The sequence below is a fragment of the Topomyia yanbarensis genome, chromosome 2 (genome assembly GCF_030247195.1).
Source record: "Topomyia yanbarensis strain Yona2022 chromosome 2, ASM3024719v1, whole genome shotgun sequence".
NCBI classification, from domain to species: Eukaryota; Metazoa; Arthropoda; class Insecta; order Diptera; family Culicidae; genus Topomyia; species Topomyia yanbarensis.
In genome coordinates, this window is record NC_080671.1 from 79,358,046 (window position 1) to 79,430,134 (window position 72,089).

The 72,089-nt window shown below is 36.4% G+C and overlaps 1 protein-coding gene across 1 annotated transcript; it reads left to right on the plus strand.

Annotated features, from left to right (window-relative positions):
- Nucleotides 1-21,399: 21,399 nt before the first annotated feature.
- Nucleotides 21,400-35,329, plus strand: LOC131678541 (cuticle protein CP14.6-like). The gene is made up of 2 exons (XM_058958755.1): nt 21,400-21,561; nt 34,337-35,329. The coding sequence occupies exons 1-2, from the start codon at nt 21,553-21,555 to the stop codon at nt 34,715-34,717; spliced, it is 390 nt and encodes a 129-aa protein (XP_058814738.1). The 5' UTR covers nt 21,400-21,552; the 3' UTR covers nt 34,718-35,329.
- The last annotated feature ends 36,760 nt before the right edge of the window (nt 35,330-72,089 follow it).

Below are 72,089 nucleotides of genomic sequence, written 5' to 3' on the forward strand. Positions count from 1 at the left end.
CTCGTTCATCCAGTTCTCGATCGTGTCTATTATCTTCGTCACAGAGGAAGGAACAGAAGTGGAGGTCCACTTCTTCGAGTGTCTCACCTATCACCATTAGTAAAAAGTTATTCGCGAAACCAACGATTTTCACTTTCCTCGGCATCCGCAGTGTCAAGACTCAATCGTACATCCCGTTTCAAAGAGTTGGACCGAGAAATGACCCGTCGTTCGTTTCGTACAGCAGCGCTCTGCTCTGGAAGTAGCTCTTCAGGATCTGGAATAGACAGTTGGGAACCTGCATTCTTCACATTTATCGTGATCGCAGCGCAGTATCGATTTCCTCTTCTCTTCTGTTTAGATGCCTTCTTCGCGCTCTCGAGCACTGTCTCAACTGCATCCACTGCCGATGCTTCCTTGCGGAATCCGAGCTGTATCTTGAACAATACGCGCTCTCCCTCCGTGCATTTCGTCAGCCTGTTAAGAATGATTCTTTCCAGGAGTTTTCCGAGTGTATCCAGCGCCCAGTGGCTTCCCTGGCTTCGGCAGCAACACCAGCGTCTGGACCTTCCACATTTCGGGGAAGTTGCCTTCATTTAGACACTTCTGTAGCACCATCCTGAACATGTCCGGATATGTCATGATCGCAGCTTTCAGCACCACGTTTGGTATTCCATCCGGACAGGGGGCTTTCTTTGATTTCAGGCGCTTCGATGCTTTTGCGATCTCGTCATAAGTCACTTGCTGATCGTCAGTGTTTGCTAGCGTGCTAGCGTCTCGTACCACCAGTAAGCTTGACGCGTTTGTTGCGTAACTCCAGCTTTCGCGGCATTGTGGCGTCACTAGCCTCCTCCTTGTCAGGTTAGCCGCATCCACGTTCTCGGTCCCGCCGTTCGGCCGAAGTATATCAACGAAAAAGTCTTTGTTAAAGGTTTTCGTCTTCCACTTTCGTTCACCGGACTTCCTTCTCCGTACTGCAGCAGGGTTCCGTTTACCGATACGGTAGCGAATCGCCTGGTGGTTACTATGCGTACACGTTTCGCATACTCTCCAATCCATGTCCGCCGTCAATGAACAACTACAGAATACACCCTCTTGTATTAGTTACTCTACTGCCCTATTCCAAAGCCCAGGCGTCGAAGTCGCCACCAATGACTACCGTTTTTCGTCCCATCAACTGATCGGTTAACTGCTCCAGCATTATGCTGAACTCCTACACTGTCCACCTTAGAGAAGCGTAACAGCTGCACACGGAAACGCCGTTGATTTTGGCAATCACGAAGTCTTCGTTTGAGCGTACTACCACTTTTTGAATCTGCCCATAACTTAACGCCGGTGTCGGCGGTAAGAAATGATGATGAGGTAGTCCTAGGTTGAAAAACTGTTAAAGCTAGTCGAAAAGTTCAGTGATAAAGTTGATCATTGCATACCGGTGGATGCTTCTGCAGAAAAACCTTCGATTCGTTCAAAGATTACCTGGCCGAAACTTAACATTAAGCACCCTCGTGGTAGTGAAGGACAACCCATCGGTGTACCATCAGATCGTGGAACAAATAGCATCGATCGCAACGATTTGTGTGCTCCATCTCGGACACCTGCGGCTTTATTTTGGCTCTAATTATCCGGCTTGCATCCTTTAGTTACTGTTGATAACATGCAAAAAAAATGTTGTGAACCTGCTGACACTGTGCGTCTGCTCCCAAAGGATGTGGATATAATTAATTTAAAGTATGGGTTCTTTAAAAATGGTCTGGATCCGTCAATGAAACAACTTGCTCTTGACGATTCTACTTGGCCGAAAGAAATTTTATTTCGTGAATTCGTCGTCTATTCAAAAAACCAAGGCACAATAAATTGCACTCCTCAGCTACCGTAACACCAAAACTACTTCATCCTGACAACTATGTAATGCTTCTTCTTGGAGTCCATGGAGACTCTAGGGTTTGTTCCATCCATAACAATTATTCTCGGCGACTTTCTGTGGATGGTGGGAGCTCTAGGGTTTCCACCAAGTATTTATACTGTACCAAATATTTCTGGACCTGATGCTTCCCAATTATAGCACCCGACCCGTGATTATCGGCATCTATGGATTTATTATCAAAATATTAGAAGAATGCGGACTAAGATCGACGATTTCTATCGTAACACACTGAACCGTAACTTAGATGTCATCATTTTGATCGAGACGGGTCTCAACGCAGCTATCAATTCGTCGCAGCTTTTAGGAAGCAGCTACAGCGTGTACCGCTGCGACCTGAGTTCGAATAATAGGACCAAAACAGGCTTTGGATGCGTGCTGGTTGCTGTGCATCATCAATTCATCAGCTCTAATGTGACTGTAACCAGAGGAGAAACCTTAGAGCAAGTGTATGTGGATGTCGGCATACTGAATGCGCATATTGAATCGATCCATGAATTGTGTGAAAATAGATCCGACACAGATCATGTGCTAGTTTCCTGTGACTATTACCAATCTGGGATATTCTGGATGAGGGATGATGATGGAAATCGCCCGTGTGACTCAATGGTCCTATCTATCGCAGACTCCTTTCTGGTTGATGGTGAAGCCAGTCGTAACCAGCGCTTGGACAGGGTCAATTGTTATTCCCCAGCATTGTTCCTCAAGTAGTCCATGTGTAAATGAAAGTTTACCATAAAATGCTGCGCAGCGCCATCTACGTACAGTTTGGAGTATAGATATCTTCATAGCATACATCGCAACTGTCAAAACAACCAACATTGCGGAAGAAAGTTTTTTTGTCAGGATGTTGCTCACAACTTACTTATTTAGATAAAAACCAAAGTTGTCAAAATCTGGCTCAATTTTACTCAAAACACCTTATCGAAGAAACTAAACCATGCGTATTCAGAGTATTGATGGTTCTGATTGTCGAATGGTGCTTCCTGTTCTCCTGTGTCCGATATTCGAACCGGTGTTCGAGTGCTAACAATGCGGTTATCTAGCCCTATTTCTTTCTTAGTGATCCTGGAACATCGCACTCTCAATAAATCAGACTGCTACTTGTCAATTTCGTAAATATTATGAAAGAACCAAGGGTAACTGTTTAAAAATGCTATATCAAAAATCAGCACATGTTAATATAATAGTAGTGCAATAGGTCAGTGTTCTCGATACTTGCTATCTAGCGATGGAATGCTAGCTGGAGCATATTCTTGCCAGCGTTTATTGTCTGTGATTCCGTTGACATGTTTCCCAAGGGACTATTCATAATTTACGTAACACAAAAATTGCTGAAATTCAACTCCCCCTCCCCCATGTAACAAATTGTTACAAATTTTTCTATCCCCCTCCTCTATTATGTAACAAATTGTTTAAAAACATTTTTTCGCCAGTAAAACATGTTAGGTAGCGTTCTAGCTTACTTACTGTCACAATATGTCACAAATTGTTGTACCCCCTCCCTCCTAAATTTTTTACATAATTTATGAATGGTCCCTAAGATGTGCCTTCATCTTTGCCCAATTTTGTCTTTCTCCTATAAAAAGGCTATGCAATCACTTTGAAAATCGACTTTTTAACCGAGGGCCGGAGGGCTGTCTCCTATACCATTCGACAGTTGTTCGAGTTGGGTAAATGGCTGTATGTGTGTGAGCGTGTATGTATGTATGTGACCAAAAATATGCACATCGGTTGCTCGGAGACGGCCGAACCGATTTTCTCAAATTTATTCGCAAATGAAAGGTGCAACGTTCTCATAGGCTGCCATTGAATTTCATTCAATTCCGACTTCAAAATTCTGGAGCTACGGGTTGAAGAGTCCGATCACGCATGAAATTGACATATAAATTGGTATCAGCATGTTATCTAAATGATGAAAAATCTCATAAAATGTGTTCTAAACGGCTTAGATTTGTAGTTTCAGCTCACTGGTTCCCAATCGGCGGAACCGGAAGCTTCGGGAAAGTGGCCAAGTTCCTAAAGTGAATTCACATCTGCTTTCTAGAAATGTCTGACTCTATTTTCTCAAATTTGGTCTCAAATGAAAGCTACTGCATCCCTGCCATTAAATTTCATTGAAATCGGAGTTCTGGTTCCCGTGTTACAGGTTGAAGTATGCGGTTACATGCGAAATTCCCATACAAATCGTTATAATAAGTATATCTAAATGATGCAAAACTAATTGAAATGAGTTCTAAATTGCTTCAAATTGTTGGTCCAGATCACTAATTGCAAATCAAAGTCTCTTTGACCACATTGAGAACTGTTGAGGATCCCAGAAATTTGAGGAAATGGTGAAGTTCCAAAATAAGATTCACATCTGTTTCTCATATATTGCTGACACGATTCTCACAAACTTAGTCTTAAATGAAGGGCATAGTATTCACATTGATTGCTAACGAGTTTCATTTGAACGAAGTACTGGTTCCGGAGTTGGGTAAAAGAATCCGATCCCACGTGGATTTTCCATATAAAACATTTTACCTTTCTCTCATAGAAAGGTTTCGCAATCACACTGAATTGACTGTTTTACAGAGGCCCGAAGGGTCGAAACTCACACCGTTCTGTGGAATTCCATGATTATGAAAGAAATCACGAGAGACACAAGAGCAAGACTTACCTCTACAGACGGCTGCTGCACAATGAGGATGAAGATGGACTGTGACAAGCATGTTTGACATCCACTGTGCAATAGCAGTGCTGCCAACACAGCAAGCATTAGCGAGGGGTAAGAGACTAGGTGCCCGAGCAAACGAAAAGCCCATAATACACCCATGCTCATGGCGTTTGACATGGGTGTTTGAAATGGGTTCAACCCATGAAAACACCATCACCATGGTCCGATGGATCCCATATAAAATACCATATGTGGGTGTATTTATGGGTTATTGAGACCATTTTATGGTGTCTTTATGGTTGTGAATTTTGGCAAGGACCATGTTTAAGGTCTTTTCAAGGGGCTATGTGGTGTTTGAACCCATGAGTATTTGCTCGGGTGATTAAGTCTTCACCTCACACATTTGACTCAATTCGTTAAGTTTGGCAAATGTGCGTTTTTTATCGAGGGGGAATCTTCAAAAGAGACCACTACCTACTATCAAAATGCAAAATTTATTAAAATAGGTGCAAATTAAAGATTATATTTTTTGTTTCGAGTGTTTTACCGTCTACACGTAACTCATCAAGTTCGTGGCTGGCGAGCCACTGTGTATGAGTGCAAAGTGTACTAAGAATGTAATAGACATTCCCATTACATTATATTGAACATAACCAGCAATGGAGTCATAGTTTGAAGAAAGGAGAAAGAGACAATTGCACCACTAAATGGATTAAAACAAGTTTTTCTCAACTAGGTCATTAAATAAAGAAAACAATTCTTCTTTTATTAGTTTCACCGATACCGCTTAGCTTTCTAAATGTAACAGCTGTATCGGATAAATCCAAAAACAGCATTTGGCTTAATGACCCAATCGGTCGAATTCACGAGCAATTCGGAGGGTATCTCATAGAATAAATGTAACATTCTTGGCGATAATCCGTTCTACTGTTGATTTCGCGTAATGGCAGGACGCAAGATTTGGCCAGATGACAATATGAACCTTATAGCTTCGAATTGAGGGTAGACGTACTTTTTTTAAGCATTCCTTGATGTATATGTCATCGAAATTGTGATAAAAGGTTTCGAAAACTTTACGCAGCTACAAATAGCTTGCCAGACAATAGCTTTCTTATCAAAATCTTCGACTTGAATCGATATGTCACGCCCGTTCAATATTTTCCCGTCTCACATCGTATAATATTGTGGCCAAGGCAAGGATTTGCAGAGGAATTTCAAGTAGGTTTCGATGTCTATGATTGTACAGTTCGAATTCTCAGCAAGCATCGTATCGTACAGCTTTCGCACTCTGAGCCTGAAAGATGCTTCTTGCCTCGGACTCCCTTTCGGCTGTTTCTACTCCTTGTAGGTTCGACGATTCAAACGTTCTTTAGAACGATGAACAATTGACTCAAAGGTGCCAACTATTTGACCATATCCCCCACTGAAACTTCTTTTTTCAGTTTCATTTTCCAACTGGAAAAGTAGGGTTTCGGGATATTTGATCGCAGAATCTCCCATGTTTCATAATATTATTACTCAGTCCTGTAGGATTGGGGCTCCAATGAGGCATCATGATGTAATAGCTTTTTTGGAATAGCTTTGGCGAAAAAATTTTATACTCGGATTACAAAATGGAATTTTCAAAACATTCCTATACCAGTCTCGTCTAATTTCGACATTCTGTCTTGCTTCGACTCTGAGCGTGTTACTCTCAACATTCCAGCACTTGGTGGGTATTACTCTGTCCTGATTGATATTCACGAAAACAATCGAAATTACCCATTGATTCCCTGCCTTACGGCTAAACAGTTTAAAGCAATCTCATCATAATAATTGATTGTGGCATTCCGCACCTTCGAAACTCCTCCGCAAAAATGCAAGATATTAGACATTTCCATTAAATCTGTTCCGCTGGCTTCAACTAACCAGTCCAACGAATGATTTGAATTTGCTCCTTCGTCGTGACAAACTGATATATTTTTTTCCAACGGTTAGAGCATTTCAATTATTTCCGTCAGTCTATTAATGGATTTCTCTGTTGAAGCAGCTAATCATTGTTCACCACTGAGATTAATTACAGTTCGATTCAATCTGACGGAAGTCACAAATCATTCGATTCTGTGGCTCATTTCGACATCTTCACGACTGAAACTCCCATCGATTTTACTGCGTCGATAAATGGAAGATTCACACCTTGGCAACTTCCATTAACAGAGCTACTGATTCCATCCGTTGTCGATTGGATTATGTGTGCATGCGTTTTCATTGAGTTGAAGTGCATCGCTGTTTGACATTTCACTTGGCGGAGTTCACCTTAAAAATATGTCAGTAAGCGTCAGAAGGTATCACGTTAACAGGATCTAAGATAGAATCGGCGAAGTTGAGAGTATGAGATGATATCACGAGAAACAAGAGTTGCAATTGAGATGCTAAACCACTCATTACCGATGGGGCCGACCCCTCAGTAATAAAACGATCCAAACGTCAGAAGATTCCTGCTGCGAATTGTGACAAGTTTAGAAATTCTCATAACCTATTTGAAGCGAAAATTATATTTATTGTTGTAATTAATTGCTTTGATATGGTAATTATTAGTTACGATCATCTCTCTGGGTTAAATTGACTACGAGGTGTTTACAAGAGCTGCACATCGAACGACATCACCTAAACCGACGCGACGCGGGCTGTTTCGACGATCGTTCAACCGAAGGAAGTGTGCCAGCGTGCTTTAGCGAGGCAAGGCGTGATCTTTTCCGAACCACCAATTCACACGGTTACCCGTGGTTGGTTGGCGTATAGATGCGGCAAACACTGCGAGAAACAATCTCACGGATTTACCCTTGCTATAGGATCATCCATTTTAAGCTAATTCTCAGCGTGTTCGTGTGGCGAAAATGAAAAATTATAGACTTTATCTGACAGAAATGCTGAAATACTTCGCGAATGCTGATTCGCAATATGATCTGTATAATTACAGCAGCCACTGAACAGAATCGATATAACAGTGAATAGATGGGGGAGGTTATTTTTGTCCAGGTGATGTGCTAGATGTACAGATAAACAGATATAGTGATTGGAACAAATTGTTCATATCGTACTTATTTCGAGACTTCTAACTTGAACGATATCTGTAAGTAAGAAGAGACAACGTGTTTCGTTGTTTTGCCATTCTCAAAACAAAAATCATTATAATGGAAAAACCGCGATTAAAGCAACAAATGAAAGCGAAAAAATAACAGGTGAGTGTTTTGGAAACCTTGAGGCTCCTATTTTATATAATGATTTTTGTTTGGGTGAAAACACAGATATTTTCGAGACGCTCATCACTTTTGTGCGATATGAGCGTACGGGACTATTCGGACCCCCTATTCCGTCAACCACCGTTCAGCGGCTTGCGGCTGCGCACACCATACGCCACAACAAAGAAAATGCATGGGCCGCCAATCGACAGCTGTGACATACCAGATTAAGTTTTTGTAAGGCAATTTTTTTGCTTCTTAAGGAGTGTCTCTTATAAATATTTCATAGGTAAACATAATTCCATTGTAAGAAAATTAAAGAAAAATGACGGTCTGAATTACCCCGTAGGGAGATCCGAATTACCCCTACATTGTAAAAGAATGAAAAAACGTAGAGGTTTGCCAGTCGTCACCTAGCGCTGCCATTGAGTGGTGTAAATGAACATTTTATGGCACCAAAATGTAGCTGAGGTTTCAAACTAACAATTAGGACTTTTAAGCGGAAACTTTTTTTACATCTATCCACCTAAAAGGGTGATTTGCTTAAGTTGGTCCGAATAGCCCCGGGTTCCCCTACTCTTTGTAAAACGATAGTTTTATTGGATAACTATAACACTTTTGTTTGATTCTTTCCATTCCCAGGTGGTTTCGAACCGCACGACAATTCCGCAAGCCATTCACCTATCGCCAAGTCTGCGAGTAGTTTGCTTATGAACTGTGAATTTATATAGTGTTTCGCTGACCGGTAAGAGGTATTAAGAGGTTTAGCAATAATTACTTGCAATATCGTACATTTGTTCTGATCGTTTCTTGTTTCACTAATCAAACAATCGATATGATGATGAACTAGCCTGGAAAGTATTTTTTCTGACTTCCTACTAGCAGAGTCATCCGGAACACAGCAATCAACAATCAACCTGTGGAAACCATAATACTTCCAACTGTCGAATTCTCAGTAGTTAAAGACACAAGTTACTCAGTACAGGAAAATATTTGGCTAATGTGAAGTTAGGGGCCGTCGAGAGCCGCGTCGGGCTCCAGGGCTAGTATTACTGAAGCGCCCTTTTAAACCTAAGCCTTTAGTTCAACATGAGCTAGTACCTCTTCAGCCATGGTGAACTCGTGAGTCCATGATTTCTATTAGTCTCCGGTTAACTCATATTGCCACATCCACAGATAGCGTGCCAGACAGGTGAATTTAGACAGCTTTTTATTCCGTGTATTCACACCTCGTTTGTGTCATCGCCTATATATACAAAGTTACTGAATTCATGTTGTCACATCTAACGATAAATTTTGATATAGCTTTGCAAAAAAAAATCTTATGCTTGATTGATGGTCTGAAACATAATCAGCACGCTATGTTAGACGGTGAAATTGTGACGTTAAACATTGGCCATATTTAGCTCCATTTGTACTTTTAACAAGAGATTTTAAGGATAGTCTCGAAAGATAAACTGGAATATAGTTTGACCACAATAGGCCACTTTCTTCGTCACTCATTTTTTTCGACATAGTGGGTTGAAATACGATATTTTGCTTCTACTGTGCAGACAAAGTAACACGCGGATTGATTTATATGCTGGTAGCGGTGGAGCAGTTTTTAGCTCTCGTTCTAAGCAAGATGAGAAGGTAGCAGATGCAGCTCTAATTTCTTATTTAAAATATTAAATTAAAAAGATTTTCAATTTACTTAAGAGTATATCACATTGAATCCAAGAAAACCGTTTCTAATCGTAAATTTTATGCAGGTTTTGTTAGAAAACAATGTGACATGTGTAACGTAGGAGCCGGTTTTTATATGCTGTAAGAATATGTGGGAACCGACAACATAATAGACACAGAACGCAGTAATCAGACACAAATTAAACAACTGCGAGTACAGCGGGCAACCAACTACTGCTGCTGTTGCCTGAACTGAACTGATTTGATTTCTTTATTTCGCATATTATAATTGGGTTCTTATAGATATCCCATTTGTGAGGCCCAAAATCACTGTTCTATCTCAACACAATGGATTCCTTGAACGTGCTTTTTAGCACAATACAAAAATTTAAACTTATCCATTTTAATTACCGTTTAATTAAGATCAGTCTACCTTCTCATCTCACCCACAACAGAAGCTAAAAATCGTTCCTCTATAGATACATGCCAAAAACGACTGCAGACGAATTGTGTTGCTATTGATTTTTGGAAATGTCCTGTAAGACCAGCTACTCGGGAAGTGAAACAATTACTAAACGTGCAGATTGTGCTCAATCCGGGAGAAGTAAACACCCTGCAAATGCACCAGATCACACATTAAGAAACACAGTCATTTGTTTCGCGGAATAACGTGCAGCACATAAATTACAGCTGCAACGTTTACAACATCATTCACGTATATATAGGGAAGGGCTCAAGAGAGATGCGCTTACATGAATTAAATATATTAACACACCCCTGACATCATGACTTAAAAAAATTATGTCAACGTACGGAAAACTGGCCTCCATAACAGCTGAAACTACGCGTTTCCCGGGTGTCCCTAACGTTGTTCTTGTGGTGAGAATGCTTCCATACAAACCAGCTCCTTAATCGTAACCATTTTATGTGGATCAACCGAAAATGGGACTTTTAAATCAGACAACACTGGTTAATAGACCGGCAACAATTTTGACTTTTTTTCGGAACACTGCTAATTCAAATGGTAATTGGATGCACAAATCATATGCAAAATATGAGCCATTTCTGATAACTCTAGTTCACCCACAAGCGGTTTGAAGCTACTATGGTAGTATATATGGAAAATCGGAAATAAAAACTTAAAATTAAATAAAAAACTTCTACAGTAACTCTGTATACCGCAAAAATTTTGGCCGCATAGCTTATTTTATAACGAACAGCTTTGTTGAAGATTGCGTATTGATTGGAAGCTCCCCGACAAAGTTATTTAACTTCGAAGACCAACCGAATTTTCTGAAATTGCCTATTCTAAGCATGTGCGAGAAAGAGAGGCAACACATAACTTTATATGAGAATATCTTTTTGCTGCATAATCGGATCAATTTGCAGTTTTCGGCAATGTTGATTGTTACATCTTAATCTATTATATCTGCAGATTATGGGATATACAAGATGATGCTACAAACCTTAAAACTCTTGTGAGTGAGCTAGAGTTTTCAGAAAAAGCTCATATTCGACAAATGGTATGTGAAACCAATTACCGTTTGATTTAACAGTATTCCGAAAAAAGTCAAAATTGTCATTCCTATGCTCGAATTCTGAAAAAAGACACACCAGAAAACATTGTGCAAAAGCGGCTAAGAAAAGCCCGCCTACTATAACCGTAAACATCACACCATTATCTTATGCCAAACCACAAACGGCTTCAAAACCAATATCTACGGATCAGACAGGAACAAATATTCACTCATCAACAATCGCGCCCAGTGTCTCCAAGACAACAACCGGCGCCACTAGCGAAGAAGCGAACGTAGAAGAGGACGGACAAGCATCCGTCCTCTTCTACGTTCGCTTCTTCGCTAGTGGTGCCGGTTGTTGGCTTGGAGACACTGGGCGCGATTGTTGATGAGTGAATATTTGTTCCTGTCAGATTCCCTCGCATTCCTCCGTGCGCTCGCATTCCTGTTTGACGCTCTATTGCTTTCTTCGCAAATACTTTGAATAGGCTTCTCAATATCTTGTAGTGTATTCCGCCGGTTCGAGCAATTAAACTCGTTTTTCATCTAATGCAAAAATTAGACAACTAAGAAGACCCTTAAGAACGTTTGTTGTAACAAATGTCAACTATCAAATAAAGTTTTCATTTTTTAAGCTTTCATTATATAACATTTTAATAAGGCGAATGATAACAAAAAATTACTATTACTATTACTCTTCTATGAATACCGGATGTGTTCGCCCTTCATCCGGGTAAAAACGCGGACCCCAAGTACGACCCGAGCCCCAGGGCAATTGCCCTGGCTGACACCCCCTCTCATTGGGCCTATTGAATATTGAATTAATGATAATGTCACTTTTCATGATTATAATCAGTTAAAACTTAATGAACCGATATATAAGCCAGCACAATTAAATATACGTTGCAAATTACTATCGCACGCGTGAATCACATTTCTACCCCAATTTGCACGCAAACAAGGCACGTATGCTGGTCTAATGTTGTACCGGCCTCTACTGGCTTTTCAAAACGACAGTGTTATTTTTTACACACGTCGAAAACTTGATTAGGATTAAGTGTGTAGAACCCCTGCCAGGAAGGAGTAGTCAGTAGCCTCGTAACACTAGCCATGTAATAGCCCTGTACATTACTTAAATCTGGCTGCAAAGTCTGCCGAAACGAAACTTCTCTTTTAAATATCCATCCGCAATTCAATTTTCATATCATTCGTTGCACTTTGCCTTTAATCTGCCGAAAAAACCTACAAAATCGATACAGTAGAACTTTGCTGCATTCGAAACTTAGTAACATATTGGCCTATTGTTCGAAAGCGATTCGATGTTTAACCTGCATTAGAAGCCGTGCCATTTTGTAATGTTGTCATCATCTTTTTTTAACGATATACATGGGCAAAACATTGAGTGCAGTATATCAAACGATCAGAGTAACCCACGTGACTTTCTATTGAGAGCGGAGACCTTCTTTTGCGGTGGGGAAACAGTTATCTGCTCGCCAACTGCATCTTTGGGATTATTTGCTTTTCTTATGTCTCACGTAGAAGTCTTCATAGTTAAAGCTGTAAAAACGCACAGTGGTTTAAAACGCGAAAAACGTGATCACTTATAGGAGGATTAATCATCAAACTTTTGACTTAAAAAGATGGGGCATATCATTATCATAAATTCATCCGAAAGTAGTATATCGTTATAACAAACCATTTCGAAGTTATTCAAAACTATCACGTTTTTCGCGTTTTAAACCACTGTGCAACGGTCGCATGTTAGTTCTTGCTTCTTGCGCATGAGCAATAGAGTGCCCAGAAAAATAATGAATTTTTGAAAACTCACTTGGCCCACCCCTGAGTCGATTCCTAGTCCCACCAGGAGTACTTGCTCCAAATTTGAAGCAAATCGGACAAGTCTAGCTACCGGACCAAGGTACCTGAAGTTTGTATGGGATTTTTCGACGATTTACATGGAGAAAACCCACTAGCTCGCATTTTCACCGCTAGGTGGCACTGTATGCATCGTATTATCACTGTAAGTGAAAATAAGAAAGATAATTTAATTGTCTACAACTTTGTCGAAGACTGCTAGTCAATCCGCCTTTGTTGAAAGAAGTTATTAAACTTTTAGTGAAGTGATGTCTGAGTCAGTTTTGCATGGGGCCTAGCAGTACGTGGTAGTATATCAGTACTAGGTTCTAACAAACTAAACATTTTTGTGGAGTAACGGTTAGATTTAGCTGAATAGTATGTTCGGAAGAATTTCAGTACATAACACGAGTTATGTTTTGGTTAGAAAATTTTAGTTCCACCTGTGACCGCATAGATGGCGCCAACACTAACTTTTTAACGGAGAGAGATAGAATATCGAGATGTTTGGCAAAATTACTGAAAAAATCTTGTTCTACAACTTTGTAGAAGACACCTAATTTCTATCTCTCTCCGTTGAAAAGTTAGTGTTGGCACCATCTATGCGGTCACAGCTGGAACTAAAGTTTTCTAACCAAAACATAACTCGTATTATGTACTACAATTCTTCCGAAAACACTAGTGAGCTAAATCTAATAATTATTCCATAAAAATGTTTAGTTTGTTAGAACCTAATACTGATACACTACCATGCACTGCTAGGCCCCATGCAAAACTGACTCAGACATCACTTCGTTATAAGTTTAATAACTTTTCTTGTTCGAGTCAGATCGCTTTGCAGTCTTCAACAAAGTTGTAGATAATAGAATTATCTTCTTAAGTTTCACTTTTGGTGATAAACTGATGTATACAGTGCCCCCTAGCGGTGAAAATGTTCGCAAGTGGGTTTTCTCCATGTAAATTGTCGAAAAATCCCATACAAACTTCAAGCACGTTGGTCCGGTAGCTAGACTTGTTCGATTTGGCTCAAATTTGGAGCAGACACTCCTGGTGGGACTAGGAATCGACTCAGGGGCGGGCCGATGGGGGTCATTTTTTTCTGTCACTCTAATGAGCAACCTTAAACCTTAACCGTCATTGTTATCATCGCCCTCGCCGATTGTGCTAACAGTTGATTTTGGGATGATGGATGCTGTTTTGCAGTTGTCATTATGTCGCAAAGTTGGCAACCGTTTGTAGTTCAGGTAGAAAACTATGTTTGGATTGGTTTATCGTAGAAGAGTCGGCAATTTCTGAGATGCATTCTCCTCTGTATCTGCATCTTTGTATTGCGCAAAGATTGTTCATGGTGGATTTAATACATGCACGTAGGAATTTGATTTATTTAATAGTTCCGTGATTTTGAGTTGTACTGTATCGATTTTGTTGGCTATTTTCGGCAAATTTGAGACTAAGAGAAACGAAAGCAATGAAATTGAAAGACGGATAGGTATTCTAGAGCGAATCAGTTATAAACTTAGAGCGGAAAACTACGACTAGGCAGGCTCATATGGACATGATCGAAAGGAAATGTGAAAAATTCTTTGCCTTCTGCTAAGTAGGAGTTGGGCGTTGCACCCAAGTCAACCGCATGGTCTATGGTAGAACATAATTGATCATCATGTTTTACCGCCGACGCCGGATTTTGAGTTGTTAAGTCAAGTAGAGTCGTTCGATTTGCATTCTCAGCATAAAGAAATTTCTCCAAGTATCAGGTGTAATAGATTATTCTTCTCGGCATTGCAACATTCACTTTACAATTAGCTTAGAAGGGGTATGCGGTCATGTTGCCTTACCACTATATAGTCATTTTTCATATACAAGGGAATCTTAATCTCTATGCTGTCATTTTCAACCACGCGTTTTAGGTTTGTTCGGCAAAACGAATATGTCTGCCTGGTTTAACATGTTGAATGGGATCAGTGTTGCATTGCGCAGGTGATGATCCAAAAGCTCCATTTTTACATTAAGAAGATATTCCGCTTCACAAAAACTCAGTCGTATAGAACAATAGTCAAAGTCAACGAACGCCGCGTATGGTCGGATCAACGATCCTACATCAACATTACTCATTATTGCAAGAATAAATACCTTTCCTATGTTCTCAAGATAATGCATACTAGATGGAGTTGTCGTTCGTTTCATCTGGTTGTAGGTCTTGTTGTTTTATCTCTACATTCATTGAAATAATTAGATGGCGTAAAACTGTTCATGCTTTCTGAAACTGTGTTAGCATCAATTTTCTTAACGGTTGGCATTCCAAGCAGTAGGAGCGGTGATTTAAAATTATCTTTAGCATTCGCAATTTCGGGTCTGCTAAAAATATTCATTTTTATTTTATTTCCATTTTCTCAAATAAATTTCATTCCCGGTTGAAAAAGACAGTGTTATACTACGTTCACACTACGAGTTAAAACGTGTTTTAACGCTATCTTGATGACATTTTTCTTGATGCTAATTATTAAAACGTTTTTTTAACTCTGTAGTGTGAACGTAGTATTATACTTAAAGTTGATAACACCGCTTAGTCATCAATACTTGGTTTAATTTTTAAATACGCAGACACAATAGCCAACATAGCAAGGCGATCGGGCAAGAAGTTGTTTCTATTTTTCATCCAAATCAAAAAATATCCCACACCGCATCGCACCGCCGCCGCCTCCAATGATTTTAGCGAACAGCGTCGGGTCAAATCACACCAACGCCGCCGATAACGATATTTTTTTCATCGGCGCACACCTCTAGAATAGGGTCATATGAGCAAGCTTATTGTGTCCCGACGACTTAGCCCGTTGTCTTCTACCGCATGAGTCAGGATATTTTGGCATTTAAAATGCGAATCAAAATGACCTAGAACTTAACCTATTCATGCCCATGTTGTTTATGGACAACAACGCTTTTACACAGCTATAACTTTTTATTGAGCCAAGATTTGCTCACAAACACAAGTAAGGCTAATGAATTTGACTATTGTCTTTTATTTGAGTAATAACAGTTACAAGGGTTAGCTCTAGAAGCGAAGTTATTGCAATTAGTCTGACTTGATTCCGATGGAGCAGTACTGCCAGGGACAGTTTACGTTGACACCGGAAAATGATTTTTTCATATATCTTCGTTATGATGCAATATTATTGAAAACTGATAAAACTTATCAACTTAGACTGACTTTAGCTACGTTTTCCATGCAATTGGACTATTGTAAATATTCTTGGAGAATTGTATTGAGCATTGGAAGGTAAAAATTGAGCAGCTTCTAGCACTGCAAGGGAAGTACCTATCTTTTTGACAATAGACTTTTCGTGTTTCTTGATCTCACCGTTTTCAAGGAAAACTAGTTTTGAAGCCCTACATGCACTAGAAAAAAGTTGGGCATGAAAGGGTTAATCCTCCGCTTCTCCATAGTTTTAGCACAAAATTGATTTTCCATGTATATTTGTTTCTTAGTCTTAAATGTAAATCAACTTAATATTGGAACTAGAAGGTTTAAAGAAATTAAGAATGTATAACGTAAAAATTGGCTTCCGGGTACTATACCTTAACAAATAAACAGCCTTAATAAAAAATCTGTGAAATTTGGAACCCCGCTAAAAAATAAAAAGTTGTGAAATATGGAACTATCTGTCAGTGTCATCATGGTGAATGTAATGAGTATAATTCACATTTAAAGTCTGCTGGCCATCCTGTAATATAGAAGGGCCACGACATAACGATCCTAGGGAAAGTATCGGGTAACATTTTTATTAAACGAAATATGTACAAAAATTATAATCTGAGAAATGTGAAAAGTCTATAATTTTAAAATGTATAAAATAAGACGAATAAAAAATACTAGAAATGTGAAAAAGGAAAAAATAACAAAAATGTGCACAATATATTGAATCTTTGAAATGTAAATAACTCTAAAAAAGTTTTGAAACATAGAAAAAGGTAAAATGTACAAAGATAAGGTAAGTACTTAAAGTAAAAATTGTTAAAATGTGAAACATGTCAAATAACTTACAATATAAATGTAAATGTAAAATATATAAAACCTATGAAATATGCATAAAAAGTAAACAATATATAAAGTGCAAAAAACAGCGCCTTAAAAACGTAAAGAATGTTCCAAATACAAAAAATGTCAAAAAATTTAAAGGAAAGAAATGGACGAGTATAAAAAACTTACAACATGTTTCACGTTTATTACTCTTCAAAACAAACGTGAAACTTGTTAAAAGTTTAAATAAACGAAAAATATGTTAAAAATAAGACTGCTAATAATGTGATATGTCAAAATGTGAAAATGAAAAATACTAAACCTACAAAAAAGTTAAACTACGCAAGAGAAGTAGAAATATAAAAGGTGCGAAAATTATAATAATGTACAAAATTTCAAAATATGTGAAAATGCATCTTATGTTAGAAATGTAAATGAACATGTAAGAAGTTTGACAATAGCAAAACATAAAAATATAAGGGAACCAAATTATTAAAAAGAACAGAAGAACAAAAAATTAAAGGGTTGTGTACAGGACACGACCACGGTGACATTAAAAATGTAGCTTTTTTTCAAGAGCGTGCAAATGTATTTTATCTATCACACATATCGACTCAAGTTCCTGCTCACTCGCCTGTTTTTTATGTTACAATTTGCTATATACCCTCCCCATTAAAACATAATTTATTGAAGGTCTTTTAACGATAATCTATTAATTAATCAAATATCTCACTAGGTGATTGGCATTATTTGGCTAATCCATCTAGTAAAAATAGGCTGGTCTGTCCAGAAAATATATTTAAAAGAAAAGTTCCATATTTAGAACCGTGACGAGGAAGCCCACGCCCAGCAACGGAAATATACAGATTCTTCATGAAATATGAAATTTCATTTTCCATTTAAATTTTCAATAATGTATTAATGAACTTAAGTAAACAATCTTAAGGTTAAGTATTTCTTGATCGATTAGTGGTGAAAAAAATGAAATTATTTGATAAATTACATTGTTATGCAACGTTCGCACTATGAGTTAAAACGGGTTTTATGCTATCTTGGTGACATTTTCTCTTGTTGCTAATTATTAAAACGTGTTATAATTCTGTACTGTAAACATTGTATTATTAAACCAATTCTGCAGCGTTTTATGTTATATAGGTGTTTTATGTGGTAATAGGACTGACATAATTATATCTTCAGTACAGCGGTTTGTTGCATAATTTCAAACAGATATATTTTAAAATTTAAATTAGTATACCCAACCGTTCTATTTGTTGTATACTTTAAAACGCAATTAGAACTGTGTTTTAAATACATAGGGCAGGACAGATACTCTGACTGGATAAACTGGGAAAACAATTTTAAGTCCAGTAACGATTAAGACATGGCTTGAATTTGAATCGAAAAAGAACACCCGCCTAAACTGATGCTGGGACGGTAAGTTCTGTTTTAAAATTTTCCGTTGTGTACAGTACGAAACAAAAGTGTTTGAAATTAGAAAACAAAAAGTTCTGCTGGAAATGTGATTGTTTCCGATGCAATTACACTCAGGTTTTTTTACGCAGGGGATACAGGCCGTGCAAATGAAAACCGCCTAAATTTCAAAAAAAACGCGTAAATGAAAACCGCGGAAATTTCAAAATTCGCGTAAAAAATACCGCGTAATAAAACCTGAGTGTACTCCCCTATTTAAAATACTACGCTGCTGAACAGTGCAATAACTACAGAAGCACGTTGTCAGATGCCTTACTGATAAACATATAACCAAAATATGAAACATATGAAAACCAATAGGCTCTTTACCCTAGGCAGCTACAATGCGCCGTAAACATGGATTAACAAGTTACAACGCACACGCATGCATAAAAATAAATATATTTTATTCAAACGCAACACTCTTAAGCAGCACACACCGTATTGAATTAAATCCAAACCACCCCACCCACCCACTTTGCAAATCATTCTGTGACACCGTGCTGGTACCCGAAAAATCCGCACACGGCCACCGCTGCCGAAAATGCATAGCGTCTACCGCTTATTGTAGTGCCCACACGCTGCAGCCATGATCTTACCCGTTCGACATAAGAACAAAAACTGATTCAAACGGGTACGCGTCACCTCTATTTATAAACTAACCGTATATGGTTTAGTCACTTAGGTGCGAGTGTGTGCAAATGCCAACGTTGCCGAAAATCGATAGCGCTTATTGCATCGCCCGGAGACGATGTTGTTCGTATGAGACAAGAGCAACAACTGATTTAAACGGACATGCGTCGCTTCTATTTATGACTTTTCGTCTTTCATTGAGTCACTAAGCTGCCCTCTTTTGACGGCTGTGTCTGAGAAATCTGCCTCACGAATGGTAATTTTCCCGTTTTTCGTGAACTTTTTAATTTTACCAATTTCCAAAAGTCTACTTTTATTGGGGAGATATTAAATTATTACCAATATTTAAGTTTGGTGTTTCTGAATCGGTTGGTGTATGAATGATTAAAATCCATCTAGTAATATCGGAGTTATAAGCGTGCAAACCTTACATAGTTTCGTTACATGGGAGATAGTTTAGATTTTAGAATGACACCTAGCCCCAGATAGTGGAGTAAGACATTTTTAATGTCAAAAAACAAAACAAAATATGTCAGTCGAAGTCACACTTCCTTGATATGCACTAGAAAATGTGGCATAGACTTCTGATGGCTTCACAATGAACTGAAAGCCAATAAATATAGGCCCTTGCACGCACCTGAAATTGGTTACTCAAAAAACCCTGCCGTACGTGCAGCCAAAACAGCATGTGTGAAAAAATAAGTAGCATTGTTGTCATTTTGAAAATATCTCCTCACTTTAAAGTTATAAATAACACCACTCGCGGATAATTTTTTTCATTTTTCTTTTGACGACAGCAATCGATTCTGTATAATCATATGTCTTTGAATTCAAAGTCATTTTCTGAATAAATATTTATAACGAACAACTTTGTTGAAGATTGCATATTGATTGGAGGTTCCCAGAAAACAATTTTTTTTAACTTTTTAACTATTCAAAGCATGTGCGAGAAAGAGAGGCAACACATAACTTTATATAACAATATCTTTTTACTGCGAAATCGGATTGATTTGCAGTCTTCGTCAATGTTGATCCTGATACCTTAAGCTATATATCTGCAGATTTTGGGATGCACAAAGTGAATTTTTTACTGAATTTATTGTTTCTTTTACTCAATTTTCATATATTTTCACATACAAACTTGAAAATTCTTCTGAGTGAACTAGCGTTTTCGAAAAAAGCTCATATTTGATAAATGGTATGTGAAGCCAATTAGCATTTGATCAAACAGTGTTCCGAAAAAAGTCAAAATTGTTGCCGGTCTAATGTACATTTACTATTAAAATTCGACTTCATACGCAAATTTTCTCAACGTCATGTATAATGAACATAAACTTTTAGGTCGCTGTTATCATACACATAACTTGACCAATAACTTGACCGATCAAAACATACCCTGTCGTTAAATAATAGCTATTCAAACCAGTAAGCAACTCGATCCAGCACATCAAAAATCGTGAAGAAAGCATCAACCACCTATCAATGATGCAAGCCACCGTAATCTGTTCCAAGTAGGTGAACCAGAAAGGCTACCACATTACCACATAAGACAACACGTTAAAATCTGCTTACGTTCTGGGTCATTGTACCCAAGCTTATTATTTTTAAGTCGTAATGAATAATTAGAGCTTTCGTTCAACGCGATGTTCACCGTTCCAATCCATAAAGGTCGTGTCCATTTCAAAGACAATGTCATCGCATGCAGCTTACACGAATGTGAATGCATCAGCCGGATGCAATTGTGCGTTATTGGCTGCAATTTGTTCCGAACCATTATTCTCGATTTTAGACCTCTTCGTATCTACAATAAAACCTACAAACGCTCATCTGAACTCATCCGGTTGAGCATTTGTCTTCTCGAGACCTACCCTGTCGCTTTGAGAATCATCTGCCGCTATTTATTGGAGGGGACGGGAAATCGATGCTGCTGAGCATAGCAAAAATCTACCGCATCTGTGCTCTGGCGGTGAAGTGTTTGTAGTTGTGCTTGAGATTCTTCACCATTTCTGAGTCAAATTGTGGATACCTACTCCTCGTCCTAGAGACTAATTCTAAGGCACCCAATCACAAGCACTTGCCATCTACTAGTGGATTCCATCTCGGGCGAAGCCGAGTAAGCCTAAGGAGATTTTAGTACCATCGCAAACATCTTAGAGACAGTTTCAATTCCCCTCTCCGATTGGCAAGCCGACGCGAAGGTGTACCTACTGGCACTCTCACCCGGCTGGTAGTACACGCGATGTTCTTAGCCGTGCGCTAGTGTGTAAGGCTTTTAGTTTTCCATGCTAGTATTCGCCGTCACCGGGGATGGATATTGTTTATACGGACGGCATATTATTAATAATCTTTTCTTCTTATTTTAATTCCACTACCGTCAGCCGCTGCCTCTCAATTCCGCAAACTGTGGCTGGTCGCATCGGGACCGATTTGAACAGGGTATATATTACGAACGGCGGTCCTAATAATCATATCATATTGTTTCGCGCCTTCTAGTGATCAAGATCAAGTAACGAGTACTATCGATACGGTCAACCGGCAACAGTTGCAGTTTCCTACCACGGAGAGGACGGAATCCTTAGCAAAGTGTTGGATAACTGAGTTGGACAAAATAGTTCACCATGAAATTTGTAAGTGATGTGCACAATTACGCGATAAATCATTCAGTAGTAAAGTGAAAAAGGACTTGTGATACGTAATGAGGGCGTTTGTTGCTATGGACTTTGAATAAATTTGTTGAAGTACAAAGTACTTTTGGAATGTGAAGTTAACTATTTGAGATAACAATATTCGATTGTGACATTCAGTGGATCAACTTATAAAAATCCTTTTCGATGTGTTCAAGGAACATTTAAATTGAATCCTATTCTGATTTGCTGCTACATTAAAGGAACCATTGCTATTCAGTGCCTTCAAAAAACGTTTTCTTTGAATTTTATTTTTGGAAAAAGATCAACACATACATTATTATTTTATTGTGTAGATTTAGTTACTTATTTGATCTGACGAAAATGTATGTGAAAAAATTTAGTCATGCGAGACACAACACAAAAAAAATTGTTGCTAAATAGCAAACCAGTTAGTTAAATGCATAGACCGTTAAATGTTGATAAATTGTCAATCAGAAATTTTAAGTTTTTTTTTTCGTTGGGTTTAATAGCTCAAGCACTAATGCAACTAATATTCAACAAAATGAGTGCTTACTTAAGTTAATAGGGTTGATATAGGATGGGGAATGAAAATTTTGAATTTTAATTGATTTTTTTTAGTTTCACTTTTAGTGGTTTTTCCAACCGTACGCCCGGGGTTAGGGTTGCCACCCCTCCAGCTTTGACCCGGAGACTCCGGTTTTCGGGAGCGATCTCCGAGCCTCCGGGTTTTATATCAATTTATCCAGGTTTGGTGGGAAGAAGCATCATTTCAATTTTTGTGGAATTATTTTATTCTTTACAAAATATTTAAAATATCTACGTTAACTATTACTCTGGTTCAGATTTATTTTGTTCGACTAACACTTCGTTTCAAGGTGGCGAGGATGAGTTCACCAAATATTGCTGATTTCTTTCACAAAGCAATGAAATAGAAAAATAAATCCAATTTACTCCAAATTAAGGAAAGTAATATTTCGCTATATGCTACAACTGAAATGTAAAATAGTTATTTTGCTGCAATTTTATCAAATCAGTGGTGCTTATCACCAGCTGTACCAAGGTATGGCAGATTTGTTCTAATCCACCTGGCTAGAGCAACATCACACGAGTTCTTCCGGTGTTGTTGCTACTCCTGCAGCGTTCCTTAACTGTTGGCTTTAAAGATGAGTTTTGCCTCTTTGTTGCGACCTATGATGATGAATAACCGACACCACAAAGTGCTTCCCATGGGATGCCGCTGCCCTGCCTCCTTTGTTCGCCTTTTCCTGTTAGTTGTGGAGGAGAGCAATGCTCATTCCCCATATCCTCCACAGCGAGAGTAGCTGGTTCTTTTATATTCTTAGCACTTAGTCGGGGAAGTGAAATACTACACCTGATTAAACCGACAAAAACTGTTCTCAAACGTGAACATTTTACAGCTTTACTCTAACGTAGTAATAAAAAGCAACTAAACTGCTCTAAAATGCCGAGCAATTGCTTTGATCCCAATTTCTGTTTAGTTCCACCCAAAATCCAACCACCTCCCGGTCAGTGAAAATCTCCAAGTCAAAGCCTCTCCAGAGGTGGCAACGCTACACGGGGTTGAGAATCGAATCCAGGCTGCGTACAAGAAAATCAACTTACCAACCATGCTATCTCCGCCCATAACATTGAACATTAGTTTGGAGCATTAGGTAAAACTTGATGAAATCCGAATCTATTTGGTTATTCTAAAAATGCAGTGCGAGAGGTTGCAAATAGAGTGAATCCTTATTTGTAAAAGTAATAATATTTTACGTTGGGGAAAAATCCAATTTTTAAAACGCTATTCACATTTGTGTCGACCTAATTGAGGTACAAGTATTGAGGCACACCAAAGGCTAAAAGATTGTGGAATAAACTTTTTGAGGTCGCTAAAAGATCGCAAAATAATGCATGTGTTTTTAATTTTCATGTTTTCAAATTATATTTATATTCGGAATTCTATTCTAACCCATTTTTCATTCATAATAAATAAAATAAGAATCATCTTAAAATCAGACTACAACAAATCGTATGCCTTGCTACATAAAAGTAGTTTCGTACACTACGTGATCGGACTAAAAAGTTTTGCGGAAAAGAGTAATTTCTTGATTAAATGTCGCTCACTAAAATGATGCGATGAACCTCTAATTTTTCGTCGAAATAAAAAACAATAAATTCTTGTTAAATCGACTGAAAAATCTGAACGGGATAAAACTTTTAATGCAAATTGAGTTGGAAAAGAACTTCAAGTAAAAACATGAAAATATAAAGTTACTAAAACAACGTAATAGTTCCCACATTTACAGAGACACCAAAGAGAATCGTTTTAAAACTCTTTCATGCAAATCTTCCCCTAGAATCTGATTGTTGCAAATTGCAATGAAGTTTTCAAAATTGTCATTTCATATGAAAAGTTTTCAATAGATCCATACAAAGCAAATTGGGTATACCCAATGGGCTGTCCCAAAAAAAAGCGATGTTCGAAAAGTCATGGTGCTCAACCCTATAATGAAAGATAAGCATATTTTAAGCGCTTTTGTAGAACACATCAAGTTTCTAAAAATCATCTAGAGGTTCTGCAAATGCGATTTATGAAAAATGATCATTTTTGAGCAAAATTGTCGTATATAAGTGGTTTTTGCAAAGCCCAATTTTTTTTAAATATTTTTTTATTTTTCTGTGGACCTTATAGAATAAATCCCATTTAAAAGTTTTTTAGAAAAAATATTTTATTAATAATAGAACCTCTTAATTATAGCGAAAATTTTTTTTCTTTAGTTGATTTTGAAGAAAATCCACCCAAAACGAATATCAATAATTTTTTTTTCAATAAACCAAAGACATGTATTGGAAAGTACTATTTATTACAAAAATTTTCGTGAACAAATGTTGTGAAAATTCGATCGGGGAACTGAGATATAGTATTTTTAGTAAATGCTTTCAAACCATGAAACTTTGAAAAAAAATTTAATTGATCAATATCTCTACCGTAACTTGAGCAGTGTAGGCATATTGGGTGTCAAATAAAAAGAATTTCTCTCTATCTTGCAAAACTTTTCCATGTGTGGAATTTACCATCTTATTCTAAGGTAATTATTGAGGCATTTATAGAATTGTGCATGATCAAAAACTTTTTCGAATAAGAAGTGATAGCACCAATGATGCTATAACCTGTATAACATTCACGATTGATTAGATTTATTTATTAATGTAAATGTATGCTAAGTCTTGTAATAAAACACTCAAATTGAAATCATTTCATATGTTTTCGAATAAATATGGCATGATTAAAGTTTTAGAAGTTATTTTGGCCTTCTGTTTTTGGCGATAATTTTTCAAACAACGATTTTTTTTGGGACAGCCTACCCCTCACAAGCCCTTTCGAATATAGGTACTCAACAGAATCATCAAATTATGATGAAGTTTAACCAGAATCAGAAAGATTATCAAATTTTTACCTGATCTCCAGATTAACTTTTCGTAACCATGTTATCTCACATCCAGCTTAAGTAAAAAGCTGATCAAGCAAAGACCCGGTTTTGTCTGCACTCGATTTTGTCTACTCCCGATTTTGTTAGCATTTTGACCCCATTCTGTCAGCCTCATATAAAAATCCGTTTGAAGCGCTCTACCAGACGAACCAAGTCAAATTTAAGTAAATCCTTTCTTGAGCATATTTTTTCTTATCTTCGAGATGCAAAATATGGAAAAATAAAAATATTTTTTTGTTTTTTTTTATAGTAATATTTCCTTAGGAAATAATGTATATCAAATTATCAGAAAGAGTTATGAGACTATGTCTAGGGACTAAAGAATATTTTAACAGCTTTGTTTTATAAAAAAGAAAGAAAAAAACCGATTTAATCCACCTATCAGTGAGATGATACATTTCTTACACATATCACTGTTGTATTATTCATTAGTTTTCCGAACACACGCAATGTTTGCAAGCAACTAGATGTGAGACAGTTTCGAGTCCTGCGCGAATAAAACTTCGAATAAACTGAATAAATTAAAGAAAAATAAAAAAAAACCTAATATTTTTCTAGCACATGTATGGTTCCTAAACCGTTTTTCTTGAAAGTGCAAAAAAAACACGAAAAACCTGTTTTGATCAAGATAGATGCTTATCTAGCTGCACAAATTTTACATACCGATCCTTAATACACATCTCCTGCAAAGTTTTCAATAGTTCGATTGGGCAGAGAATATAGCCGAAAGCAGTCTACATTGATAAAATTTATCAGTTTTCATCAATATTTGAAGACAACGAAGATATATCAAAATGTAATTTTTCACCGATAACTGAAAATGTCTCTGACAACACTGCTCCAGTAAAATCCAATCAGAACAATTGCAATAACTTCAGTTCTGCGAATATTTCTTGTAACTATTTGCGCTCAAATAAAAGGTGTCAGTAACAATTACACTAGTTTACAAATTTTGGGATAATTGCATGAAGCTAAGAAAACAAGTGTTTTCTAAGTCAATTTTGGGTCGCTGAGCACGAAAATCATATCCATTTTTTTTTTTCAAAGAACCGTTCTTGCGATTTTTTTAAAAAAGGTGTTTTTGAGCACTTTTTGCAGTTTTTGATCAATATCTCAGGAACAAATCTTCCGATTAACACAAACTCACCATTCGAAAGGTATTGATGTGCCCATTCCAAAAATGTATAACATGTTAGGATATCAACAATTTAGGGTAAAGAGCAACCAAAGTCAAAAAAAGTAGCGTTTGGTAAAATTACTAATTTTTAGTTGATTTTTCATAAAAAAATAAATTAGCAAAAAAAAAAATCTTTTAAAATTTTATGTGACAGAAAAACTTCTCACGTGAATTTTAAGCCTAAGATCACGAAAATCCGACAAAAACTGGTGATGTTATTGGGCACCTAGTGAAAATTGCTCTGTTTTTCACATATCTCTTTTGGTCATTACACTAGTTTACAAGAAAAATGAAGTTACGAGAAAAAGTGTTTTCTAGATTAATTTTGGGTTGCTAAATACAAAAATAATACTCTATTTCTCTTTCAAACAAGTTCGAGTTTAAAAAAAATAGTTTTTCTTTTGCTTCCGCTTTTTTTGTTTTTGCTCTATTTTTATTACAGAAAATAATTTCATATTTTTAGAATCTAATGTGACAGATTTTAACAATTTTAAGGTAATCGCGATAAGCTAAGAAGAAAGGTGTTTCCTCAGTTAAGTTTGGATCGCTGAATACGAAAACCAAGTCCATTTTTTTTTTTCAAAGAAGCATTTTCAAGATTTCTTTGAAAAAGGTGTTTTTGGGCACTATTTTAGTTATTTGTCAATATCTTGTTCAAATAGGATCTGATCGAAACAGTTCGAAAGGTATTGATGTGCCCTTTCCGAAAATGTATAATATGCGTAGATCAAATCTCGACAAACATATGATTACGGCTTAAAAGCCAACTGTCAAAATTCTCTTTGAAAGGAAATTTCAGACAATCTGTTACCCGCCAATCACAGATGTTTATAGTGAACAAAAGAAAAAAGTTTTCTCTTGCATTAACTGCTATGAACTGCGTTTAGCCAGTAACGGTTTGTCCGGAATTTCCTTTCAAAGAGAATTTTGACAGTTGGCTTTTAAGCCGTAATGTTTGTCGAAAAATATACATTTATTATGATTACAATCGACCAAAGTAAAAAAAAAGTCTAATGTTCGACCTTTTTTTAAAAAATGCATATTTCTAGTAATTTTTTTATAATAAATCAAGGACAGAACAATTTTTTTTAGAATCTAATGAGATAAATAATCTTTTTGCATAAATTTTAATCCAATGGTCACAAAAGTTGGATGAAAAATGTAGATGGTATTAAGCACTGAGTGAAAATTGTCACTTTTTATTTTTCGCACAATCATACTTTCGAAATAATCTTCTATACTTGATAGTTATTGTTTGTGTTGGGTACTGTCTTCTCGAGCTTGCATCCATCCATCCTGCGGCATTTGAATGGTTTTGGATATTTCATTGTACAACTAGGTAAGTGCTCTTTTTAAAATGTGGAAATATCGTTGAAAAAGTTTTGTTTTGTCTGTGGTGAGTACATATTTTACGAATTAAAGGAATTTTAGCCTGCTGTTTCAACAGGCTTCACAGCAGATTCTCAGTTCACAGAATATTGCGTGGCTAGTGCTACGATCCCACTGAGACTCCTTCCCGATAGAGACTCGAATATTTGACGACTGGCTTATGAGACCAGTGCTACACCCTTTAAACCGCCGCACCAGGGCAGGGTCCGTTAAAATCATAAAATTTCAATGTGCCATAGCATCAACATTTTCCATCCGATGTTAGTGATATTGGGCTTAAAATAAACGTAAACATATTATCTGTTGTCTTAGATTCTAAAAGGACCGAAAAAAAATCAGTTTCTCGGTCATGTTTTAAATGTTTTAAAAATGCGTAACTTTTAAAAATGGTCAAAAATGCACTTTTTTTTAAACTTTGGTCGCTTGCAGCGCTAAAAATTTTACATATGATCAACACATATTATATGTTTTTGGAAAGGGCATCTCGGAACCTTTAAACCTGCATATTAACTAAATTAATTGAATGATTTTGACACGAAATATTGACTAAAAACTACAAACAGTGCTCAAAAACGATTTTTTTGAGAAAATTACAAAATCGCCTCCTTGAACAAAAAAAAAATGAATATTGTTTTCGTGTTCAGCGACCCAAAATTAGTCTAAAAAATACTTTTTCTTGAAGCTTAGTTTTTCTTGTAAACTAGTGTTATTAATTTTACTTTTTTGTGAGAAAATCTTGTCTAACCCCAAAGTTATAGCTGTTTGAAAACGTGGTTGTTCATTAATAACAGGGTATGCAGAGGGTTAATAAAAACAATAAAATGAATAGAATAAAAAAAATTCCCAAAATGAAGAAAGTGATAAAAAGAAAAAAAATGCAAATAATCAAAATACTTCATTCAGATATAAGTATAATCGTTGCTGTTGAAAACTGTGAAATCCAACTAGTGACAATCGTATTTTTTATACTCTATGCAATCAAATCACTACTACGCACCTGCACAAAAGAAGAATGGATCGGCGCTAGTTGGATTTTCTAGTTTTCATCTGTAACGACAATAAATTGGTCCTAAAGGTACTACTTCAATGAAAATAGTTGACTATTCAGTCTGCTCAAAATTGTTATTATCCAATAATAAATAAATAGAGCGTGTCAGTCTACACCGAATCTAATAACGGGTTGGAAACGACGAACAAGGATTATGATCTTACGATCGTTCCTAGACAAGGATTTGTGCAGAACCGAACAATGACGAATACTGTGACCAAGTTGATTAAATTATGAGTAATAAACCTCGTATTCATGAAACTAGTTGTGTTTCCAAAAAACTAGTTCGCTCCGAATATATAAACGACGTTACATTCGAACGTTTAGTTGGGTAACTATGGTTGTTTCTTGGGCATGTTTAGTTTTTGTGATGATTCTTGTTCAAAATTTGGAGATACACTACATCAACTAAAAGAGCCGACAGGTGAACAATGTTCATGATTTCAGGAGCTTAGTCGCGATTTTCGCAATTTCTCATGACATTGCCGAGATATTTTACTCATGAGTTCACTACCGGATTTTTCTGACAGAGTAGCGTGATTTATGTTCACGATTTATATATTATACTAGGAATCATGAACCAGTTCATGAATACATGAATAATATTTGTTGATTTTGTGAACTAGCACTGATATTGAATCGTGCCTAATATATTAGGATTCATGAATTACGTTTACGTTCTTTACACTTCTTCTCTGTCATGTTTGTGATTCTATGTATTCCAAGTATATTACTGATTTTATCATATTTTTGATTATTATTACGATATCTTTGATAAACTACATGTATGTTATACTTATTTGAACGAGTTGAGTTTTTTAACTAACGGGTGGTAAACGTAAAATTTGTCAAAATTTACCACGAAACTGAGTCAGTGTCTAAACACAACTGCTGTCAAATTGTATGCACTGACAACAGTTGGGGTTAGAACCTGACTCAGTTTCGGGGTCAAGCAAAAACGCCAAACAAAACCATGACAGTTTCTTAAAATAAGTGTTCCATGAAACAAAATTAGGTCCTTGCAAAAAGGGCGATAGTGATAATATACTAGAGCCTCGCCCGGTGCTCAGTTCTATAGCGATATAACTAGAACAGGCACTAGCACTGAAAACGCTGTGGCAGCAATCGAATCAAAACAAAACAACATTATTTGATCAGCCACTTTTGACTCTCAAATTTTTTAGGGTTTGTAAAATGAATTCTTTGAAACTTGTGGCAAAACAGTTACAAAAATATGCTTTCGAATCGCGAATCTTTTATTCTTTAGGTTTTTATTGAATTTCTCGAGCCTTGAATGTAAAAAAAACTTCATCAGCAATTCACCGTGTCATAGGTAAACGAGTTATAATTTTCACTCCCTTTTCTTGTAAAATACAAAACGAATAGTTTTGCACAAGCAAGGTCTTATTCATCCACTACAGACAAATGTGAAAATACGATAGAGTATACGACTTTGCGAGAATAGTAGAATATGGTAGATGAATGTCGAAAATGGAAATAATTGCCAGCAGAAAACATGAAAAGGCCACCAGGATCAAATGAATTGAATGGATAAAATGAATTTAATAGATTAGTCACTTTTAAAGGATTGATTTTTAAATTCATCTGCGTAGAAAAATACAAACTTACTACAGATTTCGTATAGTAATAAAATAAAGATTGTATTTTTGGTATTTCGTATTACTTTGCCCTTCTAGGAAAAGTTTTACTGTCTCTTTGCGTGTACTGATGGAACTCTCTGTCTCTCTTCAGTATACCGTTATCTATTACTTTGCCTTGTATAAATCCAACAAAATAAGTAACAAAGTATGAGCCACATGATGCTTCGGTCGGTGTCAGCTACGCAGTACTCAAATTATTTTTCGTGCCGTGTTTGTTGCTGAACATTGTATAAACATTTGTCAAAAACGACTTTTTCAAATGAAACGCTAGATTTTTGCCTAGCATGTTTTGTCAAAATAATCATAGTAACCAACAGTGTTCCTAGAATATTTTCGCTGTCAACATATTTTTTTCCATTGAAGTGGTCCGTTAAGGTCAAGAAATTCAGATTCTGACAGATACTCGCTCGTAACAGGAAATCAATGGTAGACTTCACCCATCGCTGCACATTTCGTCCATTATCTGCTTGATTTTGAGTCATACTTAATTCGCAATGATGCTGATCTTAATGTGACAAAAATGGATTCCATATATCATGTTTTCAAATTTGATCGAAAATAATTGCACACTACCCTGAATCAGCTCAATCATTTCATTCAAGATTACCAAAGAAGGTGGTTTGCATTAAGTTAACATTCTATCGAAATGTTCTGAAACGCATTCCAATTTAGGACAGTAACTCCAGCAGATGCGTTTAGTATATCGTCCCAATTATAATCCCAATTGCCAAATTTAAGTTGTACATATACCCAAGAAAAATCTTTAAAAGAAGCTGATGTTATGCAAACTGAGTGACGAGTTATCAAATGATTCAGTGATGTGTACTCCACCTAATCAGCATCTTCTAACAACTGCTTTTAAGACAGATATACATGCAATCAAACGGGTATGAAAACTTTTCAATTTTACCTTTTGTTTTCAAGAAAATGATCCACTTTTTTATTTTATTCCATATTCCCGGGATTTCCCGGGAAATTTCATATTTATTTCCCGAATCCCGGGAAGCTGAAAACCGTCGGGAAATGGAAGCTCTAATCAGCATCCTTGCTTCGTTCCTAAGAAGCAGTAACATACAAAAAAATCTGGTTTCGAAAATGTAAAATACTTACGTTTGAGCGAAACAACAAGTCGAGTACAATGCGTACTTATTCATCCTACAATTTGGCCTAACGCGATAAATAGAGAAAACTAATGTATTCAAATGGGTGGGATGAATACAGGAGCTAAACTGAATTAGGGTACAGTTACCCTACTACCATAACTAACAATTGCACCACTAGGTGGATTAAAAAAGGTATTATAATTTGTATAACCGTGTAATTGATTAAAAATCAATCGATTAGTTGTCATAACAATCGATTAATTCGATTAATTGTTAACTATAAATTGAAGGAAAAGAAGAAAAACCTATTTTAATCCACCTAGCGGTGCAATCATGAACACGAGAATTTTTGCGTTGTTTATATTCATTAAAAACTTTCAAATGTATATATTACATTTTTATTATACACGACATGACAACTATATACAAGAATAGATATCATTTTTCGAGTTCTAAAATTTGGTAAAAGAAAAAACAGCCACGTAAAATTAACTTGAAAAGCCTGTTTTAGTCCACCAAGTGGTGCAATTATGCCTTTTTCATTTATCCAAACTATGATTCCTTAGCTGTTTTTTTTTTCTTTTTTATTAACGACTTAGACTGAGTCAATCTATTTCCTTATTCATATTGTAACGATATTTAATTAGCAAGGGACTGGAAGGTGTGAAACATTTTTCAATATTTAGAGCCATAGTACTGAAGGAAAAGCGAGGAGTTGTAGGAAGAAAGTTTAGAAAAGTGTGGAATAAGGTTATATGAGTAAGCTTAGAGTTTCCCGATTCTGGCAGCATAAGTCATTAAGTGACTTCACGCTTGTCTGGGCATGACTCAAGTGATTCGCATTTAATGCCAAAATATTCTTACCCGTGCGCTGCAGAAGACAAAAGGTTAAATTCGCCGGAAAACTCTAAGCTTGCTCATATGACCCTATTCCACGCTTGTCTAAACTTTCTTGCTTCAACTCCTTGCTCTTCTTTGACTACTATAGCTCTTAATATTGAAAAATATTTCACACCTTCCAGTCCCTTGCCAATTAGCTTGGATTGTTCAATATAATTGTGAAAATGTCTATTACATTCTTATTATACGTAGCACGTATCCCACTACTACCACGAAAGTTGACGCCCAATCACTTTAAACAAAAAAGTATAATATTTAATTGACTTTATCAGCCTGAGTTCTATGTTATATTTATGTGATCAGATTTTGAAATGTTGGGGGAATGGGTTTGGAAGTGAAGGGGTGGGGTTTAGTGGCTTTAGAATGAAGAATGCCTCAGAAACCCTTCATCTTATTTCGGTATACGGGGTGGATGAAGGGAATACAGGTGTGAGAGTGGTCCAGGGGCGGGAGAGTGATCAACGGGGATGGTGTAAGGGTAAGGGGAGAGGACGATGTTACATCCAACTGCATATTATATCATCCATTTGAGACTTGGTTTGAGAAAATCGGTTCAGTTATCCCCTAAGAATCGATGTGACTTTAATTGTGGAATACGCCCGGAATCCGACACTTCCGGAATTTTCGATAGTGGACAATATATTTAAAGTATATTTGACTGACAATCAGTGATCTAGACCTGCGAGTCGAAGTAATTTGGTAACCATTTCAATAGATATTTAGGCTATGAGGTATTACGATTGTAACGGTTTATATGGGAAATTCCACTAACCAACCTGTAACTCCGGAACCAAGAGTCAGAACAGAATCAAATTCAGCAGCAGTCAAGGGTATTACTGTATCTTTCATTTGAAATCAATTGGTAAAAATCGGTAAAGAATTCGCTGGGAAATAGGCGTGATATTAGCTCAGGAACTTGGTGAGTTCCCCTGGGGCCTCAAGTACCGTCATAGGTGGCCAATAAGGTCAAAGCTACTTTGATTGGTCATAAGTGATCTAGACCTGCAAATCCAAGTAATGTTGCACTTATTTTAATGTGTATTACATCATTTAGACATCATGGTGTTACCAGTTTATATGAGAATTTGCTGTCTGATCACACTCTTCAACCCGTAACTCCGGAACCTGACGTCGGATCAACTAAAAATTCAATAGCTGCTCATGGGAGCGTTATTCCTTTCATTTAAGTTTGTGTAAATAGGGTAAGCCATCACTGAGAAAATTGTGTGAGTTTAAATGACACACACATACACACACGCACATACACGCACACACATACATACACACACATTTTCCTATCTCGACGAACTGAGTGGAATGGTATATGCCACGCGGCCATCCGGGCCTCGATTAAAAAGTCAATTTGTACAGTGATTGTATAGCCTTTCTTTATATGAGAAAGGCAAAAAGGAAGATATTATTAATTATAATCTTAGTGGCAAATATTTAATTCAGTAGACCAGCTTAGACGCAAACAAGTGTTTACTGCTTCTAAATAAACAATCCATCATGTGAGATCCCATTCGCTAATGATTCAGCCCTCCCATAAAATCGATTGATTATAAACGTCTGCAATTTGCATAACTTCGAACTTTAATTAAACAAATTTATCATCGACATGTCGGAGGCAAAGTCGTGCGTCTATCGTCTGCTCCAGCCACAGAAATTGCGCATTTTTTCGCAAGAAACCAAAGGAAAATAATCAGCCGTGTTACATCTCGAGCGACCAAAGTTATGACTGTTGACTCCGCCAGACGCTAATCGGCCTCAACCGGGCGTCGAGCTTCAATCAGTTTGCCCAGCGGCTGCATCAATGCGCTACTTGGGCTGAAATCACCAATAAAACCTAACGATTTATTCAATTTATTGCAATAATCAAGATACACCTTCGTACTGGATGACGGTTTAGCTGCTCAATTTGTAGTTAGAAAGATTTTACAGTCACCCCGAAAAGTACTTAACAACTACTTAACTTTTTATAGGTGATCGTGCTCGTTGCTGCGATTGCGGCCGTGTCAGCTCAAATTCGCCCCCTTGCGGTTCCGCTACGACCGGTGCCCTACGGAGGTCCGGAGGCCAGCGCTGTTATTCTGAATCAAGTGTACGAACCCAATCCCGATGGTTCCTATATATACAGTTATGAAACGAGCAATGGAATTCGTGCCGAGCAGCGTGGCTTCCTAAAAAATCCAGGAACTCCCGGAGAAGCTCAGGTGATGCAGGGATCCTACTCATACACCGGCCCCGACGGAGTTGTCTACACCATAAACTATATAGCCGATGAGAACGGATACCGCGCGGAGGGAGCCCACATCCCATCTGCCCCACGGTATAACCCACGCTTCCCAGCACCGTTCAAGTAAAGTGGGGAACAAAAATAGTAACCTTCCGTACGCCAGTTACCTTAGTATTTATTGCAAAGTTCACCGTAACCAGCAGAACTCACTTTGTTCACTACTCCTGCTTATGTACAAGTGTTTCATCTAACGCGGGCACACAATTCCAATGCACACACACATCCGCGAATCATACTCATCATCTACCGGTCTGTGAATAGTGCATCACTGTGATTATCTATGCTGTTCTATCTTGAAGTAATATTTCAGTGGACTAGCCGCTTCTGAGTGTGGGAAAAATTCTTGCCCGTAATGGACAAAAGCGACAGTCCGGAGAGTTCTAGCTCTAAGCGAAACCATATTTCTTTTCATAGCTTTTAAATTGTAGTTCATTGATGATCTAATAATTTGAACATCTTATATTAATTACCCATTCGGAACCAATTCTTCAACCTAAATATGTACAGTAAATATAAATAACACACCCGTAAAGTTAATTGTAATTATACTCATTTAAAATAATTATGTAAAACAATTGTATGAATTTTGTACAACAGATATGCTAATTTTGTAATTTGTACATGAGAAAGTAAATAAAGATCGCTGCAATCGCCCAATAAGAAGAGGCAACATTCATAATTCAAGAGCAATTGACACGGAAACCTTTGCGTGGCACGATCCACAGTTGACCTATTGAAGAAGACCAAACGACTCCGCCCGCGCAGTTTGAGTTAGAGTCACCGCATTGTGTTGCGGGAGAGACCGGAGCTAGTTAGTGGTAGGTATAAGTTGGCTGAACACTTGTTACCTTGCTTATAAAAGAAAGATATAGAAACCGCTCCAACTTTGAAAAAAAAAAAATTCAACGATTTATGCGATTTCGCGAACCTTCATTTTGACGAGTAGGGGAAAGTGGTCGGTTATCGGAGCCCCTATGTAACTTTTGACAGAAACTAGTTATGGTCATACTGACAAATTGTATATGTGTGTGTTATATTCGCACGTTATTTTTGTGTCGAAAGTTGTAGCAAACATATATTCTATTCTACAACTAAAATATTTTTTGAACAAGTTAAAATCTACTCAAAACATTTTTGAATATTTTCTCAATGTTATAGAAAGAAGTAAATCGATCGAAAAAATATGCGCATTGAATATTTACGAATTGAATTTATTCTATATTGTGATTCAACATTGAATGGCGATGAAATGTTCGCCACATTTTTTTTGGTTCAGTTTTGAAAAAGGTTACTAAAATTGTCGGCATCCCATTTTTTGAGGTAAATTGTGAATTTTCTATAACCAAATCAATATAAGTATTTTCAGAACGGGCTTGACGAGTAGAGGCCAGAGATTGAATTTGACACCATTTTGAAAACCAAGAAGGCGACATTCGGTGTAGCGGAATTCTCTATATCCCAATTAATATGAACATTTTCGACACGGTTTTTATGAGTCGATGCCTAAAATCGATGTCAGATGCCATTTTGAAATCCAAGATGACGACATCTCTATTCTAAAACCACCCAGATTGAAGGTCTTCAGATTTGTCTATAGTAAAAAATCCGTCATATCAATTATGACGAATTTTTTACTATAGCTTCGACAAGTTGGATTTTTGTATGGTGACGAAAATCAGTTTTGGATATGGAGACATCCTACTATTACAACCTCTGCAAATGCGAAATATCCACATTGTACGGTTTCATATGAAGACGCGGCAATGAAAAATCACCATTTTGAATTTTAAAGTCGCCGCCATCTTTGTTTTTAGAATGATGGCGAACATTAATTTTTGAGCTCTATAGAAACCCAACATTACCCAAGTAACCACCAAGTAAGTACTAGTATTTGCAGTAAAGAAACATTTCATTTGGGTTTCAGATGCTTCTTGTATCATATTAGCATTTTCACGCATAACTGTTGTAAACTTGCTTTCAATAAACTATTTAAAAACTTCTTGTCATTAATCAGCATTTTGAAAGAAGAAATGCCGTAAAAAGGTTTTCATGCCACAGCAATAATGGAGCGGTCTATTTTACCAAAAGCGGTTTTTAAAAAGCACTTTTCATGCCTATTGGTTACTTGGGTAACATATTGAGTTTCAATAAATAATCTAATTCAATTCTGTGTGGTATAAGTTGGTCACCCTGTAAATATAAATGCGATCCGCCAGTGCGTTCGTGGTTCGTAATATGCGTACCAGCTTTTCACATACACATATTGATCTTCTGATGAGGAATGATGTTAAAAGTAAAGTAATGTAAATTTTCTTTTCTTTTTGAAGGTTGGTGATCATTATGAAATTAAAGAAATGTTATGAGCCAAATACAAAAGGGTGCCGACAACCGACCGCATTCCCCTAATTATTAGTTATCGTTCCAACCAGGGGTGGTGCACAAAATTTTATTTCACGATAGAAAAAAAATCCGAGGGTGATGCTTATTACTTAGTTACGTAACGTAACATTAAAAAGATTTCATTCGTCACGCTCCGGAATTGGTGCATTTTGCATCATAGAGTACAATCACATAAAATCTATTGAATAAGTACTGAAAAACAACCTGTATATTTATTCAACCTTTCATACCTGATTAATAATATCACAATTTCAGACAAGTATATCTTTCTAAATTTAACACAGTTTATCCAACAATTGACGGCGGTGCTGGGAAAAACTTTGTAGTTCGTTTCTTCTTTATCGTAGTACTCATAGTTGTCGACGTCGTTGTCCTTGGTACTGCAATCGGCACCTGTTGCTCGCTAGAATCCTGTTGCTCACTGCTGCTTAACGAGTTGTAGTTATCCATATCTAAGTATTGCAATCCCCAAGGAACTGGAGCTGATTTGACCATTACGGTTGCCAACACCAGTATTAGGACACATGCCAAAAGAGGATTCATAGCTCTTATTGATCTTTCATTGTCGTTGGTTGTGAAATTAAATTCCCTCCTTGATGCTTCGTTGGAATGCGACTGGATTTGGCAGGTAGCAGCAATGTGATTTTATAGGAAATACCAATGTTTCTGCCAATTATCTTTTTCAACCGGAACAATGCTAATGATGAATCGATAAAAAATTCTAGACATTGCGCAGAAGTTTGATTGTTTTGTCTCCATCATCATTATTTTTTTTTTTTTATTCATTTCGTTTATTTGATAGGCACAAATGCGTTAGCTTGGCGGTGCCAAATTCTTTTGTTTTTACATTTTGTATATTTTAAAACTAGGAGGTTACAATGTTAAAATATTTTTTTAAAAAAGAAAAATTTTACAGCTATCTTAAGACTAGAAATAAGATTCTATATACAAGAGAGGGGGCGAAAGATTTTTTTTATGAAAAAATTTTAAAACAAGGAATTCAATAGTAATAATTTTTAGGAAATATTTACAGATATCTTAAAACTAACAATATAGTTTGGTACACAAAAGGGGGAACAAATATTTATGAGAAAATTCGCAGGTGTTTTAAGACTAGGGATACAATTCTATTTACAAGATGGGGGACAATAGTTTTAACAAAGAGGTAAAATTACAACTATCTTAAAACTAGGAATACAGAATACAAATTTGAACTTTTTTAGCGGAGACTTATGCTTGGTCAAGATATTCAGAGGGTCATCATTATTTGTTGTAGGCGCGTAGAAGATCACGTTCGCGACAATCTCGAACATTAGTCATAACGGTCACCACATGACAAACTTGAACTGTCATTTAGCAATAACGGATATAACACACTCAAGATTAAGTTGTTTAATTAACAGTCAAAATCGAACTGGACACGTAGGCCTTTTACTCAGAAGATTTATGTGTTGCTCAAGAATAAAAATTGTCCCAGAATAATATTATGACCTCAAAAAATAGTTTTAAAGGTGTATGTAATTGTATTTTGATTTATTTTATCTCTTATAAAAGTGCATAAAAATCTTCAGAATTAATCAATTTGCCAGCCACAAACTGCAGCGGAAGTACTACAAACTCTGTAGTAACCTAATCAAAGAACGAGTCGTATTTCGTTACTACGAGGTTGCATTCAGTTGATAATTGGTTTGTGACGTAAACTACTGGATCGAAGCTACGATCACTGCGTGAGGATTTCACCGAACGATTTGTTTGATTCTAATGGGGTGATAAACAAGTCAAAAGAAGCAAAATACAAAGAATATTTGTAAATTAGTTAGTTATATGCCATTGAACTGTCGTAATTCATCAAGGACTTGCCAGATTATTCTAACAGATGCTACTTCTGAAGATAAGCATCATCTTTGGAAAAAGAGTATAGCAAGTAGAGACGATGCAATTAGTTGCCTAGTTTTGTGATCCTGTCGTAATTTTTGGCTATAATTTTTAATCTCAATATTGATGATTTGCAAAATTATCAGAAAGCTTCACACAATACCAATGTATTTGTCAAGATTATCAGAAAACAGTCATAGTTTAACCGCTAATAATTGTCATTGTATTAAACGGGATCAAGGGGGAATTATCATATAAATGCGCCAATTTATACTGAATTCTTGAGAGTTGTTGGAAAAAATTTACACGCTTAACCTTCCGGAAGTCACGCTAGTGCACTGAGTGCACGCTGCTCTGAAAATCTAGCGAATTCGTCTTAGCGCACCAGCGGCTGCTCGTTCAGTGGGCTATTTGCGCGACTTCCGGAGGGTTAAGGATTTTCCTTTTTATTTTTAATTTTTGAAGACTTCATTATAAATAGGGGACCCGGAGCTGTTAAGAACCGTTGGGGTAATTCAGACCCTCTCGATATCTCAGATAATCGTAACACTAACAATCCTTCTGACTGTCACACATTTTCTTGGAAGCGCCAGTCTGAAACGTTAATTTTGACAGATGAATCTCATTCTGCAGTTTTTTTAGAAAGGGGATACGTAGTATTTCATTCCATCCTCGAAACACAAATCATTATAATGGTAAAACCGTGATTAAAGCAACAAATAAAAGTGAAAAAATACCAGGTAAGTGTTTTGAGCTTGAGGAAAAGCTTGGTACCAGGAAAGTGTTTTGAGCTTGAGGAAAGCTTGAGGCTCCATATTTTACGAAATTATTTTTGTTTGGGTGAAAACACAGATATTTGCAAGACGCTCAGCACTTTTGTGCAAAATGAATGTGAATTCGGACCCCCTATTCCAGCATTCACCGTTCAGCGGCGTACGGCTGCGCACACGATTGCACACATCACACCAAAGACCGCTGTGACTAACCAGATTAATTTTTTTAACACTTTTTTGCATCTTTAGGAGTTTCTCCAGTGCAAATTTTGTAGGCATGTAAAAAAAATTGTTTTGTTAACCCTTTATAAGGCTGTGGCAACTATATTGTCACATTTTCGTTTCGTTCATAGCGCAGTAATATGAAGTGAGAAGTGTTCCAATCTTATGAAATCTACTTGTTAGGAGTTTGGCAACTCTTCTTATTACTTTTTATTGAGATACAGTAAAAAGTGTTAGATTGGTGAATAGTTTTTTGAAAAAATACGGCGATTTCCTTTCGGATAATAAAATTAGCTCAATTTGGAAAAAAAAATACTATAGACCCTATAAGTTGGTGATGAAAATTTTTAAAACAACTATTTTTAATCCGAAAATGCGTTTTAAGAGCGGTAAAAATTGCAAAGAAAAAACCTATTTTAATCCACCTAGCGGTGCAATTGTGCCTTTCTCAATCATGAATCACGAGAATGTGAAAATTTTGAAAAAGAAAAAACAGCCATGGTAATATTGAACTGAAAAAAGGTGCGAAATCGGCAAAGTCCCAAAAAGTCGATTTTTATAAAAAAAAAATTTTTCGAGATAACATAAAATCTCGACGTTTCATGCATTTTAAAGATGTTTGGCATCAAAAATACGAATTCGATTTCTGAAATTTCATGAGGTCCCCCCTTTGAAAAAAAAAATTTGAGTTCCGGCTTGTATGGGAATTTCATATGTGACCGGACGATTTAGTCTATATTTCCGGACCCATATAAGCGATCCGTGCGAAATTTTATTGACATCTATGGGGATATTATAGCTATCATTTGGGACTAAGTTTGTGAAAATCGGCCCAACCATTTTCGGGAAACTGATGTGAGTTCGTAAATTTTGAAAGATGGCCGCTTTTCCCGGGCACTTCCGGAACCGTCTATGGTGGTCAATGTAGTCAACGAAAGTTTGGTTGGCCGTCGGTGACCTAGAACAGCAAATTTAAGTTGTTTGAGAGACATTTTAGCGAAATTTTTACCTTTTTTGCTTTCATCGGAGTATCGGTTTGAATTACAATTTGCTATGTCATCGCACGCCACAACCTGTAACTCCGGAACCGGAAGTCGGATCGGGATGAAATTAAATAGCCATTTACGGGGACGCAATACCTTTCATTTGAGGCCAAGTTTAGTCGAATCGGTCTAGCCATCTCCGAGAAACCGATGTGACTGTTATTCTGAATTTAGATACTTCCGCCGGGGCTTCCGGAACCGATGATGGTGGCCAATGTGGCCAAATAGACTTTGAATGGATGTTAGTGACCTAATACTACAAATCGAAGCAGTTGTGGTCATATTTTGGAAAATTTTTCACCTTTATACATTCATTGCAGAATTTATTAAAATCGACATTTTCTGCCTGTTCGTACTTATCACCCTGTAATTCCGGAACCGGAAGTCGGATCCATTAGAAATTCAATAGCAGCCTATGGGACCGTTGCACCTTTCATTTGAGACTAAGTTTGTCAAAATCGGTTCAGCCATCTCTGAGAAAAATGAGTGACATTTTTGGTCACATACACACACACATACACACACACATACATACATACACACATACATACACACACACAGACATTTGCCGAACTCGACGAACTGAATCGAATGGTATATGTCACTCGGCCCTCCGGGCCTCCGTTAAAAAGTTGGTTTTCAGAGCAATTGCAATACCTTTCTATTGAGAAAGGCAAAAAGGTAAAAATTTCGCTAAAATGTCTCTCAAATAACTTAACTTTGCAGTTCTAGGTCACCGACGGCCAAACAAACTTTCGTTGACTACATTGACCACCATAGACGGTTCCAGAAGTGCCCGGGAAAAGCGGCCATCTTTCATAACTAGCAAACTCATATCAGTTTCTCGAAAATGGTTGGGCCGATTTTCACAAACTTAGTCCCAAATGATAGCTATATTATCCCCACAGATGTCTGTCAAATTTCGCACGGATCGCTTGTATGGTTCCGGAAATATAGACTGAACGGTCCGGTCACACATGAAATTCCCATATAAGCCGGAACTCAAAATTTTTTTTCAAAGGGGGGACCCCATGAAATTTCAGAAATCGAATTCGTATTTTTGATGCCACATATCTTTAAAATGCATGAAACGTCGAGATTTAATGTTATCTCGAAAATTTTTTTTTATAAAAATCGACTCTTTGGGACTTTGCCGATTTCGCACCTTTTTGCCTTTCTCAATAGAAAGGTATTGCAATTGCTCTGAAAACCGACTTTTTAACGGAGGCCCGGAGGGCCGAGTGACATATACCATTCGATTCAGTTCGTCGAGTTCGGCAAATGTCTGTGTGTGTATGTATGTGTGTGTGTATGTGTGTATGTGTGTGTATGTGCGTCTGTGTGTGTGTACGCGAACACAATCTCACTCACTTTTCTCAGAGATGGATGAACCGATTTTTACAAACTTAGTCCCAAATGAAAGGTGCAACGTTCCCATAGGCTGCTATTGAATTTCTAATGGATCCGACTTCCTGTTCCGGAATTACAGGGTGATGAGTACGATCACGCAGAAAACGTCGATTTTAAGAAATTCTGCAATGAATGTATAATGGTGAAAATTTTTCCAAAATGTGACCACAACTGCTTCGATTTGTAGTACTAGGTCATTAACAGCCATTCAAAGTCTCTTTGGTCACATTGGCCACCATCATCGGTTCCGGAAGCCCCGGCGGAAGTATCCAAATTCAGAGTAACATTCACATTGGTTTCTCGGAGATGGCTAGACCGAATCAACCAAACTTAGTCTCAAATGAAAGATGTTGCGTCCCCGTAAATGGCTATTAAATTTTATCCCCAACCGACTTCCGGTTCCGGAGTTACGGGTTGTGGCGTGCGATCACATAGCAAATTGTGATTCAAACCGATACCCCGATGGAAGCAAAAAAGGTAAAAATTTCGCTAAAATGTCTCTCAAATAACTTAACTTTGCAGTTCTAGGTCACCGACGGCCAAACAAACTTTCGTTGACTTTCAGTTCAATATTACCGTGGCTGTTTTTTCTTTTTCAAAATTTTAGAACTCGAATAATGATTTATTTTCCTGTATATAGTTGTCATGTGATGTATGATAATAAAATGTAATATATGCATTTAAAAGTTTTTAATGAGTATAAACAACGCACACATTCTCGTGATTCATGATTGAGAAAGGCACAATTGCACCGCTAGGTGGATTAAAATAGGTTTTTCAGTTCAATATTACCATGGCTGTTTTTTCTTTTTCAAAATTTTCACATTCTCGTGATTCATGATTGAGAAAGGCACAATTGCACCGCTAGGTGGATTAAAATAGGTTTTTGCTTCCATCGGGGTATCGGTTTGAATCACAATTTGCTATGTGATCGCACGCCACAACCCGTAACTCCGGAACCGGAAGTCGGTTGGGGATAAAATTTAATAGCCACTTACGGGGACGCAATACCTTTCATTTGAGGTCAAGTTTAGTCGAATCGGTCTAGCCATCTCCGAGAAACCGATGTGACTGTAACTCTGAATTTGGATACTTCCGCCGGGGCTTCCGGAACCGATGATGGTGGCCAATGTGACCAAAGAGACTTTGAATGGCTGTTAATGACCTAGTACTACAAATCGAAGCAGTTGTGGTCACATTTTGGAAAAATTTTCACCATTATACATTCATTGAAGAATTTCTTAAAATCGACGTTTTCTGCGTGATCGTACTCATCACCCTGTAATTCCGGAACCGGAAGTCGGATCCATTAGAAATTCAATAGCAGCCTATGGGAACGTTGCACCTTTCATTTGGGACTAAGTTTGTAAAAATCGGTTCATCCATCTCTGAGAAAAGTGAGTGAGATTGTGTTCGCGTACACACACACAGACGCACATACACACACATACACACATACACACACACATACATACACACACACAGACATTTGCCGAACTCGACGAACTGAATCGAATGGTATATGTCACACGGCCCTCCGGGCCTCCGTTAAAAAGTCGGTTTTCAGAGCAATTGCAATACCTTTCTATTGAGAAAGGCAAAAAGGTGCGAAATCGGCAAAGTCCGAAAAAGTCGATTTTTATAAAAAAAAAATTTTTCGAGATAACATAAAATCTCGACGTTTCATGCATTTTAAAGATGTTTGGCATCAAAAATACGAATTCGATTTTTGAAATTTCATGGGGTCCCCCCTTTGAAAAAAAAATTTGAGTTCCGGCTTATATGGGAATTTCATGTGTGACCGGACCGTTCAGTCTATATTTCCGGAACCATACAAGCGATCCGTGCGAAATTTTACAGACATCTGTGGGGATAATATAGCTATCATTTGGGACTAAGTTTGTGAAAATCGGCCCAACCATTTCCGAGAAACTGATATGAGTTTGCTAGTTATGAAAGATGGCCGCTTTTCCCGGGCACTTCCGGAACCGTCTATGGTGGTCAATGTAGTCAACGAAAGTTTGTTTGGCCGTTGGTGACCTAGAACTGCAAAGTTAAGTTATTTGAGAGACATTTTAGCGAAATTTTTACCTTTTTTGCTTCCATCGGGGTATCGGTTTGAATCACAATTTGCTATGTGATCGCACGCCACAACCCGTAACTCCGGAACCGGAAGTCGGTTGGGGATAAAATTTAATAGCCATTTACGGGGACGCAACATCTTTCATTTGAGACTAAGTTTGGTTGATTCGGTCTAGCCATCTCCGAGAAACCAATGTGACTGTTACTCTGAATTTGGATACTTCCGCCGGGGCTTCCGGAACCGATGATGGTGGCCAATGTGACCAAAGAGACTTTGAATGGCTGTTAATGACCTAGTACTACAAATCGAAGCAGTTGTGGTCACATTTTGGAAAAATTTTCACCATTATACATTCATTGCAGAATTTCTTAAAATCGACATTTTCTGCGTGATCGTACTCATCACCCTGTAATTCCGGAACTGGAAGTCGGATCCATTAGAAATTCAATAGCAGCCTATGGGAACGTTGCACCTTTCATTTGGGACCAAGCTTGTAAAAATCGGTTCATCCATCTCTGAGAAAAGTGAGTGAGATTGTGTTCGCGTACACACACACAGACGCACATACACACACACATACACACACACATACATACACACACACAGACATTTGCCGAACTCGACGAACTGAATCGAATGGTATATGTCACACGGCCCTCCGGGCCTCCGTTAAAAAGTCGGTTTTCAGAGCAATTGCAATACCTTTCTATTGAGAAAGGCAAAAAGGTGCGAAATCGGCAAAGTCCGAAAAAGTCGATTTTTATAAAAAAAATTTTTTCGAGATAACATTAAATCTCGACGTTTCATGCATTTTAAAGATGTTTGGCATCAAAAATACGAATTCGATTTCTGAAATTTCATGGGGTCCCCCCTTTGAAAAAAAATTTTGAGTTCCGGCTTATATGGGAATTTCATGTGTGACCGGACCGTTCAGTCTATATTTCCGGAACCATACAAGCGATCCGTGCGAAATTTGACAGACATCTGTGGGGATAATATAGCTATCATTTGGGACTAAGTTTGTGAAAATCGGCCCAACCATTTTCGAGAAACTGATATGAGTTTGCTAGTTATGAAAGATGGCCGCTTTTCCCGGGCACTTCTGGAACCGCCTATGGTGGTCAATGTAGTCAACGAAAGTTTGTTTGGCCGTCGGTGACCTAGAACTGCAAAGTTAAGTTATTTGAGAGACATTTTAGCGAAATTTTTACCTTTTTTGCTTCCATCGGGGTATCGGTTTGAATCACAATTTGCTATGTGATCGCACGCCACAACCCGTAACTCCGGAACCGGAAGTCGGTTGGGGATAAAATTTAATAGCCACTTACGGGGACGCAATACCTTTCATTTGAGGTCAAGTTTAGTCGAATCGGTCTAGCCATCTCCGAGAAACCGATGTGACTGTAACTCTGAATTTGGATACTTCCGCCGGGGCTTCCGGAACCGATGATGGTGGCCAATGTGACCAAAGAGACTTTGAATGGCTGTTAATGACCTAGTACTACAAATCGAAGCAGTTGTGGTCACATTTTGGAAAAATTTTCACCATTATACATTCATTGCAGAATTTCTTAAAATCGACGTTTTCTGCGTGATCGTACTCATCACCCTGTAATTCCGGAACCGGAAGTCGGATCCATTAGAAATTCAATAGCAGCCTATGGGAACGTTACACCTTTCATTTGGGACTAAGTTTGTAAAAATCGGTTCATCCATCTCTGAGAAAAGTGAGTGAGATTGTGTTCGCGTACACACACACAGACGCACATACACACACACATACATACACACACACATACATACACACACAGACATTTGCCGAACTCGACGAACTGAATCGAATGGTATATGTCACTCGGCCCTCCGGGCCTCCGTTAAAAAGTCGGTTTTCAGAGCAATTGCAATACCTTTCTATTGAGAAAGGCAAAAATAAAATGAATAAGTGAACGTCTGTGCTTCAATGTGCTCCACAGATTTTTAAAAATTGCAAGGATTTCCACAGATTTCGCTACAACGCGCAGATTTCCACAGTTTTCAATGCACAGATTAGCACGGATTTCTCAATGTTTGACCTCATGCAACAACAAAAAATAAAAATAAATGTCATGACTTCTTGTTTGGAAACAAACCTACGTTTTCCTTGAGATTTGCACAGATTTTTACATTTGCTGTGCAGATTTCAAACCATTTTACCTGGCATCTCTACAGTCGATAATTGCTTTCCAAATGCGCAACACCATGAATACCCGAGCAAATTCTCATGGGCTCAAACATCATATAACCCCTAAAACGAACGAATATGGTCCGTTACAAATTTTACAACTATCAAAACACCATTAAATGGTCTCAATAACCCATAGATACTCCAGAATATGGTTTTTGCACGGTATCAACCGGACCATGGCGATGGTGTTTTCATGGGTTTACCTAACAAACCATTATAAACGCTATTAAAATACCATATAATGGGGTGAATCTGGACCATGAACATGGGAGTTAGATTGCGTAAAAAACAAACAGCCCACCCCTGAGTCGATTTCTAGTCCCACCAGGATTTTCCACTCCAAATTTGAGCCAAATCGAACAAGTTTAGCTACCGGACTAACGTGCTTGAAGTTTGTATGGTATTTTTCGACAATTTACATAGAGAAGACCCACTTGCTCACATTTTCAGCGCTAGGTGGCACTGTATACACTAGATTATCACCAAAAGTGGAACGTAAGAAGATAATTCTATTATGTACAACTTTTTCGAAGACTACAAAGCAATCCGACTCTAACAGGAAAAGTTATTTATCTTTTAACGAAGTGATGTCAGAGTTAGTTTTACACGGGGCCCAACAGCGCTTGATGAACATGATGGTAGTGGCTCAAAAAGTGAAATTAACGAACTTATTTGTTTTGCTGAATTAGTGAAAAATGGTAATATATGAGATGAGCCATATTTTGGTTGTAAACAGTTAGTTCCACATTTCACCGCAAAGAGGGCGCCAACACTGACTTTTAAAAGGAGGGAGAAAAAACGTAGGTGTCCTCTAGAAAGTTGTAGAATAGGCTTTTTGTAATAATTCTACTGAATACGTCAACTCGCTGTCTTGTATTGCAACCGGTTTATGTGCCCTCGAAACTCTGTGAATAGACCACTAGTGAAAAATTGTTCCTGAGCCTGAAGGATAACCCTTTCGCAAATGAGTGGCTAGGACCGTATATAAAAGGAGGAGCTAGTGTTCTAGTAAAATACGCGGATCGATATTTTTTGAAGGAATTTCCTCATAGTGTTAGTCTGTTAGTCTGTGATATTATGGCCAAATTTTTTTTTAGCCGAACCCACCTGGATTTGGTTTTACAATGCCACATACTACCAAAAAAGTGGATATTCCATCGAAATTGCGATATCATCTAATTTTGGTGGCCTATTTCAGAAATTTTGACTCTACATGAGGTATTTTTCAGTAGTAAAATCATAATTTTCAACCTGGATTAAATTTTTTTCAGAAATGTCCCCTTCGCATTTTTTTAAACATGCTTGAAAATATTCTTTATGAAATTATTTTCGCGTGCACCAATCTATATATATAAAAATCAATGTATGTTTGTATGTATGTCCGCTAACTACTTCTAAACTACAAGTCCGATCTTGATGAAATTTGGTATACGTATTCTTTCCCCCATGAAGATGTTCATGGCATGGTTTTTTGGGAAGGGGGGGGGGGGGGGGTACACTGAGTTTAAGAGGGCGGGGGGTGTTTTTTAGGCAAATAATTATTTATATCTCCAAATTTATTAGTATTTGACATATTTATTTCTCCCACTGAGCCGATGGTTGATAGGAGTGGACCACGAAAGAGGGGGGGGGGGGGGAGAAGAGAGTTCTGAAGTAAACCTTATCTATTCATTCAATGTGATTATTAGCGATGAATAAAATTTTGACGTAAGTATTTCTTCCACTAAGGAGATGGTCATGGGGTGGTTTTTGTGCACGACTGGGAGGGTGAGAAGTACCTAAGCCGAGGAAAAGGAGAGGAGGGGGGTGTACTGAAGAACTTTTTTTAGCTACATATATTATATAGGATTTGGCATAAGTATTTCTTCCACCAAGAAGGTGGACATGATTGTTGGTTTCGGAATCTGAAGGAGAGGGAGGGTTTCTGTTGCAATATCTGTTAATTACTTCAAAAATCTACAATTTTGTTGCCTGTATGTTTACCAGCACATAAATGGAATGGCAAGAATTTATTTGATAGAGATCTATTACGCGAATGACAGCATAATACTGATGAATTGCAATAATTTGTCGAAAATTAAATTGAAAATTGCACTGGCGATCGCTTCATCTGAAGTTAAATCAACATTGCTGGAAGATGGACGAACAGCTCTGCCCTAAAATACGTAAAAACGTTACAATATCAATAAAAATTCGGGTGTTAGCAAAATGCTGAAAGAATGCAACACTGTTATATAGGACGAATTCACGATGACCCATAAAAGGGACCAATCGTATATTTGGTGACGTGGTCGGCGATCTTTGTCAAATTTTACCCGTTAGTCGACACCTACTGATGAAATCAGTTCTTGCTTAAGGGGGTAGCATTATTGTTGAAAAAAATATCGTACTCAAAAAAAATGGCGATTCCGAGAGTGTTAGTTTTTTTTTTTTTTTTTTTTTTTTTTTTTTTTATTTCGATTATAGAGGTTTTAACCTTAAGGTCATTCGCCTCTTCGGGTTAGAAAAATCTCTTATGAAAAATTTCTAACCCTATGTGCGGGGTCGGGACTCGAACCCAGGTGCGCTGCGTACAAGGCAATCGATTTACCAATACGCTACGCCCACCTATTAGTCTATTCAGTCCATAGTGCAACATTTAAGCAATATTTTCATAAATGTTCACCGCAAAATATTGAAAATTGGGTGTGTTACAGTGAATCTTCAGGAGACAGGCATTTTTAGCTGCAGAATGCTACGAAAAATTTAAATATGAAGAAAAAATAAAAGCTTCGATCAATACCTGGGGATATGTAGAAGAACTGTGCAAACCTTGAAAGCGATTGGTCCAATATATTTTGATTTATGATGTACACCACAAAGCAAGTTTTCAACGAGATACCTGTAGAGATTCTCTGTCACTGGCTCAATTTTCAGTATTCTGCTATGATATTTGAAGTAATATTATTCAATTGTGCAGTGAATATATGGAAAGTGAATGAATATTCTAACACTCTCTGTATCACCAAAATATTTTTTTGAATGCGCCATTTTTTATGAATTAACTTTAGCCACGTCCATCAACACTCCGTTATGTCTTCGTTTCATTGGAAATATGTTTCGAAAACAGAACTTTTCACTATATGTGCATTCTTTTATTGAATGATTCTTATAGTCACCTTCGCAGGTCAATTCGCCAAAAAAGTTAGATATATGAATTGGGAAAATGTTAATCGATGCAACAATAAATTCGACCACATTTCCACATGATTTTGTAAAATAATACAATCCGTTGAAGAATTAATCGATTGCGTATATTGACTTCAATTTCATACACTACTCCATCCAAAATAAAATCGATGGAAATTCTGTTACGCATATAAATCTATGGATTATCGTGCTGAATTATTTCATTCAGTCGATCCACCATGCTTTCAGGAGTATTGATTTTATACGTAACCTACCCAGCAGTCTCCATCAGACGAGGGTTTTTATATTTAATCGAAAGAAAAAAGTTCTTTCTATGAATTTTTGCGATTAAGGAAGTTGCTTAAGGTGTAAATTGACCTAAAAATATTCGAAAATAGACAATAACTTTGTTGTTTCGAGAGCTACAGAACTTTATAGAAGACACTTTTAATAATAAAAAGTAACCGTAAAAAGTTATATTCGAAAAACTGTTTTAAGGGGTCTATCCCAAGTAAACCTACATATCTCGCTACAGTTACTATATAGAGCTTTAGTATCCTCAGTAAAGTATCTCACAATAATATTTTCTAGAACTTTACTGAAGACAGCGAGCTTCTAGCAAAATTATTTGGGGAAATAAATTTTCTATCTCACTTTTAGAGGATTACTCACTCAATTCATTATATCAAAATATGCATCTATATTTTTTATCTAGAAACTTCTTCGAAAAAATCCATTCTCCAAAACCAATGATTCAGGAGTTATTGAATTTTGATTGTGAAAACGTCGTTTTGCAACACTGTGCACCGCATGTGTTGCAATTGAAACTTTGTGTGCCTATTATATTAGTTACTGCGCAACATCGACCCACCACAACTGTGCTTTGGTTGAAAAATTTCATTTAAGCGACCATTGTAACTAGAAAATATAAAGGAGCAGATGTACTGCTACCTCGAATTCGAATGATACCAAGGAATTTCAAACGATTGTGTGTAGGAAAACAGAGCAATTTATTTAATTGTGCTCCAGGTGGTCAAACTAAGAACATTGTCTATCCGCGAGAATTACAATAAGTTTCTTCTTAGTTACAAAAATATTTGTTATTTTTAGTATATTTAAAATATTTCGTTTAGTCGAAGCGGGTGTAGCGAAGCACACCGGGTTACAGCTAGTTTTAGATAAAAATATTTTAAAAGGACCTATTTTTATTCAATATTGCTCATAACTTCGGTTCTAAAAGTGATGTCTCAATTCTTATATTATGAAAAAATTGTCTTGATTGGCTTCACAAGTTGTCTGAAGACACCTTTTACGAGAAATAAAAAATAAAAATGATAGAGCAAAAACAGTTTTTGTTAGGACACCCTAAGTTGCTCAATTAAAATAGCAAGAAAGTAAAAAAAAATTGAGATTCAACTATGACGTCTTCCGCAAAGTTGCTTGGTATAAGTTCCGCTACAATGTTGCTGAAGACTGTATTCTATCTCTTCACATTCAGAAAATCATTTTGTTGAGCACCCTAACAATAAGAGCCACCTTACAACCACCTACATCTGGAGATGGCGTATTCGGTACTGATTATTTGTGCTGAAGACATCGTAACTATAAAATATAAGGTTTGGCCACAAACATTTTTGTTTTCCTAAATTGTGAATTTGGACCACTGTGCAATGTGGGTAGGAAAGTTAGGTTGGTACGATGGGGTTGGATTGAGTTCGACACATCAGGATGCGACGTATATGTGTTGCTTGTGAGTTTGTGAATTGGGGTAAATTAACAAATTTGAGATAATTTTTCAATTAAAGGGGTTTTTTACTCATGAAAGGACGTAATTTTTCGTGAAAAATAGCAATTTTTATTTCAAATGAGTAAAAAAACCCTCAATAGAATAATTATATTAAAAACTCAAAGAAGAGGTTAGTTATTTTTTACATAGAATGTGTATACAAAGTTTGAAAGAAATCGGCTAAGTGGTTTTTGAATAGAAGTTAACACCGCAAATCGTGTTATTCTAGAGACGTTCTTCAAAAAGCTTCGTCACCGAGTCGCTTGTCGATATTTTCGCATAGAAAAATTACAGAATGTTATTGAAATGATTAATTATAATGTTCAAAAGTTTTGATAAATTCGCTTCAGCCAATTTTTTTCTTCATGCTGAAACCCTTAACCCACCCCTCCCCACCTCCTTAGACAAACTGGGAGTGTATTTTTGAAAAATTCGCTGCGTGTGAAATTGAAAACTCAAAGTTTATGCATTTCAGCGATACATAACTACATAACGTTTCGAAATACTTGATAAAAATTTAGAGAAGCTGGAGATTTCAAAATCAAGCGATTTTTATTGTAAGATAAAATTCGCGCACGGAAGCAAGATTCCTAGATAATAATTTGTGAAGCTTGGGATTTCTCAAGAAAAAGAGTTTTTTCTTTCAGAAAGATGGGATTCGTAGGCACAAAAATTTGAAATTGAAACACATAATTGTCTAAAATAAATTTATTGTTCTTGGTATAAAAAATACTACCACATAGTCCACACAGTAATAAAACGCAAAAAAGATCCTTTGGTACGGTAAAACACTGCAGTGCACTGTTATGGATTTTTATATTCTGGTTCGACAGAATTGGTAATCGATGCTCAGTCCACATGTTGCGATCGCATAACGACATTTTATTCGTGGTTCAAGCTCGATCATTTGAATCATATATACATAACAACACAATTATAAATTTAATATTATCCAATCACAATACCCGGTGGTGCCGGAAACCATTTCTTGGTCGTTCGATAGGGTCGTTGATTAGCGTAGTAGTACGGGTTCGAAGCATAAGATGTTTCAGCTATTGGCACGTTTTGCTCGATGAAATTCCCTTCTGAGATTTGGTTCGATAAATTCTCAATGCTGTCGACGTCACTCACATCTGAATAAAGCGACATGCATGGCGCGGCGGACGCTGATTTAGCCATCAGAGCTGCAAACACCACCAGTAGTATTAAAGCACAAGTCGAAACAGAGTTCATTGTTTTTTTTTGAATTTTTATCAACGTTGCGAAACTGAAATTGCTATTCGATATATTGTAAAAAAGCGACTGAACTCGATAGTCCATCGGCACAAGAAATTTATATAAACTGCGCACAATCTACCCAAATATTTCATTTGAGTGGAATGGTGCTAATGGACAATTCTTGCTAAGCGCGCGACACTATTTACACATGGGTTTCCAACAAACAAATTTATGTGCTGATTCAATTGGAAGCTGGAAGCTCAAATCGATGATGTCTTCGTTAACAGGCTGTATAAACTGAACTTTGTGCCGCTTGATTCACTACCAAGCAGAAAGTAGACGTTATGAAACAATAAGCATTAGATATTTAATCAGTAAGTAACAGGCTCTTGCTTTTTTTAATTAAAACTAAATTATTGTGGGTACACACCGATCACTATAATAATTAAGAAAAACGTTTTTAATCCACCTAACAGTGTGATGAGACATTTCTTATAACTCTTATCACTCTCTTCGGATATTATATCGTTTGAGAACATTTAGAACTTGATGCTTCGCGATGTTTTTGATAACACATACTACATGGGATAATGGCAGAACCGCTCAAATCAGCATAGGACAATATCAGTGCTAGAAATCTCAAACCAAATCAATGGGAAAGCGAAAAAATGGCCCATAAAATAGACATACCAACGAATTACTGTTAATGCTCTGTTAATAAAATATCTATATTGTGGTGGGAAAACTGAATTTTCCTAAAGGGGTTATATATTGTACTGAGCCAAAAAAATCGAATTTTTTTTTTTGAATCGTTTCGAAGTTTATACTTTACTCAAATTTCCAACGCGACTGAGAACTAAGAAAATTTTAATGAAATCGCAGCTCCTGATATCACGCTATCTCTGAAGTGCATGCGTGCATAGTTTCAAATTTTACTTCGACATCGACTTTTTCTAAAGGTGAGTTCCCAGTAGTATCCTTGATTTGAATTATTATCGCTAATCCTAATGCCAAAGAACAAATAAAAACCTCACGAAAACGAACCGTTCGGAAAAATCATCATCATTACTGGAATTTTCATTTTCACGAAACTTTTCGATAACCTTCCGTTACTTGCGTTAATGCACTGGGTGCACAGTGCTCTGAAAATCTAGCGAAATCATCTTAGGGCACCAGCGGGTCTGTAAAGAATACTTAAAATTAATTTCTATTCCATAATTTTCAGTTCAGCAATTCGAGAGATCGTGCTCACCGCAAGCCATGAAAAATAGACTACTTTGTGAAGCGATGGTCACTATTTATTAAAAAATCACGGTTAAATAAAAAATTAAACTATTAAAAAATTTCAAATAGTTTATAATTTTCACAAACTTATTAGGAAAAATTGTTTAATAAGCTTTCGTAATATTATGTAGGAAAAAAGCTGAAAATTTCAGTATTTTCTCTATCTGCAACATATAAACCCTTAAGTATACCAATTAATTGGTATACGAATTGGAATAGGTTCGCCAAATTTTGGAAGAAGTCTATAAAATAACCCCTTGAAAACTACCTAAAAATTGTTGTAGTTCGATGCAATAAAAAAATCTCCAAAAAAGAAATGTACCTATTAATGTGAAACACAGCGAATAATACATACAATAAAGACCCATTTTTATCAGTCTCATGGTGTATTTTAGGCTGACAAAATCGGGACATTGACTAAATCGGGCAATTTTTTTTTCTTTATAATAAACTGAAGCTGTTAAAATATTCTTCTCGTCCCTTGATGTAGTCTGATAACTATTTCTGATTATGATGAACTTTTTATTTTCGCATATTTCGCATATCTTCATGATAAGGAAAACATGCTCAAGAAAGGATTTACTCGAATTCAGTCTTGTTCGTCTGCTAGAGCCCATCAAACATATATTCATATTTGGCTGATAAAATCGGGGTTTCAATGTGTTATAATAGATATTCAGCATTCGAAGAAGTTTCTTTTGAACGAGTGTAGAACGACTTTGTCTCTACTTACTTGAAATCAGCGGCGTAGCCAGAAATTCGGTTTGGTGAAAATCGATCTTACTGTCCAAACGGCATAATTCCGAAACCGTAATTTTTGAAGTTTTAAAATTATGCAGAATTAATTTTTCAGAAAATAGTAACAGAGTTCGTGTCTTTAGCGAATTTGTTGAGACTTTATTGTAGTCATGAATATTAACCTGAGAAAATTCACCATGAATACTTCTTGGACGATATACCGTCAACGTTGTTTAACGTTTGTAAAACTCATCGAAGATACTAACCCTCCGAAATTGGCGGTTTCAAAATGATGCTATCTTGACCTTAAATTACTGTTTTTGAACATTTAACCTATACATATAATTGGTCATACAACAAAAATCAAATGCTCATCAAAATCGATCAGGACCTGCTAGAATCGAATGGAAATCGTCATTTTTCATAAATTTCTCTCTACATTCGGAAAGCGTTATCCTCGTTATTAATCATATTACGTTTTCGTCTCAACTCGACGCATTCCCAAATCAAATATTAATATTGACAAGAAAAACACTACACTAACTATAGTGTTTTCCAGGATGCTTTTCAATACTGGCTGTGTAAGGGTTAGAACTCGACGCATTCCCAAAATAAAAACCTGTTTTAATCCACCTAGCGGTGCAGTTGTGCTTGTCTCATTTGTCCAGACTACGATTCCATGGCTGGTTATGTTCAATACAATGGTGGAAATGAATATTACATGTTCAGTACGATTTGCACATACATACAATGGATCGACAGCCACGATCTTGAGATACTATGTGATATTGAAACATCGCTTGAAACCAGCGGCGGATCATGGAGAAAGAACCGGGAGGTCCAGGTCTTGCCGAAAATTTTCAACTTGTTAAGAAATTTTAAACTAGTTTTAATTTTAAAGTAGCAACCCCTCCGGGCCGGTATGATTGACGATTTTTGGAGTGATTGCATAACCTTTCTATATGAGAAAAGCAAAAATGTACCAAAGTCTAAAGAAGTCAATTTTTGTCAAACATCTCAATGTTTCATGCATTTTAAAGTCATTTGGCATCAAAAATACAAATTTGATTTTGAAAATTTTTCATTTCAGTGTTTATATGGGAATTTTCTGTGTGATTGGACTCTTCAACTCGAAACTCCGGAACCGGAAGTCCAATCAATAAAAATTCAATAGCAGCCGATGAGAAGGTTGTACCTTTCATTTGAGACTAACTTTGTGCAAATCGATCCAGCCATCTCTGATTAACAGAGGTCACATTTTTTTCCACATACACACACAGACATTTTCCAATCTCGAGGAACTCAGTCGATTGGCATATGACACTCGGCCCTCCGGGTCGGGATTAGATTGACGAATTTTAGAGTGAATGAGAAAGGCAAAAACATTTTTAGCAAATGTTGAAAGTTATGCATTTTTTTGGTGAGCAGTTCTATGTTTCATAGACATTAAATCAATTTTACCTTCACTTCCTATTAAATAAAGACCCTTATGACAGTACATCTCTACAAAAGCGAGATCAATTTGAAAAGAAATCTGAGGATTATGATTGATTGCAGAACTCTGGAATTTTCTATTGGAATGTTTTCAGGCAGAAATTTGATATTGATGCTATTAGACAACTGTGAAATCAAGACCAATAGATCAGTTACATATCAGGACCCCATTCCGACAATTTATCAAAAGTCCTCATGATGTTTACAACAACAGGTTATCAATCTACGGATCAGATAATTGTTATTGTAATATTGAATTAAATCAGTCAGCATCCATAAATTTTCAATTTCAATCCAATTTTTTTTTTTTGGGTGTGTTGGGGGCGGGGGGGTTGTATTGTCTTAAACCTCGAAGCCTTCTCTTGGCTACGCCGTTGCTTGGAGTTATTAATTTCGCTTTTCATTTTTCGATATGTTTCAGATCGATCCGATGGTTATAAGTTAGAAAAATTGCAGTGAGAAGGTTCGTACAAATGAACATTTTTGCACTGATAAGTTATCAAGTTCCTTCCAGACAACTTGGAAGTGTTCGGTGATTATTTCTAGCGGTTGTAGATAGAAAAATGAAATACAAAATTCGATTTATCGAAAAAATGTTTGGCTTATTTCAATGGATTATAAAATAAATAGACGATAAAGAGTAATCCACAAACAACTAGCCATAACTTTTAAAGTATTCAAAATAGATATTTGAAGTCTTCAGTAAAGTTATTCGCAAAAGTAAGAGCTACAAATTTGCTGAAGGCATCATTTCGATATAATCACTTCCAAGAAAATTTGTGAAAATATCTCACTCATAGGGGGATTAATCAGCAAAAGCACAATACTAAAAGAAAGGACATATTGCCTCCATTAAATTCTCCGAAGATACTATTGACCTAAAATAAGCCGTTTTGGCGTTAAAAATAGATTACATGTTTTTGGTCATATTTCTGGCAATGGGAAATGATAAAAATCTTTCGTCCGCATTTAATGTTAAATATCTCTTTTGATAATAGTCCGATTTCAACAATATATAGCTTGTTCGAAAGGTATTCGTTAAAGCTATCTAAAAACATATAAATTGGTAATCTTTATTGTCAATTTCGGCAGATAATTTAAAAAAAACTGCAAAAAACGCCATTTTTACGCATTCAAACATTCATATCTTGGAAACTAAACATCAGAATCAAAAACAAATTAATAGCGTTCATACTGTTTTTTAGTTCTTTCATTTAAATTTGGATAAGATCGGTTCAGCCATTGCTGAGAAACACGAATGAGAATTTGTCCGTTACATACACACACACACAGACACACACACACACACACACACACACACACACACAGACATTGTCCCAAATCGTCGAGCTGAGTCGATTGGTATATAAGACTCGGCCCTCCGGGCCTCGGAAAAAATCTTGAAAGTTTGAGCGAATTCTATACATTTCTTTTATAAGAAATGTAAAAATGGGATAATCACCCTACTCGTGTTTAGGGGAATCCACCTAATGAGACATTCATCACGCATGTTTTATTATTGTTTTATTTTTTAAGAACGCAGCAAAACTATTAATATCCTTATATTTAGACAATTTACACATTCGCTAGACACATTGTCATTAACTGAAATAACAACCGTCTTGCTAATTGGATGATCGACAGATTGTGATTCAAAATGCTGTAAACAACTTTTTTCGCCGATTTTTTAATTGATGATCCTGCCAATCCGATGCAAAACTGACTCAGTCATCTCTTCGTTAAAAAATTATAAGCTCCAGTTTGATTGATTTGCAATCTTCGACAATATTGTACACAATAAAACTCTCTGTATTTTGCTTCCATTGATTTCTGATTTAATCATACACTCCTAGCTTCATACGGTAAAAATGCAAGCGATTGGATATTTTCCATGCGAATTGACCGAAAACCCCACAAATCTCAAGCACGTTGCTCCGGTAGCTAGACTTTTCCAAGTTTTTTCAAGTTTGGAAGGCAGAACTATGAAACGATTCAAAGTCTTTTTTCGCACTCTAGTATACACACTTCTTAAAAGTGAATGATAACGTCGAATCGGTCCGGAGCTATTGCTGCGTTTTTAAACCATGGGGCAAGTGCACTGAAGGCTTCCAAGTGATTTAATGTGAAGATGCGTTTTTATCACACAAAAAGCCATATCAAAATATTAATCTATAAGATATGAATAGTGTAATGTTACCTGTCATACATGCTTTCGCAGATGATATATTTATTCTAGCAAGAACAATAGAGGAAATAGAAAGAATAATTAAATTATTTAAGGTTGGACTAAAAAGGTCGGGTTAGAAATAAATTCAAATAAAAGCCAATGATAAATCCGAGAACCGGAATTGATAGGAATACCCCAGAAAAATTTAAAATATATAAAGCAAAATACAGTGTAGTGAAGAATATGAGATATGTAGGAACTTAATCATAAAATTTTGAAGACGATACAAACCAACATGGAAATCGGCACCACTTGTATACAAAACATTTCTGAAGGTAGTATTTCAATGCGCACATTTTTAAGTCGTTAAATTTACAAATTGGCTTGTACTGTTGACGAGACTTATAGTAGTATGTGGTGCATTGGTCGGTTTAGTGTTATTCTTAACTTGTATAATGTGAGTAGTTTTAACAAGATTCTTTTTGTAATAAAACTAAACACAATCGGCATCCTATTTCGGAATACACCATATTTTTTCTGTCAATTATCATCACTTTTTCCTAACAGGTGATCGAGTCTACAGAGCGGGAAAATTCCCTGGAGGTTTACTAATTCGTGATTCTCGCGTTCAAAACAGGTGCGTTGTTACATTGCATCTTGTGAAAGGAATTGTTGTTGTGGTAGGGTTTTGTTATAGAAAACGCGTTATTGGTAGTTTTGCCCTCGTTTATTGTGAGGTTTAAGATTTTTTTCAGTCCAATTTACCAATACAGTTTGTTTACAAGCAATCCCAATTGCTTTTCACTGTCCTAATACACCTCGCCACAAACCCCCTGTAGCAGCTGAATCATTCCATCGAAAATTTGAAATGAACAAATGCGAAAAAGCTCCACCACGAACTACAATTTTCCACAACGAACAACTGTTCGCAATTTTCACTATTTAAAAGAAACTAAAAAAATCTTCCACATGAAGAAGACATTGTATGAACTGGGCACAAGTTATCAACGTAGGATTATTTCTATGATTTGTATTACACCGAACAGACGAATCAGTAGGGGAGAGTGAGGACACTTAATCCCTGGGATTATTTGATTCCCTGGCCATATCTCATAATCTATACGCATAAAGTTAACACAACATAAAAAGAAAATGAAATATTTTGTCGTTTATGATGTTTAAAAAAGAAAGCTGATGTATTACTTTTGGTTTAGAACAGTTGTACAATATTTTAAAAAATATGTGTTTAAATCCATCTTTAAGAAATTTTACAAATTTTTGGAACGATTGTATGAGATCGCCGAACTAATTATTTATGAATATTTTCAAACACGATTACTTTCTAGAGGATTTTGTTTAGAAAAAAACGTTTTTCGAATAAAAAGTTTCACAACCCAACAAAAAAAAATTTTTGTTCACCTTATACTACAGGTATCCTTGATCCCTGTAACACTGGGTATTCTTGATCTCTATCATTAGTTCTCTCATATACTTTCAAAATGTATAGAAATAGAAAAACGCTTTTAATCCACCTAACAGTGTGATGAGACATTTCTTATAACTCTTATCACTCTCTTCGGATATTATATCGTTTGAGAACATTTTGAACTTGATGCTTCGAGATGTTTCTGATAACACATACTACATGGGATAGTGGCAGGACGCAGAGAATCGCTCAAATCAGCATAGGACAACATCAGTGCTAGAAATCTCAAACCAAATCAATGGGAAAGCGAAAAAATGGCCCATAACATAGACATATCAACGAATTATTGTTAATGCTCTGTTAATAAAATATCTAAATTGTGGTGGGAAAACTGAATTTTCCTAAAGAGGTTATATATTGTACTGAGAGAAAAAAATCGATTTTTTTTTTGAATCGATTTGAAGTTTATACTTTACTCAAATTTCCAACACGACTGAGAACTAAGAAATAAATGCTTTTTCTTGAAAAGGGCGATACTAGCAGTGATACCATTCAAAGAAAATCAACAGTGAATATTTCCAGACTTGGTTTTATTTCCTATTTAAGAACTATTGTGTTTTTTACATCCTAGATTGCATGATTTAGTGATCGAAACCCAATACTTCATAAAGTATTTGAAATTATTAAATTAAAATTTGTTTTTGCTATTGGAATTGACAAAATGATAGTATCGCCCCTTTGGCTACTGTTTACTTTTTCGGTCCCACCTATCAGCATTAAAGTATCCCCCTTACGTTTTTGTACCTTAACTACCGTTCTACACCACCGATTTCGTCCGTGTTTTTTCAATAGCGATCATTGTTACTATTTACAGCTGGTATCAGCTTGATAATCCTAAAAAATACCAAAAAAAAAAAACAGTTTCGCTTTTAAACTGCTAGCAAAAAAAGTATCGCCCTGTTTGTTAAAATACAGTTTCGCCCGTTGTATTTTTTGCTGTAGCAAATATCGTATAATCCAATTTTTTAGGTAAATTTGTTGCGTTTCAAAGCCCTCATTCGCATGTATGAAAAAAGCCTTATGTTTACATTTGTAAGTATCGCCCTTTTCCCAAAAAAGCGTTGAAATGAAATCGCAGCTCGTGATATCACGCTATCTCTGAAGTGCATGCGTGCATAGTTTCAAATTTTACTTCGATATCGACTTTTTCTAAAGGTGACTTCCCAGTAGTATCCTTGATTTGAATTATTATCGCTAAGCCTAATGCCAAAGAACAAATAAAAACCTCACGAAAACGAACCGTTTGGGAAAATCATCATCATTACTGGAATTTTCATTTTCACGAAACTTTTCGATAACCTTCCGTCACTTGCGTTAGTGCACTGGGTGCACAGTGCTCTGAAAATCTAGCGAAATCGTCTTAGGGTACCAGCGGGTCTAATTCAGAGCTATCTGCGCGGCAAGTTAACTCTGTAAATAATGCTAAAAATTTCTATTCCATAATTTTCAGTTCAGCAATTCGAGAGTGCTCACCGCAAGCCATGAAAAATAGACTACGTTGTGAAGCGATGGTCACTATTTATTAAAAAATCAAGGTAAAATAAAAAAATTAAACTTTAAAAAAATTTTTAATAGTTTATAATTTTAGGAAAAATTGTTTAATAAGCTTTCGTAATATTGTGTAGGAAAAAAGCTGAAAATTTCAGTATTTTCTCTATCTGCAACATATAAACCCTTAAGTATAACAATTAATTGGAATAGGTTCGCCAAATTTTGGAAGAAGTCGATAAAGTAACCCCTTGAAAGCTACTTAAAAATTGTTGCAGTTCGATGCAATAAAAAAATCCCCAAAAATGTAATGTACCTATTAATGTGAAACACAGTGAATAATACATACAATAAAGACCCATTTTTATCAATCTCATGGTGTATTTTAGGCTGACAAAATGGGGACATTGACTAAATCGGGCATTTTTTTCTTTATAATAAACTGAAGCTGTTAAAATATTCTTCCCGTCCCTTGATGTAGTCTGAAAACTATTTCTGATTATGATGAACTTTTTATTTGTGCATATTTCCATCTTCATGATAAGGAAAACATGCTCAAGAAAGGTTTTACTCGAATTCAGTCTTGTTCGCCTGCCCATCAAACATATGTTCATATTTGGCTGATAAAATCGTGGTTTCAATGTATTATAATAGATATTCAGCATTCGAAGAAGTTTCTTGTGAACGAGTGTAGATCGACTTTGTTTCTACTTACTTGAAGTTAGCGGCGTAGCCAGAAATTCGGTTTGGTGGGGGTTTGGCGAAAATCTATCTTACTGTCCAAACGGCATAATTCCGAAACCGTAATTTTTGAAGTTTTAAAATTATACAGAATTAATTTTTCAGAAAATAGTAACAGAGTTCGTGTCTTTAGCGAATTTGTTGAGACTTTATTGTAGTCATGAATATTAATCTGAGAAAATTCACCATAAATACTTCTTGGACGATATACCGTCAAAATTATTTTACCAAATAATGCGCTGTGTAACGTTTGTAAAACTCATCGAAGATACTAACCCTCCGAAATTGGCGGTTTCAAAATGATGCTATCTTGGCCTTAAATTACTGTTTTTAAACGTTTGACCTATACTTATAATTGGTCATACAACAAAAATCAAATGCTCATCAAAATCGATCAGAACCTGCTAGAGTCGAATGGAAATCGACATTTTTCATAAATTTCTCTCTCCATTCGGAAAGTATTATCCCCGTTTTTAATCATATTACGTTTTCATCTCAACTTGACGCATTCCCAAAATAAAAACCTGTTTTAATCCACCTAGTGGTGCAATTGTGCTTGTCTCATTTGTCCAGACTGCGATTCCATGGCTGGTTATCTACAATGGTGGAAATGAATATTACATATTCAGTACGATTTACACATACATACAACGGATCGACAGCCACGATCTTGAGATACTATGTGATACTGAAACATCGCTTGAAACTAGCGGCGGATCATGGAGAAAGATCCGGGAGGTCCAGGTCCTGCCGAAAATTTTCAACTTGTTAAGAAATTTTAAACTAGTTTTAATTTTAACGTAGCAACCCCTCACTGCATACTCCCTCCGGGCCGGTATGATTGACGATTTTTAGAGTGATTGTATAACCTTTCTATATGAGAAAGGCAAAAATGTACCAAAGTGCAAAAAAGTCAATTTTTGTCAAACATCTCAATGCTTCATGCATTTTAAAGTCATTTGGCATCAAAAATACAAATTTGATTTTGAAAATTTTTCATTTCAGTTTATATTGGAATTTGCTGTGTGATTGCACTCTTCAACTCGTAACTCCGGAACCGGAAGTCCAATCAATAAAAAAAATCAATAGCAATGGGAAGGTTGTACCTTTCATTTGAGACTAACTTTGTGCAAATCGGTTCAGCCATCTCTGTGAAACAGAGGTCACAATTTTTTCCACATACACACATACATACACACACAGACATTTTCCGATCTCGACGAACTTAGTCGATTGGCATACGACACTCGGCCCTCCGGGTCGGGAGTAGATTGACGAATTTTAGAGTGAATGAGAAAGGCAAAAACATTTTTAGCGAATGTTGAAAGTTATGCATTTTTTTGGTAAGCAGTTCTATGTTTCATAGACATTAAATCAATTTTAACTTCGCTTCTTATTAAATAAAGACCCTTATTACAGTGCATCTCTACAAAAGCGAGCTCAATTTGAAAAGAAATCTGAGGATTATGATTGATTACAGAACTCTAGAATTTTCTATTGGAATGTTTTCAGGCAGGAATTTGATATTGATGCTATTAGACAACTGTGAAATCAAGACCAATAGATCAGTTACATATCAGGACCCCATTCCGACAATTTATCAAAAGTTCTCATGATGTTTACAACAACAGGTTATCAATCTACGGATCAGATAATTGTTATTGTAATATTAAATTAAATCAGTCTGCATCAATAAATTTTCAACTTCAATCCAATTTTTTTTTTGGGTGTGGTGGGGGGGGGGGTGGGGGTTGTATGGTGTTAAACCCCAAAACCTTCTCTTGGCTACACCGTTGCTTGGAGTTATTTATTTCGCTTTTCTTGTTCCGATATGTTTCAGATCGATCCGATGGTTATAAGTTAGAAAAATTGCAGTCAGAAGGTTCGCACAAATGAACATTTTTGCACTGATAAGTTATCAAGTTCCTTCCAGACAACTTGGAAGTGTTTGGTGATTATTTCTAGCGGTTGTAGATAGAGAAATGAAATACAAAATTCGTTTTATCGTAATAATGTTTGGCTTATTTCAATGGATTATTACTATATTGAACAATAAATAGGCGACAAAGAGTAATCCACAAACAACAAGCCATAACTTTTAAAGTATTCAAAATAGATATTTGAAGTCTTCAGTAAAGTTATTCACAAAAGTAAGAGCTACAAATTTGCTGAAGACATCATTTCGATATAATCACTTCCAAGAAAATTTGTGAAAATATCTCACTCATAGGGGGATTAATCAGCAAAAGCACAATACCAAAAGAAAGGGCATATTGCCTCCATTGAATTCTCCAAAGACACTATTGACCTAAAATAAGCCGTTTTGGCGTTAATAATAGATAACATGTTTTTGGTCATATTTCTGGCAATGAGAAATGATAAAAATCTTTCGTCCGCAATTAATGTTAAATATCTCTTTTGATAATAATCCGATTTCAACAATCTATAGCTTGTTCGAAAGGTATTCGTTAAAGCTGTCTAAAAACATATAACTTGTTAACCTATATTGTCAATTTCGTCAGATATTTCAAAAAAACTGCAAAAAACGCCATTTTTACGCATTCAAACATTCATATCTTGGAAACTAAACATCAGAATCAAAAACAAATTAATAGCGTTCATACTGTTTTTTAGTTCTTTCATTTAAATTTGGATAAGATCGGTTCAGCCATTGCTGAGAAACACGAATGAGAATTTGTCCGTTACATACACACACACAGACACACACACACACACAGACATTGTCCCAAATCGTCGAGCTGAGTCGATTGGTATATAAGACTCGGCCCTCCGGGCCTCGGAAAAAATCTTGAAAGTTTGAGCGAATTCTATACATTTCTTTTATAAGAAATGTAAAACATCATTTTCATAATGTACCTGGCAATGTGAAATGTTTTTCCGTGAACAAATCTATCTATCTATCTTTTATATATATATAAAAGTCAATGTTTGTATGTATATGATTTTTGGACTCCGAAACGGCCTAACCGATTTCCGTAAAAATTTGCACACAGTAGGTATTTGGTATGGGGCGTGTTTGTGTGCTATTAGTTGGAGATTATCTACCCGCCAGATGGCGCTTTGGAACAAATTGTGTTTTCCTCCTATTTCGCAGAGCGTCGCAGCAACGCGCGATGGGTATTAGCTAGTTATGGTATAAGTTATTGAAGCTGGGAAAAGCCAGTTAAACAGCACTGATTGACCGCAAATACTTGTCTTGACTGTCCACTGTGGTTAAAATTTGTCATGCATATAAAAAGGTAGTCTTATTGATTAATTGGTCAGGATAGGTGGTTAGCTGAACTTTCGCATCTTTAGGTCATAGTGTGCTTTGTTTCTTTAGCACCAGTAGGCGGGGTATCAGGTTACCACACGTTTTTACAAATACCTCATTTTAGCATGATTTTCAAAACTGTTCATATTACTGACAGTACATAGTATTCGGATTTACACATTATTCATAGCTCTTACAATTCGAATTGACTACAAGATGGCGAATTTTGCATTTGAAATTTTTATTTCATTGAAAAGTTATGAGAAAAAGAACAAAAGTGGAATCATGCGTATCCACTCTCCCCTAGATAGCTGCGCATTTTATTGAAAAGAATACAATAAAATCAATCGCTTTTCAAAAGCACACACAGGACACGAAAAATAATTTTTTTTTTTAATTAAAAGCTATGTAATTTTCGTTGTGTATTCTGTATTCCCGAGATTCCGGGATTTCCCGGGCATTTTGTTTTTTTATTTCCCGGAAAGCAATTCCCGAGAAATGGAAGCTCTCATCATCAGCCATAACTTACGGACTAAGAGCTACAGCACTGTATGATAGAAATAGAAGTTCTGTAAGTATGAAATGCAAATTTTAAAGGACATGCTCAAATATTGTAAGTGCAGACCAAAAGAAAAAAAATAATAGAAAAAAACGGCGGTTAAATAGACAAGAATTATGAGAATAAGGGATCACAATTAAGGGGAGGTTCTCATTCAAATGACCAAAAAGTAAGCAAAATGTTGAATTTTTTTGTGGGTCAATAAAAACATAGAAGGAAACACCCAAATTATTCGTTGTTCACCGTTGTCTGTGATTGTTTGATACTTCACGATTAGTCTGCGATGCCATTACAGATCAAGCCATAAAATACGTTCCCGAGACCTGTACACATGTACAGTGCAACGCAAAGCATTCTGGGTACATGCGTTATGTCATGAAAAGGCTTCTACGTGAGGCGCGCGTCTCGAGTCGAGAGCGTCCCATGGCGGCCAAAACGCCGCTTCAAACAATGGCCTGTAGAAACTATTTTGATGCGCGGATCGAAAAACCCGTCTAACACAATATGGTAGACACTTATACCTTTCGAAAAATTCAAAGGAAAATAATCATTTTTTTTTTTTGAAAATTTTGGATAATAACCTCCCCTTAAGAATTAAAAGTTGCACAAAAAATGAAATATCAGTAAAGGAGATAGGTGGACTAGCCCAGACGTGGAATGGCTCGGTGAAAGAAGATAAAAGAAATATGACAGGGGAAGTGGATGAAGAATAGACAGAATTAGCTAAAGATAAAGAAAACTTAAACGCAATGGCCGAAAAGATTTGTAAATATGAAGCAAGTAGAAAAGACTCAAAACAAGGAGTAGAGGACTAGATCAGTTAGGTAAAATAAAGAAAAAAAGTATGAAGAAAGAATAAAAATATAGATAGGCATGTTATGCCTACTTGTGAAAAAAGCAAATCAATCAAATCCACTGAATCGGAAGTCGCCATCTTAGTTCAAAACGGCGCCAAACATCCGTTTTCATCATCTACTCTTCAAGTTCGTTCCAAAAATACCCATGTTGTTACAAAATGGCGCCAAACATACTCATATCGTTAAGATTATCAGGAATATTACTCACCCCGAAGTTGCCATCTTAGATCGCAAAACACATCCATTTTCATTATCTAATTATCAAGCCTACCCGTATTATTATGTTAAACACTCAAGTTTTTTTTACGCGGGGGATACAGGCCGGGTAAATTTCAAAAACCGCGAAAATTTCAAAATCCGCGTAAATGAAAACCGCGTAAATTTCATAATCCGCGTAAATGAAAACCGCGTAAATTTCATAATCCGCGTAAATGAAGACCGCGTAAATTTAAGAATCCGCGTTAAAGGGAGCTTCGTTAATGGATACCGAGTAAATTAAAAAAATCCGCGTAAATTTCGAAAACCGCGTAAATTTCAAAATTCGCGTCAATTAAAACGGCTTCAATTTCGAAATCCGCGTATAAAACCGCGTAAAAAATGCTGCGCAAAAAAACCGCGTAAAAAAACCTGAGTGTATTCAGTAAATTTTGAATACTTTGACGAAATGAATTGAAATAAGAATGTGAACCGAACTTTGTTTGCGAACTAAATCCCGAATAACGAATACTTTTTTACGAACTAGTTTAATTTGTGAACCCCCGGTTTGGTACGTAAACGGAGATTCCAGTGAAACACAAATAAGTGTTATATTTCCATCTGTCATATCAGCTCAAAGGTTGATACTTGTTCAGAGCTGTTTGTTTCAATAAATACTATTTATTATTAAATTAGCTGTAACCCGGTGCGCTTTGCTACACCCATCAGGACTAAACGAAATATTTTAAAAATACTAAAAATAACAACTATTTTTGCTCGCGGATAGACAATGTTCTTAGTTTGACCACCTGGATCACAATTAAATTAATTGCTCTGTTTTCCTACACACAATCGTTTGAAATCACTTGATATCATTCGAATTCGAGGTCGCAGTATATCTGCTCCTTTATATTTTCTAGTTACAATGGTCGCTTAAATGAAATTTTTCAACCAAAGCACAGTTGTGGTTGGTCGAGGTTGCGCAGTAACTAATATAATAGGCACACAAAGTTTCGATTGCAACACATGCGGTGCACAGTGTTCCAAAACGACGTTTTCACAATCAAAATTCAATAACTCCTGATCCATTGGTTTTGGAGAATGGATTTTTTTGAAGAAGTTTCTGGATATCAATAGATGCATCTTTTGATATAATGAATTGAGTGATGAATCCCCTAAAAGTGAGATAGAAAATTTATTTCCCCAAATAATTTAGCTAGAAGCTCGCTGTCTTCAGTAAAGTTCTAGAAAATATTATTGTGAAAATCTTTACTGAAGATACTAAAGCTCTATATAGTAACAGTAGCGAGATATGAAGGTTTGCTTGGGATAGACCCCTTCAAAACAGTTTTTCGAATATAACTTTTTACGATTACTTTTTATTATTAAAAGTGTCTTCTACAAAGTTATTAAAAGCGATAAAATATACATTTTTATAACAACGATGAATCTGTAGCTCTCGAAACAACAAAGTTATTGTCAATATTTTTTTTATCAATTTACACCTTAAGCAACTTCCTTAATCGCAAAAATTTGTAGAACGAACTTTATTCTTTCGATTAAATATAAAAACCTTCGTCTGACGGAGACTGCTGGGTTGGTTACGTATAAAACCAATACTCCTGAAAGCATGGTGGATCGACTGAATTAAATAATTCAACATGATTATCCATATATTTATATGCGTAACAGAATTACCATCGATTTTATTTTGGATGGAGTAGTGAATGAAATTGAAGTCAATATTCGCAATCGATTAATTCTTCAACAGATTGTATTATTTTACAAAATCATGTGGAAATGTGGTGCAAGTTATTGTTGCATCGATTAACATTTTGCCAACCCATATATCTAACTTTTTTGGCGAAGATGACTATAAGAATCATTCAATAAAAGTATGCACATATAGTGAAAAGTTCTGTTTTCGAAACATATTTCCAATGTTACGAAGACATAACGGAGTGTTGGTGGAAGTGGGTAAAGTTAATTTATAAAAAAATGGTGCATTTAAAAAAAATATTTTGGCTATACAGAGAGTGTTAGTATATTCATTCACTTTCCATATAATCACTGCACAATTGAACAGAATTTCTTCAAATATCATAGCAGAATACTAAAAATTGAGCCAGTGACAGAGAATCTCTGGAGGTATCTCGTTGAAAACTTGCTTTGTGGTGTACATCATAAATCAAAATATATTGAACCAATCGTTTTCAAGGTTTGCACAGTTCTTCTACATATCCCCAGGTATTGATCGAAGCTTTTATTTTTTTCTTGATATTTGAATTTTTCGTAGCATTCTGCAGCTAGAAATTCAATTTTTGTTAAAAAAAATCAAATAACTTATTTTTGTGAACAAAGTTATGATCTTTAATGATGTTATGATATGAAGGAGAACTGTGCAAAATTTCAAACAATTTGGTTCAGTAGATTTAGAGTTATTCTGTATATCGCATTTATTCGTGGTGTCTCCTGAAGATTTTCAATATTTTGCGGTGAACATTAAGGAAAATATTGCTTAAATGTTGCATTATTGTCTGAATAGACTAACACTCTCGGTATCGCCTATTTTTTTAAGCACGGTATTTTTTTCAACAATAATCCTACCCCCTTAAGCAAGAACTGATTTCATCAGTAGGTGTCGACTAACGGATAAAATTTGACGAAGATCGCGGACCACGCCACCAAATATTCGATTAGTTCCTTTTATGGGTCATCGTGAATTCGTCCTATATAACAGTGTTGCATTCTTTCAGCATTTTGCTTACATCCGAATTTTGATTGATATCGTAAGTAACGTTTTCCGCAAGCGCAAGATTTAGTGGCTGTTTTAGGGCAGAGCTGTTCGTCCATAATCCAGCAATGCTGATTTAACTTCTGATGAAGCAATCGCAAGTGCAATTTTCAATTTAATTTTCCATTTAATTTTCGACAAATTCATGCAATTCATCAGTATTATATTGTCATTCGCGTAGTAGATCTCTATCAAATAAATTCTTGCCATTTCATGTATGTGCTGGTAAACATATATGCAACAAAATTTTATATTTTTGAACTAATTGATAGATATTACATCAGAAACCCTCCCTCTCCTTCACATTCCGAAACCAACAATCATTTCCACCGTCTTGGCGCCAAAACATATATAATATATATATAGCTAAAAAGGTTCTTCAGTACCCCCCCCCCCCCCCCGGCTCCCTTTTTTCGGCTTAGGTACTTCTCACCCTCCCCATCGTGCACAAAAACCACCCCATGACCATCTCCTTAGTAGAAGGAATACTTATATCAAAATTGAATTCATCGCTAATAATCACATTGAATGAATAGATAAGGATTACTTCAGAATCCTCTTCACCCTCCCCCCCCCTCCCCTCCTTTCTTGGTCCACTCCCATCATCCATCGGCTCGGTGGGAGAAATACATATGTCAAATACTAATAAATATGGAGATATAAATAATGCTTTGCCTAAAAAACAAACCCCCCCCCCCGAAAAGAACCATATCATGACCATATATATATATATATATATATATATATATATATATATATATATATATATATATATATATATATATATATATATATATATATATATAGATACAAGAAAGGTGAAGAACATATCCAATTAAAAAAGTTAGGTTTGTTTTTGAACACCAATAGCTCTTTCGCCAACACTGCCCTGCTTTACAGCGTAAACATGAACAGCGTCCATTCAACATGAATTTTTCATCCATATTATAAAATAAAATAATATCCACTGCAGTTACAACAACAATGAGTAGCTCTACTTGCGACTTAGATATATACATGAAAAACATGCCAAAAATGTGTTGTGATTCATCCGAGATCACAAAATAAATTTTCAGTCTCAAACAAAGTAGTTCTCATTTTCCCAATATATCAAAAAAGCATACTATATGTCGTATATTAGTTTCCATTTTGTAAGTATTTATAGATAATCAGAACTAGGGCAGTTTTAAAATCTTTTTACCATGTACTGTACGCAATGTGCACCAAAAATGTTTCATTACAAATAAATCCTATTTGATTCTGCACGAATTTTATTATGAGATTTGTAGATCGCACAAGATTTTACGAATAAAGGCCAATAGTTAGAGAGATTTAAAATGTAAACTATTCGTGAAAAGAAGTATTTTTGTGATATACAAGAAATGTTTCGTGTAATAATTTATACCAGACAATCATAAAATCATAAATCAACACATTATTTACAAACATATTATTTATTGCTTCGCATGAGCGACTATCACATAGTAACAAAAAAAACTAATCCTAATTTCGATATTAACCTATAACAATTCCAGGAGGTGCCGGGAAGAACTTCTTTCGCCTTCTCGTTGGATAGGGCCCATAATTGCCGCCGTAGTACGGGTACGTAGAAAAAGGATACTGATAACACAGCAGAGGATAATCGCAGAAGATTGGAGCTGTCTTCACAGTGGCCAAGCAGAGAGCCAACAAAATGCAGATGGATACAAGCTTCATTTTTCTCCTCGCTACAATGCAGATCGTTGTAAGTTACAACTGCGACTGGCAGGAATTTAAAAGGAATATCGGTATCAGGTGTGAAATTTCTAGATGTCTGATGAATGATTCAAACAAACACAACACTGGCGATTTACACATGATTCATTTTGCTCTGGTTATAATAGAACGTAGATTGATAAATGACTAGTATCAACAAAGACGTATTCTCCAAAAAAATGACATGTGTTTGGGTTTGTACCGCTAAATATGTTGTTTGCACGAACTCATCCTACAATGGCTGGCGGTGCCGGCCAGAACTTCTTCCGATTACTCTTGCGAACAACACGCACCACCGTGTCACGTGATTGAGATTGTTTTTCACCCAGCTGTACCGGGTTGATGCCATCCTGAGGCGCAGTACTGACGTAGCCAATGTGTGCATTCCATAGTAGCGAGAAGAGC